Source organism: Martes martes (assembly GCF_963455335.1).
Source record: "Martes martes genome assembly, chromosome: 3".
Classification (NCBI taxonomy): domain Eukaryota; kingdom Metazoa; phylum Chordata; class Mammalia; order Carnivora; family Mustelidae; genus Martes; species Martes martes.
Genome location: NC_137890.1, coordinates 27,315,898 through 27,387,986, shown reverse-complemented (window position 1 = coordinate 27,387,986; position 72,089 = coordinate 27,315,898). Strand labels below are relative to the sequence as shown.

The 72,089-nt window shown below is 39.5% G+C and overlaps 1 protein-coding gene across 1 annotated transcript; it reads right to left on the bottom strand.

Moving 5' to 3' along the window:
* Positions 1-39,193: 39,193 nt before the first annotated feature.
* On the bottom strand, positions 39,194-44,311 carry SPRY2 (sprouty RTK signaling antagonist 2). The gene is made up of 2 exons (XM_080799272.1): positions 44,048-44,311; positions 39,194-40,972 (listed from the first exon to the last, which is right to left on the bottom strand). Exon 2 carries the CDS (start codon positions 40,919-40,921, stop codon positions 39,974-39,976), a length of 948 nt encoding a protein of 315 aa, XP_080655398.1. The 5' UTR covers positions 40,922-40,972; positions 44,048-44,311; the 3' UTR covers positions 39,194-39,973.
* Positions 44,312-72,089: the final 27,778 nt, after the last annotated feature.

The following is a 72,089-nucleotide window of genomic DNA, read 5'->3' as shown; positions in this document are numbered from 1 at the left end:
TATTCAATGATTTATAATCCATTACTATCATTACATATTTTTATCTTTATTTTGGCCGGTGGGAGACCATGAAATCTGGCTTCTGTATCCATTTATTTGACATATTAACATTTTTTTAAATTACTTCCTTACCTGCTGGTACAATTGCTTTCTGAAAAAAAGGTCCTAGAATCAGCTATTTCTTCAAGGCTCTCTCATTTCTTTGTGTAGAGAGTGATATTTAGAAGCCCAGATTTGTGTGCTAGATGTATTCATTGCTAGTGGGGTATTACCCTTAGGTCCTTTCACAGAACTAGGGAATATATGTACGTATGAATATACACACACATTAACATCCATTTTTATTTCTATATATATCTCTCTACATTGAAATCCATGAGTTCACACCAATACCTCCTATTCTAATTCAACATCACAGGATTAATTGTAATTTTCCCCTTTCATTATTTGTAACTTCCTTGTCAGAAAGTAAGAACCTATCTCACTTTATCCATATATTTATATATTTGAATAATCATACAGTATGGAAAAAAATCATATCGCCACTATAACCCCTCTTATCAGCGGTCCTCTGGGTCCTCTGGGACACCCCCACATGTAGAAGCCCTCCTCACCTGCTTCAACTCCAAAAGCAACGTCAGGCCTTTTGTTCATAAGGAAAATTCCATCACTTTGCCTGGACTCTACACCTTACACCAAGCTGACAATCCTCCCCACTCGTACCCTCCACCACCAGCCAACTACCTTCACCATGTAGATGCTATCATCACCCTACTTGGGCTAAACAAGCTGGCTAGCCCTACTTGAAACCCTTCTTGGGCAGTGACACACAGGTGAACACCTTGCTCACCCTACTTGGTTTCCCACATTCTCAATAGGCCTTTCTTCTTTGGGAAGCCTTCTTCACACTAGAGCCTGGTTCTTAGGCACTCACATGACCAAGAAGAATGAAGCCATGACAATGGTATAATAATTTCATTTATAAATATTTGCACCAGGCATGATGAGTAACAGCTGCTACTGAATCTACCTGTCCAGGAAAAGACAGAGAGGATTAAGGAATTCATTTTCTCCTGATTTCAGAGAAACCCTAATGAAAATAACCAAGTTAGAGAATTCTGTTCCCAGTGATTCCATTCTGTTCAGTCACCTCTCTTTTTCAGGATATAAGACCTTTCTCTTTGAGTAACTTCAATAAGACATCAGGCAAACTTAGGCTTAATGAACAAAACAGATTTCATTTTTATTTTTATTTTTTTCAGAAAATACTGAAGCATTCATCTCTGTTAGTCTCTTGTAAATAACTCAGACTTTGCCTACATAATGAATAGATTCCTTTGGTGTTAAGTTCTGCTCGTACATAAAACGGCACCACTTGTAAGTCAGCCTTCAATACTATCATATTAGCTAATTGTTTCATTTGTGCCACTTTGTGCTCCCAACTAATTTAGAAATTTCAAGGACCATATTGTATTCATCTTTGTATCCCTAATGCCTGAAACACAATAGGCTCTTAATAAATTTTTAATGAATGATTGAATAATTGAGTAAATGAGTGAACAGCAGGAGCTATAAAATGAAACTTCTTTCAATCTTTATCATAGTGCAAACAAATAATAAGGGCTTTATAACCAAACTATTGGTTTACATGTGAAAATATATCTCCTATTTTGTCCTCCAACACATGCGGCTATAGGGGATAAGTATTCTCAGATTCTTTATGAAAGAACCAGGGTGACATGTGAGTCATTATAATTTCAAAGCCACTTCTTTCTCATTTGCTAAAACACCTGAGCCCAATCCTGTTTATGATTATAAGACAGAGTTTTCCTTCATATCTGCCTCTGCATCTTCCACATCACACATTAAAGCACATGAGATCATCTTTCCAAGGTTTAAGTGCACAATAAGCCGAACATTGGCAAATTTTTGCTTTAACACGCAAACAGTACTGAATAAAGATTTGCTAACTCTAACCCGCAATCAATCAAAATCTTTTATATGCTTTCAATACACATATACAGTTCTAAACCAAATGAATCTGTTTATAGCTATCTAGAAATTAATAAATCTAGTACTCACTACAAAATTCCCACAGATAGCTGATAAGGTCTGCATAGCTAATGAGTGCTAAATGAAAATCTTTTAGCCTGCATCAGTATGAAGATTGACATGTATTTTAACTACATTAACATTTTGACCGATTCAAACCACAGTATAACCAAACTAAAAAGATGACCAAGCTTATTGTTTCTATTTATGAAGAACGATTTATAAAAGGAAATATATCTATACTATCCAATTAAATTACCTCTTTCAATAATGGTTAGGCAAATTAATAACACTTAGGGTTTTCAAGAAGAATTTATTGTAAATTTTACTAAAACTTACAGATTTGGAGATTCTGAGATGAATTGGTCTATAAAAAGTGTTAGAGTGGTGCCTGGCTGGCTTAGTCAGTAGCGCATGTGACTCTTGATCTTGGGGTTGTGAGTTCAAGCCCCAAGATGGGTGTAGAGGTTACTTAAAAATAATTTTTTAAAACATGTTAGAAATTTAAAAGGCAAGGTATTGGGGAAACACACACACAAAAATACATACACAAAAATACACACCGTGTATACCAATTAAATTGATCTACTCACCCTAAGATTATAGTAAAATGCACATTTATAGTGCTATAGATTGAGCAATGTCATGAAAAATAGCATACCAGAAAGCCCCAAAAGTTAATCCTTTCACCAAAAGAATAATACATCGGACTTGGGAAAAAATCCATCAGGATCACTTATTTTAGAACTTGGGAACATGATCGGATACTACAGCAACCAAGGGAGGACTTGATAAGGGGAGAGGCTGTTGCACTCTGGTAGAGAGTGACTTGTATGAACCAGCTATCTACCTCATTCCTCAGCCCCACTCAGACAAGGATATAGCAGCCCATATTAGAGCAACTGACCAGTTCTAAGGTGGGCAGTAAGGACGTTATCTTTCCCATATTTAGGACTGTATGTTTTGGAAGATCTGGCAGTTCTCTGGGGGACAAATCCAGATATTTATATGTTTTTATCCCCCTCAGACTGCAGGGAAGTCCAATTCTACTGGAAGATTTAGCCACATGTAATATATACATTTCAGGTATTTAAGGAAATAGGTCACAGGCTGACTACAGAGATAATGAAACAAAATGTTGTGTGGTCACATATACAGAATACAAACCTTGTAAAAATTAAAGTCATCGTACAAATGGGTAACCATAGCCCTCAACAAGGAGCAAAAGTAATCTCTGAGAAGGGAGAGAATCTCATTTCCAGAGTTACTGCATTTTAATACTCAATCTGTCCAATCCTCAACAAAAAATTAGTGTGTACAAAAAAAAACAAGGAAACATGGCTCACTCACAATAATAATAATATAATTTGAGAGAAACTATCCCTGAGAAAGCTCAGACATTGGAATTACTAGTCAAAGACTAGTCGACTGTCTTAAATATATTTAATTTAAAGGAAACCACGGAAAAAGAACTACATGAAACCAGAAAAACAATAATTAAACAAATGGAGAATGTCAATGGAGAGATGGAAATCCTAAGATGAAACCAAATAGATCTTCTGGAGCAGAAAAGTGCAATAGCTCAAATAAAAATCCACTAGAGGGGTTTGACAGTAGATGTGAACAAGCAGAAGAATTAGTAAACTTGAAGAAAAGGAAATTGAAATTACCCAGTCTGAGGAGTCAGAAAGAAAAAAGAATAAAGAAAAATGAACAAAACCTGTAGGACACAATCAAATATGCCAACATATGCATCATGGAAGTTTCAGAAGGAGAAAAGGAAGGAAGGGGGGAAGAAAAAATATTCGAAGAAACAGAAGCTGAAACTTCTCAAATGTGATTCAAGACATTAATCTATGCATTCAAAAACCTGAACAAACTCCAAGCAGGATTAAAGTCAAAGAGATCAACGTCAAGACATCAGTTATAGCCAAATTGTTTAAAGACAAAACCAAAAGAGAATCTTGAAAGTGACAAGAGAGAAGCAACTTGTCTTGTACAAAGGATCATAAATAAAATTAGCAGCTTATTTTCCATCAGAAATCATGGAGGCCATAAGACAATGAAATAACATGACCTAACCTACTTAAGGAAAATAAACTGTTAACCAAGAATTCTATATCTGGCAATATATCCTTCAAGAATAAAGGAGAAAATGAGTGGCTCAGTTAAGCAACTGCCTTTGGCTCAGGTCATCATCCTGGAGTCCTGGGTTGAGTCCCACATCAGGCTCCCTGCTTGGCAGGGAGTCTGCTTCTCCCTCTGACCCTCCCCCTCCTCATGCTCTCTCTCTCTCTCTTTCTCTGAAATAAGTAAATAAAATCTTTTAAAAAAAGAATAAAGGAGAAATTAAGACATTCTCAGATAAACAAATTAAAGGAGTTTGTTACCAGTGGACTGCCCTAAAAGAAATGCTGAAGGGAGTCCTTCAGACTGAAATGAAAGGATAGCAGACAATAATTAGAAGCCATGTGACAAAATATACAACAGTGATAAAGATAGCTGGATGCAGAAATATAGAAGATAAATATAAATATAAAAATAAAAACATTTTATATATTTCTATAAAAATATAAAAGTATATCATTTTACTTTTGTGACTGCTCTTTTTTCTTTTATGACTTAGAAGGCAAATGTGTAGAACAAAGATTATAAATGTATGTTAACAGCCACACAACATGGTAACATGTAATCTGTTACAATAATAATATAATAGGAGTGGGCAGAGACATGTAAGGTTAGAATGTTTCATACTATTTACACTAAGTTGGTGTTAGTTAAAATAGATTGTTATAAATTTAAGATGTTAATTGTAATTCCCAAGGTAATCACTAAGAAAACAACAATAACAACAAAACAGAAAACAAAGGAAAGGAGTCAAAATGGTACGTTACAAAAAACAAACCACAAAAAAGTCATTAATATAGGAATTGAATTTAAAAAAATGACATACAGAAGATGAACAACTGTTTGAAGTAAGTCCTTCCTTATCAGCAAATTACTTTATACATACACATTAAACTTTCCAACTAAGAGACAGAAACTGGCAGAATAGATATTTTATTTAAAAAAGATTTCTCTATTTCTAATAGACTCACTTTAGATACAAAGACACATAGAAGTTGAAAGTAAAACAATGGAGGGGCACCTGACTGACTCACTCGGTGGAGCCTTGGTCTCCGGGTCATGAGTTCAAGCCCCACTTTGGGCATAAAGCTTACTTAAAATTTTTTAAAATACGAAAAAAAAAAAAAATTAAAATACAAAAGTAAATTTAAAGAAAAGAAAAGGATGGGCGCCTGGGTGGCTCAGTGGGTTAAAGCCTCTGCCTTCGGCTTGGGTCATGGTCCCAGGGTCCTGGGATTGAGCCCCGCATCAGGCTCTCTGCTCCGCAGGGAGCCTGCTTCCTCCTCTCTCTCTGCCTGCCTCTCTGTCTACTTGTGATCTCTGTCTGTCAAGTAAATAAATAAAATCTAAAAAAAAAAAAAAAAGAAAGAAAAGGATAGAAAAAAATTTCATGCATTAACCAAAGCAGAGTAGGAGTGGCAATAATATTATCAGGCAAAACAGACTTTAAATCAAAAAGATTAAGAGACAATTGGGACACCTGGCTGCATCAGCTGGTAGAGCATGCAATTCTTGATCTCAGGGCTGTAAACTGGAGCCCCATATTGTACATAGAGATTACTTAAAAAAAAAAACCAAAAAGCTTAAGAGACAGAGAATGACATTATATATTGAGAAAAGATACAAGCTATCAAGAAGATATAACAATTATTCTTGAAATTATACACTTACCAGAGCAATAAGGCAAGAAAAATTAATGAAAGTCCCACAAATTGGAAAGGGAGTAAAACTATTTTTGACTGTAGATGACTAAATCTGAAATGTGGTAAACCCAAAAAATCCACAAATGAAAAAAAGTGAAAGCTAATAAATTTAGCAAAGTTAAAGGATAAAAAATCAAATGCAAAATCATTTGCATTTCTATACACCAGAAGTGAACAATCCAAAAAGAAAAATTTAAAAGCATTCCATATACAATAGCATCAAAAAAGAATAAAATACTCAGGAATAAATTTAACCGAGAAGGATCAAGATTAGTACACTGAAAACTATAAAACATTACAAAAGGAAATGAAAGTGAATATACATAAATGGAAAAACATCTCGTCTTTAATGGATCAGAAGGCTTAGTATTGTTAAGATGGGAATATTATCCAAGAAGATATACAAATTCAGTACAATACCTATCAAAATCCCCAAACTGTTTTTGCAGAAATGGAAAAATCCATCCTAAAATTCATGTGGAATTTCAACACACTAAGAATAATCAAAACAATCTGGAAAACAAAAGAACAAAATTGGAGAGCTCACACTTCTCAATTTTTTTTTAATTTACTACAAACTATAGTAATCAAATAGTACGGTAATGGCATAAGAATAAACAGACCAGTAGAATAGAATTGAGAGCCCAGAAATTAACCCTCATTTCAATTATCAATTGATTTTCAACAATGATGACAACTTAATGGGGGAAAGAACAATCTTTTCAACAAATGGTGCTGGGAAAACTGGATATCCACATGAAAAAAAAATTAAAAAGAAATTGGATCTTCATACCATATAAAAAATGAACTCAAAATAAATCAGAAACAAAGTTAAGGACTAAAACTCTCAGAAGAACACACTGATACAAATCTTTATGGCTTTTGATTTGATAACAGTTTCTTAATCATAACACCAAATGTTCACATGACAAGAGAGTGAAAAGAATACCCATGGAAATGTAGAAAAATTTTGTCAACCACACATCTGATAAGGGTTTCATATCTAGACTCTGTAAAGAATTCCCACAATTCAATAACAAAAGACAACCCAATTTAAAAATGGGCAAATAATTTGAATAGGCAATTTCCAAGGAGGATATACAAAAGGCCAAAGAGCACAGGGAAGGATGATCAACATCATTAATCATGAGGGAAATGCAAATCAAAACTACAATGAGATACCTTTTCACACCTACTAGAATGGCTACATTAAAATAACAACAACAGCAGCAAATCTTGGCAAGGATGTGGAGCAATTGGAGCCATGCATGTTGATAGTGGAAATAGGGCAGCTGTTGTGGCAAAGAGTGTGGCAGGATCATGGCACTCTCATAGCATGTCCATGTGTTCACCAAGCAGGAAACTCTACTAAGTTTGGATGTGCAGGGTTTCTATTGAGGTTTCATCAGGTACGATTCATCAAGTCACTGTGATTGAATTCAATCTCCATTCCTTCCTCTCTCCATAGAGTCTTGAGATAAAGCTGCAAATTCTAGTCTTTGAATCACTTACTTGGTCTTCCTGCTGTGGAGAGCCCCTCCCTTAAAACGAAAGACCCACCTTGAGTCACTTCATTAGCATAAACTCAGATATAGTGAAGGGGTCTCCTTATGGATAACGAAAGTCATTCCTATACTCATAAAATTCTGAGTTTTTAAACCTCAGTGCCTGGAACCTGGAAAAAGACTGGGTAATGGTTTTTGTTGTTGTTTTTAATCTCACACATATTAGCAAGTATTGGCTATCCTGTAAATTAATTTTCTGATAGCGTCATGTTTGAAGTATGAGGAAAACACAGCTAACTAGGGCAGAGGAGTTAGGGAAAGCCTTAGAGGTGACGTGGTAGAGGAGAAATGTAGGGAGCTACATTTTTAGTGAAGAAAAGCCCTTGTTCAAAGTCGCCGGCCCTGAAAGAAAAGGGATTGTAGGTCATTACAAGACATCGCCTTTGAGGAGGTGGCAAGGGTCAGGAGAGGAGGCTCGGGGACAGGTGGGTTGAGGCTGGGAAGACTCATCAATGCAAAGGGATTGGGGATTGATTTTATAGAAAGCAGGGATCCTGCTGAAGTCTGGAAAGAGGGGAGTTTTGCATTTGTTATTTTTAAAGATAGTGCAGGTAGCAGTGAGAAGGATAGACTACAGGGGGAAAGAGAAAGAAGTGAGAAAATATTTGAAAGAGCACTACAATCTGTGTGGCAAAGTTAATGTGAGATGGAACCTACAGGGATAGAAAAGTGGGCAAAAAAGCACTGGACATGGTTGTTCTGTTTATTAATATACCTCGAATTATAATTTAAAATATTCACATAAGTGTTTTTCTCCTCATTAAAGGACAGTAACGTCAACACACGGTTCAAGGACTCACAACATTTACCATAAACACTCTCTGATAGTCGTATTCTCTTGAGGATGAGGCTTTAGAGCTACGTGGGAACAAACTTTGTTGTGTTGGTTCAGTGCTGACAAGAGAAGTGTTAGGAAATAGCTCATTTTCATGAAAGCACTTTAAATGAAGCAAACTGTTTCTAAGACCGTCACTTACAAATGTAACAGTTCCTCCAATGAAAACAGTTATTCTTTATCCTTGCTCGCTTCTTTAATATCTTTATTCCGGGGAGCTTGTATGTTCCCAGGAATCAGAATTTCCATATGGGAATGTCTGAGCCACTAGCTTCAGAATGTTCTCTTTTTCTGTCACCTCCAGAGTCTTGCTTTGTTTTGTTTTTGCTCTTTCCTTATCTACCCTGTAAACTTCCACAGTTTCTCAGGCACACACCTGCTGGTTTGCTTATTACTTAGTCTGTAATAGTATGACATATGTACGTCTTCCACTTGTTTGCAACGCCACGAAAATACAGGTCTTCCTGACATACTATCTGGCAAAAATGTGTTAACAATTTTTACTGAGTAAATAACGGAATAAATAATGAATGAAGAGAATGGTCAGTTTTTAGTTCATTTAGTGGAGGAAAGAACCACATGCCAGATACTTGACTTGATCTGACAGGGAAATTCCATTTTCAAGTTTTGCCTAAACTCTCATCCCAGGGCCGGCTAGGATGATCAGATAAGAAGTACGCTTCTTTCTTGTGTTTTTGATGACTGTGTTTGTCAGGTTAACCAGGGACTTGAGACCTAAGCATTATTTGTTTCCATTTATTGTGAATTCCTGTATTTGTCGTGTATAGATCGCTGGAATTGCAAGATGCGTCCATGAAGCAAGTTCCCAGGATGAAAATAAACACAGCATGGAGGGCAAATATTACTATGTTAAATTAGTAAAACTACAGAGGAAATGGGAGTAAATCAACCAATAACTATTTGCATTAGTAGAAGAAAGACAATAATCCCCTTTTTGATATTTTTAAAGCTATTTAAATCTCTTTAAAACATTTTTGTCACTCTGTCTTTTACAGTTAGCCTAATTTAAGAAGCAAAAGCACTGAGACAGAGTTCAAAGACATGCCAAGTCACAGAGTCAAATGAGTATTTGAGGATCCTCTATTAGATGCAAAGTTTGAACATTGATCTCTAGTTTCTGATCTGTACTCCAGAATTCTGTTCACTAATTTGTGATATCCTGTAACTAACGGCTTTCTCCCCCAAGATTCTTTTGCAATTTCCCTCAGATAACACTGTCAGGATTGCATCTTAAACCTTTTTTTACGTCAACTGATAACGATTTTCTCTCTTTCAAAAAGGGCACACAAAATGACCTCTAACAATACTGACTGGGCAAGGGCAGTGATGATACTCTATGCCTTTATTAGAACTCTGATTTTGGATAAGGCAAGTAGAAATATGAAATTTCCGCCTAACTTGCTGGTTTATAATAAGTACACCCCCATCGTGGGTCACAGCCACTCCTCCGGTGGGTGTTTCAGCACCCCCTTTAGTTAATTAAAAGCTAGAATACATGTACTAATTATTCATTATGGAGCTGTCTTGTTTGCACTGCTATTTACTCCGTTAAAAATATGAGAGTACACTGTTACTTGGCTTTACAAAGAGCAAATCAGAAGTATTTAATTCATTTAGTATGATGGATGTGCCCTCAGAAACAGAATGAAACAGTGGGTTGAAATAAATTAGGGCATTAGTATTTGTAAACTCCAAAGATGTCTGATATGATCATTTTAATTAAAATTATTTTCTGTGAACATTTTGTTTTCCATAGTCTATTAACAATGCAGAGAAAAATGCTCTGCTTTTATTTTGATAAAATATTTACCATTCTTCCTCTTTCCTTTTTTCCCCACTAAAAACAGTGAAGTCTGTCTCTTTCATGCCTTATTAAGAGCTCTCCTGAATCACTGATATGCTTGAAAAGGTCTTGCACATTATTATCCTTTAGTTATTATTATAATAACCAAATAGTTTTTCTAAATCCATATTTCACTTTTGGCTAACATTTGGTTCAAATGTGTGTATACACAGGAGCTGAATAGGGTGTGTTATTTCTCAAAATTGGGAAGACTTTGCTGGAAGCTCTGTAAGAGGTATTCAAGGTTCAAATTCGGCAGGACTCTGGGCAAAGCCTCCACCTTACTCCCACCCCCATCCAGCTCTGTGGTTTCCTCCTCTCCCCTCCCCCAGAGAAGGAAGCTCATCAGCATTAGCACACAAATGCAAAATAACCAGCCAGGCCTCTCCCTAGGAATACAAATTAGGAGCAGGTAGTTGAAGAGCTTAGAAAGCTGAAATCGCTCACAAAGAAAAGGATGAATAGATGAGAGACTGAAAGTGGGGTAAAGTGTTTAGCTTTTGTCATTTAAAGTGACGTCTTTAACTCTTTGCCTTCTAGAAACTACCCCTCACCAAATAATAGAGCTTTGCAATCAAGAGATCCCCGGGTTAAAAAAAAAAAAAAGGTATCGAGTTTCCTTTTATAGGGTATAATGATAAAATTAGATATTGGTTTCACTAGGGCCTATGATTGACAAAAACAAAAACAAAGACACACACACACACAAAACAGTAGAGAGGCTGTGACGTTGAATAATTTAGTAGCCGACTTTCTATTTAAGAAAAAAAAAAAAAAAAGAGGTTCACATTAGCTGACTAGTGCATTTTCTACTCCCCCACCCCACCCCTTTGGTCACTACTTTCAGCTCAATGCAAATCATGTTTTACTGCATTTACACTTGGCTGGGTTTTGACTTGGGAGGTGAGTCTGGCTGGAAGCTTGAATCTTATTTTCTAATTAGCTCTACCTTATCTAGCCATCAACAGCAGAGAAGGCAGAGACTTGCCACAGTTTTTTGTAATAATTATGAGATCAATGGCAGAGCAAGTCTATCCTAGTTTGAGGAAGCTTTGGATACCCCAAAATGTGTATATCCCAAAATCAGTACTGTAAAGGTAGCAATCAGCAATGTACATACACATTCTCAAACTAAAATCTACGTTTTTAAGCATGATGCTACCTCAGTGGTTCGAAGCAGAACTAGAGAGTTGGAAGCTGTCTTAGAGTCTTATTAGAAAACAACCATGTACTGCTTAACAAGTAAAACTCCCAGCTCTCCAACAGCACATTATCACTTAGAGCTAATTTTTATTTGTTTGTTTTATTTAAGAGTGCATTTCCTAATTTGGAGAGACCGATCTTTGCTTTAATGCTGATAATGATCATAAATCATGTACTATAATTATTTATTAAACGCCTTTAATTTGTGTTGTGTGCCCTGCAACCAGACACGTGCTCATCTCTTCAGTTTTGGGTAAGACTAGTTTAGACAAACAAGTTGTAATTGCAGAATATGTCCTTAAAGCAGAGAGAGGGTTTGGAAATCCAGAATGGCCATTTATATCCAAAGTGGACATTTATATGATGGTATTGAGTGGGGGTGACTAGGAAATGGATGCATTCGTAGGGTATGGTGGGCATGCCTGAAATGAGTCATTACATGTATTGTGGAATTACATCCACAATGTTTCCATTGCATCGGAGGGGAAGTGGGGCCACAGAACATTTTGACCGTTTGTTTTGTTTTATGACACTCCTATTAATCCCAATCCATGATCTTGTTCCTCTTTCCTCTTATTTCTCAAGATAGATGCAATTTTTGAGGACAGAAATGGTCTTCCCTTTCTCCATGTCTTGAATAGTACAGTTTACAGTATTCGTGCTTAAAAAAATATTTAGCAGTTAAGAATACCACATGTTAAAAAGGAGATAGTGGATCCAAAATGGAGTCACTTGTGCTAAACCTCATGTCAGCAAATGAAGACATAACAACTAGCTTAACCGTAGTTTTAAACCCACAGGAATATAACCTTTAACTGGTGGACATAGAATTACCTGATCAGCGCTAGTGAGCTAACCTGCCTGATAGAGCCCTTCCATGCCCCTTAGGAAGGCGACTTTGCCTGAAACAATGCATTCTTTTTCACCCCCTTTCCTTTAAAAACCTTTCCTTTTCTACAGCTTGGCAGAGCTCTTTTCTGTTACTAGATGGGATGCTGTCCAATTTATGAATTGTTGAATAAAACCAATCTGACCTCTAAATTTACCCAGTTGAATGTTTGTTGTTTAATAGATTTGGTGGCAACAACGAGACTGATGCAGACTTCTTATGGCTTCCGGTAACACACATGTGGTACCCTGCAAACCCTTTGAGTTCATCCAAGGGCTGTGGGTAAATTCTCTTTCAGTTCTGAGCCCTGTTCCTTTTGGGTTGAGCTCCTGATCTAATTGGCTTTCCAGCCCAGGGCTTGGTAGGTCTGCTTGAGCTGGTAAATGGTTCCATCTGGAACTTGAGTCCCTTGCTTTGGGTTCAGTCTAAAATTCCCTAGATGTTTGGAATCCCTTTCCCCAGTTCCAGTGTGCTGTCCCCATTTATTGGATTCTGGGTCTTGCTGGAGATGCATATGGCCTTCTCTAACTAGGCCACAATAACATTTCTTGGTTGCCACTGGTATGTTAAGGTGTGCATGTTTTTTAGTCTTGTTTTGTGAGATAAAGTCTATTGCTTTGGTTTAAGGAAATGTGGCTGGTTTGATCCGTCCAGACCACTAAAGCTTCCTTCATATCAGCAGTAAGGTTGTTTTGCTCTCTTATCGTTGTATGTTCACTGGAGTAGCACTTTTAATTTCCTTTAAGAATGTGTCCTCTGTGTTTACAACTCGGCTAACTTTTTGGCAAAAGAGGCCCAGCTTTTGGCCTATTTCAGCTTTCAACATACCTTCTTCACTAAATTTAGTCATTTCTAGCTTTGGATTTAAAGTGAGAGATGTGTGATTCTTCCTTTCACTTGAACACATAAAAGCCATTATATTGTTATTAACTGGCCTAATTTCAATATTGTTCTGTCTCAGGGAATGGGGAGGATTGCGGATAGGGAGAGATATGGGGTGGATGGCCAGTCTGTAAACCAGTCAGAATATACACAGCCTTTATCAATTAGGTTTGCTGTCTTACATGGTGTGGTTCATGGCATTCTAAAACAATTACAATAGTAGATCCCTGATCACAGGACACCGTAACAAATGTAATAATAATGAAAATGTTGAAATATTGTGAGAATTACCAAATGTGATACATAGTAAAGTGTACAAACACTGTTGAAAATGGCACCAATAGACTTTGCTTAAGGCACAATGGCCACAAACCATCAATTAATTAAAAAAAAATTAAATAAAAACCCAACATATATGTGAAGTACAATAAAAATGAGCTTTGACTGTATCTGCCTTAAAGTAGGGCATAGATTTCTTTTTGTAAAGGTTTATGCCCTCCTCTTTCCCATACCAGGAGGAGGAAACACAACCATTATCACTGGAGACAGAAGTAAGCACTGAGATGGGTCTGCACAGATAAACTTTACTGAAACAACCCTTATCTACTATTAGCTCCCCCTGTGAGTTTACCTTCCCATAATTTACCTCTCCTAGAAGCCCAAACCCCCTTTCCTTTATCTTCTCCACAAATTTATCACCCTTTAAAAAAATTTTTTTTTAATTTTTAAAAGATTTTATTTATTTGACAGACAGAGATCGCAAGTAGGCAGAGAGGCCGGTGGGGAGGGGGAGGGGGGAAGCAGGCTCTCTGCGGAGCAGAGACCCCAATGTGGGGCTTGATCCCAGGACCCTGGGATCATGACCTGAGCTGAAGGCAGAGGCTTTAACCCACTGAACAACCCAGGCACCCCAATTTATCACCCTTTATTAAAATGATATATAGGCCTCTTTGGGTCTTTACTTCGTTCCTATGAAGGTCTCCATAAATGTAATAATTAAAATATTACCATCAAATAAAATCTGTATATTTTTTCTCCTCTTCCTCTGTCTTTTGTCAGTTTAGCTTGGAGGCCATAGTTACTGAACATAAGAGGATAGAGGAAGGGGGTATTTTTGTTGTTGTTGTTGTTGTTCATTTTTCTCTCCTACATACAGTGTAAATACTCATACATGCATGGTCTATTTTTGTATTCTATTCTGCTGTGTTGACCTTGTCTTTATTACTGCTCTAGTATCAACAGAATTAATTACCTTACTTATATGGCAAAATTTATATGGGCAAAACAAATTCCTCTCATTATATGCTGTTTCAAAACTTTTTTGCTCATTTTGTATACTTATTAGGATTAATGCACAAAACTAACAAAATGACATTTTTATCAGAATGGAGAGAAATTGACAAATATATCATGAAGAAAACATGTCTAAAAATATTTAGGCTTCTCAAATATGGTAGCTCTTTTCATTTCCTAAAAAAACTACTTTTAGACTATTTTAATATACTTTTATAATTTTCTTCATGTAGATTTTATACATTTAAGTTAGTGACCAATTTTTCTTGCTGTTGCTAATAGGATATTTACCTCCCATTCTCTCCAAGGTTATTTTTTTCATAATAGTTGACTTACCCTGTCTATTGCTTCCACCCTACTTAGCCACCTGGTCCCCAAGTTCTCATTCTAGACTTACACAGCAACATAGTAGTCACTAGCCACATGTGGCTATTAAACACTTGAAATGTGGCTAGTCCAGATTAAAATGTGTTATAAGGATAAATATATATGTATTTTTTTTACTTTTTGTAACATGACTCCTAGAACATTTTAAATTTCACTTGGGATTAGTATTACATTTCTATGGTTGGTGCTCTCTAGACCTTGTTATTTCCAATAACTGAAACCCTCTATAATGTCAATTTCATAAATTCAACTACCAAGCCATAACCTTTCCAATTTTTTCCTCTGGTACTCCAACCTCAGCAATCCTTCCACTTTCACAGGGATAAACAACCCATTGATCCCACCACTTCTCACTATACCTTTTTTTGGCCTAAAACTAGTTTTACTCTCATAATTCTTTGGTTGGATTTGGCTCAGCTGGGCGGTCCTCACTCGTCTTGGATGCAGTTGCAAATGTAGAAAGACTAGCGCCACGATCATCTTACACTCGACTGGGTTGGACATCCAAGTCAGTTGTTGCAGCATCATTGGTTTCCCCCTGTCTATATTAAATTGAATTAAACTACTTTGAAATACCCTGTATATCATAAAATTGAATTGCTAACTTGTATATCTGATGAAGAAATAGAAATGCTGAGGTCTTTGAAGGTATATTGCTGGGGAAAGAGGGTAGGAAGGAAAGATTATGCGTATTTCCTCCACTGGACCTAGCACATGAGTTAGATGTTTTAAATGCTCAAAAAGGGAATATCCTGACTCTGCCAAATGGGGCCTAGGGTTTCGTCATTTTCTGTACAGTTTAATAGATTGTGAAACCAGGTATTTTGTTTATCTTCTTTACCTTTCCTGTACCACCCACCTTGGGTATACCCATTTATCTGTTCAAATCCTTGATAATTAAACATCCCCAAATTGTCAAACAATTGCTATTAAGCCACTAATCCGAATAAGTTGAATACCTACCATGGTGAAAATGTTGTAGGCCCTCTGAGAAATACAAAGAAGAATAAGAAATGGTCTTTGCCATCTAGGAACTGACAATCTGGTTGGGAAAACTTGGATGGAAGTAGCTTCAAGTCAATTTACAGAAGAGATATCACACATCACTGCAGTATTTATGCCATTCAGTAAACATCCTGTTAGTATCTATATACCAGGTGCTATCCTAGACATTATTTGCACAAAGATTAGTGATCCTCAGAAAGCTAATAATCTACACAGGAGACATCAGATACGTAAAATTAACTACACTGTGATGTAATTTATTCATGTATGTGATGAATAAAATGGTGCATGGGAGTTGAAAAGAAAGTTGTGGATAGGTAGGGAAATCAGTCATGGGAATGCTTTTATTGTAAAACTAACATTCAAGATAGATCTAGGAGAATAAGACAATGTGTTACTAGGCAAAATAAGGGAAGAAGAGGACTTTTAAGGCAAGACATTAAGGTAAGAAAACATATGATTTTACAAGTATAGCTGACATGTTAAAGTGTGTTTGCACTGGCAAGGGGAACTGGTGTAATGGGGAGACATAACTCTAGACATGTACAATGAAGCCAGATCATGAAGTGTCTTAACTTTTTGAATATGGTAATGAAGAACTTAGATTTTTAAGGCAGCAGAGTAATGTACATTGAATGCTGGGTGCCCCTTACATCACCACAGCGGAAAAGTTGAATTTACTTCATCAAATTTGGAATCTGTATTTGGATTGATGGGCCTTAAAACAGAAAGTTCTTGACATGTGTTGAATTTACTTTGGAGGTCATAGGAGCACTGTCAGTACAGCTAGAGGCTTGTGTGCAGCCCTTTGGGAGAGGACTAACAACAAATTAAAATACTGTCGGTAAAGGAATAAATAGTAGTTTCAACTATGAGTTCTAAGAGCAAATGTCCCAAATTGCAGGCATTGATTTGCAATCAACCTGCTTCTTATTAGTTTCCCTATTTAATAAAGATCTTTTTAAATCAAATGATAGTTAATAATTCACCCTTTCAACACTGAGGAGTTTAGCCAGTATGATAGTAAGGATAATGATGATAATAATGTAATAGGAGCTCATATTTGAAGCATTTTGGCAGAGTATTTTTGTAGAATGAATTTTGGTTTTAAAGCTTTATGTGCATTATACTGTTCTGTTATTACAAAAGTGCTATGAGATGGGTACCATTTTTATTCCATTGGCCCTTGAAGGAATTGAAGCTTAAAGAGATATGTATCTTTCCCAAGGATAAACACTTAGTTGAAAATCCTTACTTGCATATCCAGGTTTTCAATTCTACCTGTCTTTGAAATGACCTGCTCAATGATACTGTTGTTTCAGAAAGATAACTAACAGTAAGTGAAAGGCAAAACAGACAGGGCTAACTGGAAAGAGAAAACAACCAAAGAGCTCAGTGCAATATGCCAGGCAAGAAATGAACAAAGTCTGGTGTCTGACCATGGGAATGGAGTAAAGAGAACAGATACTGGACCCATTTGTGAGATTAGGTTGACCAGACTTGGACACCGATTGGATGTGAAGGATAAGGAAGTGACATAAGTCAAGGTGATTTTGGAGTATAGCTCCAGTGACTAGGCAGATAACAGCATTCAATACAAGGCATGCATACCAAGGAGCAGGGTTTGTTGCTATTGTTTTTTAAAAGATCTTATTTTTTTTAAGTAATCTGTACACCCATCATGGGGCTTGAACCCACAACCCTGAGATCAAGAGTAGCATATTCTACCACTGAGCCAGCCAGGTGTCCCCAGGGAGTAGCTTTTAATTGGAATGCTCAGAGGAGGTTTGGAGCTGAAAATGTAAATTTTGTAATCAGTTTTATTTCGATAGTAGCCAGTACCATGGGGATGGATGACTTGACTCATGGAGAGAATCTGTGGTAAGAGGAGGTAATGAAACAGCCTAGAATCCAGGGAAAATCCAAGGTATACCAGTGGTCAGACAGGTGCTGTGGTCGTTTAAGGAAAGCAGAGTTGAATTCTGACTAAGGGCATCACGAAAGTCATCTTAGAGGGGGTGGGGTTCACAGTGGAAGTTAAGGTACAACTAAGGAGAGTAAGGGAAGATGGGAATTCCAGGCTTAGAAAACAGTTTTTAATAGTAGTTGATGAATATCAGTTTAGGAACTTGGAATGTACTTTGGAAGGGTAAAGTTAGGACAGTGGGGCGGGGTGGGGATGGGGAGGTGGGGGTGGCAGGAGGAAGGAGAGATGTTGTGCAGTAGCTGGATATGGAAAGGGTCCACTTGTAGAGGTTGTAGAGGTTGTAACGGTGTGGCTGAATTTGAGCCAGAGATTTATGTGATCAGTTCTGAGTTTCAGGAAGGAAGCTTGTAGAAAGCTCTCTTTGGGAAAATAAGAGGCTCTGACCTTTTCCAAGCCAGATCCCCAAATGACTGCTGTGTTTGGGAAACCAGGAGGGGTGTCTTAGGTTTTCTTAGGCAGAAAAGGAGGTGGAAAGATGCATTTTCTTTTTCATAAACCCTAGGAAATCTTTAACTCAGACCCCTATCTGACCCATGAACTAAAGAAACAAACTCATTAATCACCTAATTATGAAATATCTGGCTTTTAACTTGAGCAAATTTATAAACTAGTTATGACAGCATTTCAGAAGAAAACTACATTTCACCATCCCTGTAACTTAAAGAAAAGAGTCTTCAATTATATATTACTTACAGTGTTGAAAATTTGGAAATTGTTCAAAATTTGGAAATCGCCATTCTGAAGAATAAATTATTTGTGACTTTACATTTATGTATACTTCAGATATGCTATATTTATTCTGACAAATAGATAAATTAAGCCTTTAAAAAGACTTTTTTTTCCTAATCCAGGAAGTTACATAGCTGCTTTTATTTACACATCTTGCTGATTTATGAAACACATTTTTATGCTCAATTTTATTTTTTAAAAAGGAGAAAAAAAAAGCCCTTTATGAATTGTTGTTTTTCCTGGAAATAATTCTATTTATTTAAGGCTATTAAATTTTCTTAAAGCAGTTTAAAGAGGTTCTTCCATTATATTTTGTTTTTCAGGTCAAATATTATACATTTTTGTTCAGAAACACTAATATTAAAATGCTTTTCATTGTGAATTTCTAGGGGGAGTGTTATTAAAAAAACACACAAGAAAGAATAGAAAGAACTGGGAAGATTCCAGTGACATGTTAAATAAGGGTGTTCGAAAGCTTCCCCAGGTCCTCTGCTATTTGCCGGAAGGTTTAGAAGTTTCACTAGCTAATGTCGACAGTTGTTTTTAGAAGTTTTTACAGGAGATTGGAAGGAAATGTGACTTTCCCATGAGGGAAGGGGAACAAGGATTCTACTGGGCTGACTTAGCTTTAAGCACCCGAGACAGAAATGGAAATTCATTCTTCTGAAGGAGTTAACAGCGGTGCACTGTACTTTGCAAACGCTCCCCGGAGAGACTCTTGCTAAATTTGTTCTCAGCAACATTCATACCTGATTCATGCCCTATAAAAGAGAGGTCAAGGGATGTTTAAGTTCATTTATTTTAACAGCCTAAGAATTTGAGTCCAATGAAATTAGAATTTCCCCTCACCTCCCAAATGAAGCCACTGTGCTGTTACTGCTATTACTATACTATTATTATCATTATTATTATTATTTGGGTTCCTTCCTTCCATCCTTCCTTCCTCTCTCCCTCCTTCCCTCTCTCTCTTTCTCCTTCCTTCCTTCCTTCTTTCTTTCTTAGGGTATCCACTGTGCTATTATTTGAGTGAGTTGTCCTGATATCTTTCTGATTTCTGTGAACCACTACCATAAGGCGAGACGCTATGATCAGAATCAGAACTCATGTACGAATTTCCTCTGTGCATGGATCTTAGACACTGAGGATTGGTATCAACGAATTTGAACTTTTAATATTCATGACACATAGGTAGCAGAACAGTATTAAGTCAAGACATAAATCATCAGAAAGGCAGTTTTTCCAAACTGTATTTTGAGATATAGTCATATGCTCCTTAACAAAAAAGGCCTCTGGGGCATCTGAAAAATGAAGAATTAAATAAAATCAAACAGATCCCTTTACTTCAGGAAGTCTCAACACTATTAACATAGTAATTTGTTTTGCAAATATCTAAGAAAAGATGAGTACGCAGCCTTGCTCAAACTTATCAAGATGCTTTTCCAGAAGAGTATATTGGAACAAAGTAACAACATGAATGAATGAATGAATGAATGTCTAACACATTAACATTGTGCATACTGTTTACCAAACACCTTTTAAAGGACACTCACACAAACACAAATACACACACATTTAATACAAAAACTGTATGTATCAGGTATAATTATTATCCTCAATGTACAGATAAGATACCTGAGACACTTGCTCAAAGTCTTGTAGGTAATTCTCTAACTCAGTGATAACCAAATATATTTGTTCACGAACCCACCAGTATATGTTTAGATTGTACTATGTCATAACTTATAAATATTCCCTGGGAATATTTTTTATATTAATGTATTGTGTCCATAATAAAATATAGCAAAAGTCAAAATGAAAAAGGATATAATAAAAACAGGAGGAGGCCTGTTTTAAAATAATTCTTTGTTTTATTACTGATGGTGCAAAAATAAATTTGTTCTTACTACAAATAATAAAGCTACCATCATTGAATATATATTTAATTAAAAATTTTTTTTAGATTTTATTTATTTATTTGACAGAGAGAGAGAGATTACAAGTAGGCAGGCAGAGAGAGAGGGGGAAGCAGGCTCCCCGCTGAGCAGAGAGCCCAATGTGGAGGACCCCGAGATCATGACCTGAGCCGAACGCAGAGACTTAACCCACTGAGCACCCAGGTATCCCTTAATTTTAAAATTAATTTAATGGTTTGTGATACAGCTGTTTAAAATTTTATTTCTGAGTCAGGTTCAGTTAATATTGATCATTGGTTTCACAGTTGGACGTGTTGGGAAAGAGACAAGTCATAAAGTACTATTACATAAAGTAAACACTTCAGGTGTGTTTCGCTGCTAATACCAGTGAATCTAAGTCCAAATTCCACACACTCTTCTTTTCCCCCAATTTCCTTGCAGGCTATCACTGTTTTTTTTCTGTGTATCTTTACCAGTGAAAAATGTGGACTTGCTGTAAAAAAATCAACTATGTCATTTCCTTATTGCTTACTTGTGCTTGCATTATTTGAATTAAAATTTTAAGCTTTTGTTTAGGTTTTGAGTGTTCAGTTATGTTAGTTCAAACTGGGTCAGATAATGGGCCAGTGCACTTAACCCAGAGCACACGACTGTCCTACGTCAGTGCACGCTAAAAGCAAAGTGTCAGCAGTTCTACTCTCCCTCGGGAGCCTGCTCACCGTGCATGGAGTGAATATCTGACACTTGGAAGAGACTTCCTGAGTTACTAGTGTGTATCCCTATATTAAATATTAAGAAAGATTAATTTTTAGTATTTTTTTAAAAGATTTTATTTATTCATTTGACAGATCACAAGTAGGCAGAGAGGCAGGCAGAGAGAGAGGAGGAAGCAGGCTCCCTTCTGAGCAGAGAGCCCGATGCGGGGCTCGATCCCAGGACCCCGGGATCATGACCCGAGCCGAAGGCAGAGGCTTTAACCCACTGAGCCACCCAAGCGCCCTAATTTTTAGTATTTTTAAAATAAAAAAAACCACAACGCACCAGTTGTTCACTGTACACACCTGAGAACTCCCACCCCACTTTAGAGACTATTCTAGACCTTTCAGGCTAAAAGAAGAAATCTGGCCAGAAATACTAGTTTCAATAAGAACAAAAACAGAACAAAAACAAGAAACCACTTACTGATGAGAGAAACAATTTTGTTACCTCTTGAAAATTGCTACTTTTAAGCAGTAGAGTAGCATTTTATTCAAAAGAACTATATTCTCTAAGCAAAAGCTATTCATTTGAGCAAATGTCCTTTAAAATGACAATCAGCCTGCCTTTATTTGTATTATTTTATGGCAAATATAAAACCAGTGCAATGCACTCTATAGGACACCCATTTATTCTGTGTTGAAAATACAGCCTACAGTGTTTCTGGATAACGTGGAGGGTTGAGAGTGCACTTTGGGGTGTTACGAGTGGTTGAAGAAATTGAAGGTGAATTGTGTCTTGGTGACCAGATAGGAAAACAGTGCAAGAGTTTAGCTATTCCCAATTTCAATATTCCCTTTGCTAAGATCAGAGCCGATTATTTTGGTAAAGGATTTTTGTGACCAAAATCCAGTCCTCCAATGACTTGTCTGCTGTTACAGTTAGTGACAGGATCAGGATGAGAATACAGTTTTCCTCACTGTTGCTCCATTCACTCCACATTCTCTGATTTGTGAAGAATATACTACAAATGCCTTTTGTAGACTGACAGCTTCACAACCAAGGTGCAAAGCACTCGCACAGAATATTTACTGCCAGTAATTTACTGTATTATACAAATGAACAAAGCCTTTCTCTGGGCAATCAAGCAATTACAAAATAGTTCTGTTTGTTTGTTTGGTTTTTTTTAAAAGATTTTATTTATTTATTTGACAGACAGAGATCACAAGCAGGCAGAGAGAGGGAAAGGGAAGCAGGCTCCCTGCGGAGCAGAGAGCCCGATGTGGGGCTTGATCCCAGAACCCTGAGATCATGACCTGAGCCCCGAAAACAGAGGCTTTAACCCACTGAGCCACCCAGGCGCCCCCAAAATAGTTGTGTTTTATAAGGCGCACTCTTCCTTGATGTGGTTTTTGTTTTCCTGGAATTTTGTCTGTAAGTTGTCTCTGCTGAACTACTTCATGAAACTCTGAGTTTCCATGGCATACAGCATCCTTATCATTGTCTTTCAATGAGCAATTTGTACTTACAAGCGTCAAAGTCTTAACAGGTGATAAAAAGAGTGAGGGTGCAGGGAAGCAGATCTGGGGTAATACCAGTGATAGGATGATCTCGGGTTAGGACACACTCTAGGATGTGTTACGTCGTTACTCCCTTTGCTCCTGTTATTTTGGGAGACTGATTTCATGGCAGTGGAAGCAAAGGGTATGGGAGCACGTAAGGAAACAGAGAAAGCTAGTGTGGTTACTGCAGCTTCATTTTCGGTTGGCTGTAGGATGAATTATGTCCGCCTGGTGGTTCAGGACCCCATACTGCCTTTGCTCTGCATGTATGGCAAGTTGATCTGATTGTGCTAGATCCCAGGACTCCTTTTCATGGTCCAAGATAAGGTTCCGACCCTTGGTGTAAGTGTATGTCCATAAGGACACAAAATCGTGTAACCACAAAAAGGAAGGGTTCCCATCAATTGTATTTGGCAGAGAGTACACTAGACCTTAGGATTGGTTGAACTTGGAGAGTCTTTACCATGTGATTATGCCTCAGATAATGTCTACATCCTAGTGTGTCAAAAGCAGCATCCAGGGATACATCCAGAGTCAGGATACATCCTGACACATGCGCAACTCCCGCAAATGCTGGTCACCCTGGGGAAGAGAGACACAACATGTCTCCTCAAAAAGGAATTGACTTTCATTGCAGGCGCCCTCAGAAGCAGGATAACAAAGGGCCCTGCTGAAGGAAGAGAACTATTCACACTATTTAGGCTATGGGTCTTGCTTCACAACAAATCCGAGGCTGAAACACCAAAACCCTGGTTAACAGGAGAGACACAGGCTGTCACCTCAGAGGCTGATATGATTGGGAGATATAAAGAGAATTGGAGATTAAAAGTACCGTGAATTCTCATAAAATGTGAGAGATAAGTATTACTTTTTTCCTTAGTCAGGATGAAGAAACTCAGAGAGGTTAAGATACTCACCCAAGTGAGCGGTAGAGCAGGGATCAAGTTAGGGTACTGCAGACTCAGAAGCTCATGCTCTTTCTGGGACACCGTACCCATGAGTAAGTAAAATAAATAAAGAAATTGGACTATTTATTTTTGGAGGAAATTACTCCCTTAGTAAAGTAAGCAAATAAAATAATAAATAAAGTGACTCACAGGAGTCTTAGCTATAGGTGTGCTCCCTACCAGCACGTAAATTCTCTGCAGTGGACCAGCCTACCTTGATGATGTTGACAAAATCTATGACAAAACTGTAGTATAATTTGTTCTGGTTCCACATGGAGCAACCAGAGTGGGGAGTAACTGAGTAGAGGTGTGAGGGAGATAGAACTAGGCACTTGGTCCTCTTTCTGGCTGTGATATCTGGTAGGTTCATTACCTGACACTCAGAGCAGAGAGTAACACAGGGGTTTTTCCTGTATCTTCCACACTCAGAGAGATCCCCTAGCAAGCTAGTTCAAAAATTTGAAAGTGGTTTTTTCCTCAATGTCTAAGCTTTTCTTTCCAATGATCATGATTATACTACATTAAAAAATGGAGATACTACAGCCTCTCCTGTATTAAATACACTCATGTTTTTAATACCTGATGGATGAACACAGATCAAAGAATCCAAGCAGGGCTATCAAGCTAGTGCTAGCTCACTTACATTAGTGGAGGAAGGGACATAACAAATGCAAGTACCCAATTTTTATCTGTAAACTTTCATAGTTTATTATGACCACAAAACTCAGTCACCCATTTTTTTTTTAAGATTTTATTTATTTATTTGACAGAGAGAGAAATCACAAGTAGGCAGAGCAGCAGGCAGAGAGAGGGGGGGAAGCAGGCTTCCTGCCGAGCAGAGAGCCCGATATGGGGTTCGATCCCAGGACCCTGAGATCATGACCTGAGCCGAAGGCAGAGGCTCAACCCACTGAGCCACCCAGGTGCCCAGTCACCCATTTTTTTAAAAAGATTTTATTTATTTATTTTCAAGAGAGAGAGCGTGGGTGAGCAAGGGGAAGAGGAGAGGAAGAAAGACAAGCAGACTCCATGCTGAGCATAGATCCCAATGCAGGGCTTGATTCCAAAACCTTGAGATCTTGACCTGAGCCCGAACCAAGAGTCTGACACTCAATCCACTAAGCCAGCCTGGCACCTTACCCATTTGTTTTAACTTCATGTATCATGAAATTAAACTTCCAATTGATAGGACTGACCATCAGGCAGACCAAATCAATTACTTAGTGACTCTACCACCATTTTCATCTACTTTTGTTTACCAATTATACTTAGCGGGCTACAAGATGTGTGAGCTCTGCATACAGGAGGCAAGGTGAAGAGGAAGGTGAATTAGCCAGATGCCCACTCCTTCAGGCCCTATAGAAGAACCACTGGGAATTCTTACTTTCTGCTACAATGGCGGAAGTCAGCCTTTTTATGTATCTAAGTGGGAGAAAAGTTACTGTTAAGTTGAAATAGGACAGGGTGATTTAGCATGGTTTTAATTGGATTTGGGCAATAAAAATACCCTTTGCTGCTGAAAAAGGTTTGCAAAATTTGAAAATGAAGGTTATACAACCTCTTTACAACAAAGAGCAGTCTTTTGAAAGGTTGTCCTCACTTTAGAAGTTGATTTTATAACCCTAATGAGGCATGGGAGACAAAATCTGCTCTTGAAATGTTTCAACTTTCTTCAGTGTTCTCTGTTTAATTAGAATTACTCCCTCTATGAACCTCTCTAGCTAGCAATCTAATAACCATTAGCAGAATTTATTTACTGTTTAAATTGCTGCTCAAAGTTTAGGCTTGGTAGCAAAGATTTCGTCAGGTAACTGCCTCATCTCTGCCTTCAAGGTTTGTATAAGGACTTTTCTTATAAAAAAATAAACTTGAAGTCCTAGGAAAGATGTTTTTCTGGGTGGATGGTGGGGGGGGTGACAAGAGGAGCAGATAATTATATGTATCTAAATGTACCTGCAAATCTGTTGTGCTTGGGAAAAGTTTAGATTCTTCTATTCTTTTGAATAAGCACATTTGCAGATCTGAATCTTAGAGTTAAATAATGTATGAGACTAACAACAAATTAAAACAATAAAAATGGATCTGCCACACTCAGTCAACATCTTTTCATTTCCTACAGGGGAGAAAAAAAAAAAAACCCTACTGTAGTAACCATCCTAGAATTTTGGAAGCCTCCAATTATAACTCCAGTACATTCCTTGGGCAAACTTTATTTAGCATTTCTACCAAATTCAAATAGAGTATGAAATTTAGTGTTTTCGTTTTTGAGTTCATAGCACTTTCTCCATTTTTAGATGAGTCTGATTAGAACAGTCACAATTGTATTCTATAGTTATTAGGACTAAGAAAATCAATTAAAATAAAATGGTATGTTTCCAAATGATAACTAACTAGGGAATTGAGTGGAAAATTTTGAGTCAACTATTATATAAGTTATTCTTAAATTCAACAGCCAAGAGAAAATTCTTTTATATTTTTCAACAACTTTCTCAATTCTGGTTCATTAAAATGCAACACACAGAGAGGATAGAAAATATATTCTCATGGCTTTCTCTTTAGATATGATTCCAAACCTATTAGTAATCACTGAAGGAATAGTAGCAGTGGTATGGCAATTACAATAAAAATAGTATTAGATACCATCTAAGAATATAGTTTGTGATAGCCAAATTTTAAAAGATAACTTGTTACCTATGTATGAAGACACCAGAACAAAAATATCATGAGTGCCGAATCCATTTTTTTTTTTCCCTAAGAGAGAAAGAGAGAGGAAGGGGAGGGGGAGAGGGAGAGGAAGAGAGAATGCTAAGCAGGCTCCATGCTGAGCACTGAGCCCAGCACCTTGCTGGATCCCAAGACCCTGAGATCATGACCTGAGCTTAAATCAAGTCAGATGACTGAGCCACCCAGGCACGCTCAGAATGCATCTAAGACATGTTTCTCTGCAGGCATTGATAGGAATAAACAACTATGATATGATCAGAACATGAGACCTGGAATCAAAATCTGGGCTTGACGATGCTTTCACTTGCTCACTGTATGATTTGGAAAAGTTCCCTCATCTGCAGAAACTCCAGTTTCTTCTTATGTAGAATAGGACTATGAGTACCTGTCCTACAAGCATCTCAGGGTTTGCTGTGAGGATCAAAGACCAAAATGAGATACTCCATGTGAGAACAACAAGTCAACAGTAGGGTTCTGCTCAATAAAATGTAATGTTTTGCACAGATGTGGCCCCAATTTCCATATTAAGTTTTGGGTCTAGAACTCAAGGGGAAAAAACAAAGGTAGGGTACATTGGTACATAATGATATTTAGCTTAAAATGGCTTTATTTGTATCCTACTTAACCTTGCAAAGGAAGTGACATGGCTTCTCTAACCACCAAAGCTGTCATTTAGTAAGTACTTTGTTTATTGGCATGTGTTCATGCTGCAAATACTGCATATCTAAGGGACACCCTAGATATGGGGATATAATACCCCTTGCCCTGTTCAGCTTCCAGAAACTTAAAGAAGACAGTGGTGATAGAGCATAGTTTTAATAATGAAATAATTCACAGAAAGGATAGTCTTAATCCTGCTCTCTATATAAGTAAACTGATGCTCAGAAATGTAATCACCCCCCGGCCATCCAGCCAGCAGATGGAAGCACCAACGTGAGATGCCATCTATCAGGTTCCAAAGTCAGTAATCTTGACTGTCACAGTTACATTGCATCGAAACAGTTTTGGTGGTGCTTCCCTAGAGACCCCCTAAAGGTCTCATAGATGGTTTAGACATTAAATTGTTCTTTTGTGGGGGACCTGAGTGGTTCAGTCAGGTAAGCGGCCGGCTCTTGGTTTTGACTCAGCTCATGATCTCGCGGTCCTGGGACTGAGCCCCCTGCTTTGGGCTTCACATTCAGTGCGGAGTCTGCTTGAGGATTCTTTCTCTCCCTCTTCCTCTGCCCCTCCCCCTGTGCTCTCTCTTTCTCTCTCTCTCTAAGATAAATAAATCTTTAAAAAAATTCTTCTTTTGTAAAATTATTTATGTATATAGGGATATCTGAAATGTCAGTTTTTGGAAGAGAAATATATTTTACGTTCTTTAATATAGCTTTCTGTCTAATACAACAGGTTTAGGGTCCCATTTTCAAAAGCCCCACTTTTTTGCCATCAGGCAGTGAATATATGACGTACTGCTAAAGGTCTAAAGGCAAAGTCCATCAGACATAACTATTTTTAATTAATGTGTTTCCCTAGATCCTTGTTGCTTGTGATCGTTAATTTTATGTGTCATCTTGTCTGAGCCACAGCACCCAGATATTTGGTCAAACATTATTTTGGGTGTTTCAGGAGGGTGTTATTTGGATGGGAATAATATATAAATGATCAGATTTTGAGTGAAGTAGTTTGCCCTCCATAGTGTGGGTGAGCCTCATCTAATCAGTGAATGGCCTCAATATCTAAGGCCATTTTCCTCCAGAAAAGAAAGAAGGAATTTGAGTAGCAGATGCCTTTGACTTTGGACTGTAATATTGGTTCCTCCTGGGTGTCCAGCCTGCTGGCCCATCTTACAGATTTTGGACTTGCCAGCCTCCATATTTACTAGTGAGTTCCTTAAAATAAATCTCAATCTGTGCGTGTCTGCATGTGTGCATGTGTGTATCCTATTGATTCTGTTTTTCTGGACAACCCTGACTAATACAGTGTCCAAAGGGTGATGAGCAGACCTGTAGGATCTGTATAACTAGCATCACTGGGAGTTCATCAGAATGCAAATCTCTGACCCCTCCCTTGATCTATTGTTTGGAATCTGCATTTTAACAGCATCTCCAGATGGTTAATAAACACAGTTAAATTAGAGAAGTCCTACCCAGGATGATCAGAATTCAAAATGCTTTTTGTTTTCTTTTTTCCTTTTCTTTTTATAAGTATTTCTCTGTTAGACTTGGTGTGTGTCTATATGGCATTTGGAGGTACTTTCACTTCAGGCTAGCTGAATGCTCTGGGGCAGGGAAGGGATTAATGAGGGAAATTGTTCCTGGTTCAATTTGACTACTACTGAAGGTTCAAAAAAATTGATAAGACTCTTTCCAATTCTGTAATCTAACTCATTGTCACTAGGAAAGCCTACTCCTTATTTCTGTTTGGGTTCATGAAATAGGTGCAGAAGCTCCTCAGCTGAGGGAAAAAAAAGATATTTTGAAGAGTCATGAGCATCTAAGAAATGTATATATAAAATCACAATAGACTCATCTCTATAATAGTTGGATTGTGTTAATAAAATCCCCTTCAGGGGGTGCCTGGCCAACTCTTGATCTCAGGTCATGGGTTTGAGCCCCATCTTGGGTGTAGAGATTACAAAAAAAAACTTTAAAAAAATCATTTGAACGATATTTAGAGTACACTTATTTTGTGCTTATCACGGACATGTGGTAGCACAGGAGACAGAGAGTAGTTTTCATTTCTTTCCTTTTTTTTTTTTTAAAGTAGACTCCACGCCCAACATGGGCACTTCATGCCCAACATGGGGCTTGAACTCACAACCCTGAGATCAAAAGGCACATGCTCTACCCACTGCTCCCCTCATTTCTGTCTTTAACAACCTGACAATGAGTTCAGTAGGATAGTAGTGTAAATAAGGAAGAGCAGTAACTTTGCACAGCTGCCTCCATAAACAGCCATGAAAGGAGGAAGTCCCAAGTTTTCTCCAACTAAATTCTTACTCTTATAATTTATTTCACCTAAAATAATCAGCTGAGTTTTCCAAAATGACTACTTCTTCATATCTTTCCTTTCTTAGAAACCATCAGTATATCTTTACTCTCTATTGAATTCATTCATTCATTTCTCAACAAATACTGAGCACTTCCTATGTACTAAGTGCTGGGCTCAGCCCTTGAAACCTCGCTGTAAACCAAGTAAAAGAGGTCTAATGAGAGAAAGTCAACAAATAATCACACAGATAATTATATAGCTACATTGGCATTATGTTCTATGAAAGAAAAAGACTGAATAATATGACAGCAAATTATAAGGGAATGTTATCTCGATTGGGGTTAGAAGGAGCTTCCCTCCAAGGTATCATTTTCGCTAAATCTTAAAGGAAGGGCAAGAGTTTCCCAGGTGAACGGATGTAGGATGACGGTTAAGGACAGAGGAGATTCCATGTAAAGGAAACACTATTTGTGAAAGGTGTGTGGGAGGAAGGAAAGAAACTGGTGTCGGAAAAAAAGAGAAAGATGGAACCTGGTGGCTAGGTTATAAAGGGGCAGAGCGATAGGTATCAGAGTGGGAAGAACCAGATCGTTCAGGGTCTTGAAAGAACAGGAACTTTGTTCAAAGAGCAAAAGGAAGTCATCACATCTGTTTAAAGAGGGATCAAAATGTTTACAACACCCTTTTGAAGGATCATTTTTACTGTCAATTGGAAAATGTTATGGAATGGCCAAAAATAGATTTTGGAAGACATGTTAGGATAAAATCCAGGTTCTTTAGTTTGACATTCAGATTCCTCAGAGTTGAGGCCAAATCTGTTTCCAGTCTTCATTATCACTTCTCCCTTCCACAAATGTGCCTTTCAGCCAGACCCATCCATTCTCTCTCCCCTGAACAGGATTTGCTCACTCCTGATTTTTGGCTTTCCAGAACACCTCTTGACTATGTATTTGTTTCAAGAGCCAGGCAAAATTTCATCTGTCCTCAGTCCCCTGGTTGAACATTGCTCATCTCTGTAAATATCTCAAATTGCTACCAGATTGAAAATTTAAGACACCATGAATTGTAACAAACAGCAATATTTTTGAACCATGAAAAAAGTGAATGTGGTGCTGAAAAATTTATGACCAAATCTTACTGTTAGACTTCTGAGGTACATAAATTGGTCATATTAGTTTAGCATTGCTTTGAAATTTCTCTCATTTATCCATGTACTTACGGATCTCTCCGTTTCTAAGGTCCTATAAAGCACTTACTTGTTTTTTGCAGAGAAGTTTGATCCACAATAATTTCTCCAGTAACAAATATTTTTTACTTCCTATTAAGTTTAAGGCCAATTACACAATACTTAATATCCTTGCTTTCGGGGTACATAACTTCTCATTTCTATGCTGTTTCATGAAGATATTGTAAACAACAAACATAATAGGTGTAGAATCAACAATGCATATTAATTCAACTGGAGAAGACGAATATGAATAGCAATGATCAAGGCAGTGCAAACAATGAATGGTTAAGTATGGCATGACTGTTTCCTAGCCAATGACAACAGTAAAACATCATTCACTTTAAGATGCATCCTGGTTTCAGAGATGCATGAATGAGCATGCAAATGTTCATCATAGAATTGAAAACCTACATTCTATCTAACCATTCTGTTGATATTTACATTTTGCCATATATTATTATTCATACCTTCTCTTTCTTAGCTTTATGATACCTTCATTTTCCATCGAGTTCATTCATTTAGTCATTCACTCATCAACAATCTTCATTGAGTATCTCCTATATGCCAGTGCTGGCTCTCCCCAAACGGACAACTACCGCTAGTTTCACCTCTTTTATCCCCCTCCCACCAAAACAACACCTAACTTAGTAGCATTGCCATAAATCCAATTGTGAGGTTGTCAGTGTAAACATATAGTACTTGGGACTATAAATGAATTCCCGAAGTTCTTCTTTCTGAGAGCGCTCTCAAATTAACATTGGATAAAACTAAAGTATATAAATCTGTTGACCTAGCTATTTGTTTTAGTAGAAATGATGCAAAAGTCTGTATGTTCACACAAACACGTGGACACGTAGATACACACATATACACATGCATATATTCTTTGTGGAGAAGTCATAGTATATTGAACATATAACTACATTATTAACAATATCTATTTCACAGTTGCCTGTTAACAAGTTACTTTATTTAAAGGGTATTTCTCATTTCACTGTTAGATCACTCCTGAAGTATGTATTATCACCTACTATTTGCAGGGAAGAAACTGAGCCATTGAGAGGTTAAGCAGCTTGCTCAAGACATGGCCCATGTCCCTCCTAGGAGCCATATGAAATTTACACTTTTAATATCTTAGAGGTGGCTAAAATCTACAATAACAGTTTCACACACTTTCATTTCCAGACTTCTAGCTTAATTATTAGAGTAATTTGTTACATGAAAACTTTTATTGCTTTACAAAGGCACTTACTTGTGTCTTTTTTCAGCAGAAGTTTACTTTAAATGTATGCTTCAATTTGTCAACTACTTAGATGGGTGGGAAGAAAATAACATGGTGGTACCTAGTAACAATCAAAGATACATCCAGAAAGAAGGGGCTTCTGAAAAGATATTTAGTCTTAACAACGCAACAACTTTTTTAAACTAGAGTATTATTTAAAATGATTGATAATAGACTTTTTCTCCAAGAGCTTTCAAACAGCTTAAGATAAAAGATAGTATTCATACCACAACTTAATTAAAGCTGGAGTAGGATAACTAATTATTTCATTTACAGAATCATCCTAAAGTAGGGTTTTCATTTGGCGTGTTTTTGGGCAACAAAGGGATCTTGAAAATTTTGTGGGACAGTTAACTAAGTTTGCTACTTGAAACAAATTTATGTCCATTAAGAAATGTCAGAAACAATCACAACATCAAAAATTCTAAAGATGTGCATCTCTTGAGTTCATGTGTATATACACATATGTGTATATACATACATATTTATTAGAAATGAATTTTCAGGACTAAAATCTCTTATAAAGAAACACCTGAACTTTATCAATCCATCTGGCTTCACGTCAATTCTTCTTTTATATTTAAAAAAGAGTCCCTTCTTCTTTCTCACCTGGTTGTCTGTGGACTCCTTACCCACCCCCTCAGTTTTAGAAACTCATTCAAGTTCCTTTGCAGACATTACTGCCTCTGAGAAACTCTCCTGATCCCACATACCACACCCAAGAGAGAGTTAATCACTTCCTCCACAGATGTATTTTCAGTCTGTTATCGCATGTATTAGACTCTATAGTAAACATTTGTTTAGTTGTCCTACAGACCAGTTCTATGAGGACAGGAGATACTGTCTTATATCTCCGGGATTTAACACTGTGTCTGAGGTTAAGAAAAAACAAATCAATTGAAATATAAAATAATAGTAAATACTTCATACCAATCTCAAGGGTTAACATTTTACACATATCGCTTCAACCTTCACAACAACCTTTGGGTCAAGAGTTACTGTCTATCAGAGAAGACCTTAGGCTTACGGAAGTTAAATAACTTGCCTGTGGCTGCAAGGCTAACAAGTAGCAGAGGAGGGCATCTGCATAGTGGCTTCTCTCCAAACCTCAGGAAATTCAAGTATTACAGAAAAGTGGGTATATTGGACATGTATAGATATTTACAAAGGTAGGGCATTTTCCCATTAGAAGAATTTCAGAGGCTTAGCACTTAGAATGGAAATTCCAAAGTTTGGCCCCAGCAATCTCCCCATGTCCTTTGACCTCACCCTCCCTCACACAGCGGACAGCTTTCCTTAGCATGTGTCAGAGGATCTATTACATTCTTCCGCTACTCCCCCAGCTTCTGCTATAGCAGGATTTCTCAAACTCGGCATTACTGACATTTGGGCTATATAACTCTTCGTGATGGGGGACTGTCTTGGGCAATGTTCTTGTTTAGCGGCATCCTTGGCCTCTACCTGCAAGATGCCGATAGCTCCCCTCTTCCACCCCGAATAGTGAAAACCAAAAATGTCTCAGACCTTGCCAAGTGTCCCTTGAGGGACTGAATTGCTCAGAACAGCAAGTTGGTAATGCTACCATGATTTACTATGACTTAGAATTGAAGTCCTACATTATTCACTTCCAAAGGGCTTATGAGCATCATTCTTAATTCACTAGTTCACAATCACAGACCTAGGGAATGCTTTTCTCCCCCACTTACTGAACTCAGGAACAAGTAATTGCACACTGGGCCTATATATAGTTCTGATTGTTCATGTGGCAGGGCGGAGGCCCAGAAGACACACGACTGGGTTTTCTTGTGACTTTTCACAGATGACTACCATCAGACCAATAGCCTGTAAAAGAATCCATTTCCAAAGTTTAAGCTTAAAGGTAGAGTGTTGATGAATGTTTGGAACTAAATCCATGAGGCCATATTCTAATTGTGTAGGTCAGAATCCAGGTGACATCTAGACCTGAATGCAGATGTATTGTGTGGTCACTGCTGCCCCTGGGCAGTTCCTCACTAGCAGAGTGACAGGTCAGAGACAAACATCCCTTGGAACATCCTAACCGCTGGCTTGCCAACATAGTGGGTACTAGATGTATCTCAAGGCTGTTTAGGTGTTACTGTTTAGGTAACTGTTTAGGTTACCTAGGTGTTACTGCTTGATGCATGCTAGGCCTCTCGGTCATTAGGCTTTATGTTCACAGCGACCAACAGATATGCATCCTTAAATGCTGTTCTGAACAGACAAAGACTCCTTTCCAACATAAGTCTCAAGACCAGTTTTCTGGTATGAGCAGCTCCATAATAGGACTACTTTGTGCCTACTTTTGAGCAGGAAAACCAGGTTTGGGCTACAAAGAGTGCCCTGAGCCCATGAAGAACTTGGAGTAATGAGAGTTGGTGCAAGTGTGGAATTTATCAGAGCCCTCTTGACTGTAAGTCCTATTGATTCAAATCAATAAACCAGATGTTATTTGGGGGCACAAAGCCATTTCAAAATATGTAAGTATTACCTTGAGTGCTAGAGATGGTCATCTGGACCTTGAGTCACGTGAACCTGAGCAGCCAGGTCTCAGAGACTGTTTCAGCAAAGGCAGTTTTGCTCCAAAGCTCAACCATTTCCCTTCACACTATCACTATCACAGATGCTTTTTTTTTTTTTTTTTTCACTCTGCTTGATTATCCCCAATCTGTTCTTCAAAAGTATTTATCCTTCTCTAGGTACTGAAGCAAGCGGAAAATATTGGTTAATGACAAGAGGTAAATTTCAGCAAATACTGGCAGAACAAGTCATTTCAACCCATTTCATAGTTGTGTATCTTAAAAATGTATGTTTTATCCCTATTTTTTTTAAAGATTTTATTTATTTGACAGAGAGATCACAAGTAGGCAGAGAGAGGGGGAAGCAGGCTCCCTGCAGAGCATAGAGCCCAATGCGGGGCTTGATGCCAGGACCCTGAGATCATAACCTGAGCTGAAGGCAGAGGCTTAACCTACTGAACCACCCAAGCACCCCGTATTTTTTTTAAGGGAGGGGTTTTAGTGAATCATGAAACTTAAAATTAAGAATAAACATAGCGGGATAAAGCTGTTTAAATATTAATCAAACATTGTTACGTTTCATTTAGGATTTAGGATATGAGCATGGTGAACATAGTTTTGTTTAATGAGTTAACACCAACTCTGTTGCCTCTCTCTTAGCAAAACTCTGGCATTTCAGTAGCTAAAGCCATTGCAAAGACTTGGAGACCAAACCCACTACTGAGAATGCATCAGTGCTTTTCCAATTTCTGTATTCCCATAGTGCCTTGCTTGCGCCTTTGCTATGAAAGTCCTGTCTTGCATTAAAGGTGCTAACTTTCTTTTTGTACCGCATTGACTAGCCTTGTGATTTGTGAAGAGTAGACATTCAAATGAAATCAAAATCCCAAATGATTTTGGAGCCCAAATTCTATTCCAAGTGGGTCCTTGTATTAAGCCAAATTATTTATTCTTCTCTGCACATTAGAATTGTTTTGAGAAATAAACTTCTTTAAGGTATGCTGAAGTCAGGGCACCTGGTTGGCTCAGTCATTAAGTGTCTGCCTTTGGCTTAGGTCATGATCCCAGGGTCCTGGGATTGAGCCCTGCATTGGGCTTCCCGCTCTGTGGGAAGCCTGCTTCTCCCTCTCCTACTCCCCCTGCTTGTGTTCCCTCTCTCACTGTGTCTCTCTACGTCAAATAAATAAATAAAATCTTTATTAAAAAAAAAAAAAGTTCTGCCAAAGTCTTACTTGCCTCCTCTAGCCAAACCAGAGGCCTAGGTGACAGGCTTCTTTCTAATTTCCTTTAACAGTTCATTAAAAAAAAAGAAGAAAGAAAAAAAAAATTGCCAACTAAGCTTGGCTCATTAAAAATTCTTCAGGTCAGTCAAAATGCAGTTTTAGATAACAATGTGAAACACTGGGGGTGCCTGGGTGGCTCAGTTGGTTAAGTGTCTTTGGCTCAGGTCATGATCCTGGGGTCATGGGATCAAGTCCCATGTCAGGCTCTCTGCTCAGTGGGAGTCTGCTTCTGCCTCTCACTCTTCCTGTGTTCTCTTTCTCTCTCTCAAAAAAAAAAAAAAAAACCTTTAACAGTATGAAACATTGACTAGCCCTGGATAATTTCAAAGCTAATCTCTTCTTATTTGCTGTACTTTTCTTCCCTTTTTTTCTTTTTTGACTCGAAGTGAACATCTCAAGTTTAATTTTGACCAGAGGTGCACTATCACTAGTGGTATTCACATTTTGTCTCTCATTATTTGCATGGTTGTCTCATGATGTATGGGGTGGGGGCACCCAAATATCCAAGTATAGGGTGACTATAGTCTGACAGCTTTATCCTTCCAGGAACGACCATACCAGTGATTAAATATTCCAGATGTATAACATTGCTTTGATCAGTTAGCACTTGTTTTAAAATTCTGCTTTGGTCTTCAATCGATGGACACCCACCCCTGGTATGTCACAGAGAAGTATGGCAACTGTCTTAATTAAAATGGAAATTAACGGAACTTTTGCCATAATGAGTATTGAAAACCAAGATTGATACAATACTGATGTATCAGTTAATAAATTAATGCCTTTTTATTTTTCTTTACTGAAATAGCAAGAAATACACTGCCCAAGGTGACGAATTATTTTTGATCTACAGTTTAACCAGTTTCTAAAGTTGGGATTTTGCACCTGCCTCTGGTCCTTGTGCACATTTAAGAGAGGAATTCACAAATGCCCAAGTGTGGATATAAATGCAAGTGAAACACTAAGCCCATTAAACCTTTGAAAAGTTTGACCTATCTGCTCAGAGTTAATAAATGACATCAAACCCATCAACTGCCCATCAGTCGCCTCACAACACTGTGCAAAGATCAAATTCGTTTATCTGGCATCATCAGTGTCTTAACTTATACAACCTGGAGACAAGTGATATCTTTGAGACAAAGTATACTGGAGAAAGAAGTTATGCCAAAAGTTTGGTTGTGAGTACATGCACTTGGTTTTGGCTTTCTTTCACTGACAAGTCCCAGAGCTTGCCCCAACATGGTAGAAATTGGACAGGGCCTTAAAAAAATGTCTCAACACACATAAATGAATGTTTTAACTAACAATGATCATGTTGTCATTCTTAAATGAATGTCAACATAGAGAATGTACAGTTTTCTAAAAAAATAAAATAAAAAGGGCAAGAAACCAAAAAATACAGCTAAGATCTCCCTAAATGCTTAGCGATCAACTGGCATGTTTGCTGTACCATTCTTACCTTTAACCTATCACGGTATCAAAATAAAGGCAGCTGGATTATAAACTCAATATATGTATATATGAATCTTCAAGAACCAGAGATTAAAAACCTGGTTATTCCTCCATCTCAATGAGAGGGCGTGCTACATTTAAAAGCTCTTTCACACACTTAGGTTGTGAGTTTAGGTATGAACACTTAATTTTCGATATTCTGAAAATGAATTGTATATGGTATATATATTAACTGTTTAATAGTTTCATTGGAAGCTTCTTGAGGAATCCAATTTTCCTACTCATCTTTAAATAATTTTCATCAGGACGTAATATATACTTACACAAATCTTCTAATTTTAGTCGGTTATTACTATGTTCTACATTCAAACTAGGGAATTATGCTTTACATCTATCCCATTTAAAAAAAAAAAAAAGCACTGAATTAAAAGTCAATTCCTAGGTCAGTAGTTCTCAAACTAGCCATGACTAGTGGAGTGATGTTTTAAAAAAGTACAAATAGCTAGGTCACACCATACAACTCTGAATAACCACAGCAGAGGTTATTCATTCACTTCAGAGGTTATTCACTTCTTCATTTGATGCAATGTCTACAGAACCACTTGGGAAGCTCCTTGTCTGCTGAAAAAAAATGACTTGCAATTTCTATACTGAATAAGTCCAGTCAGTGCATAGGGCAGCTGTTGAGGAATAAAGCTAATTAGTCAAAATTTTTGTGCTTTACAAATCCTGACAACCATACAATGAAAAAGAAACCCTGCCTTGTTTTCCAACATTAATTTCTCATTGATCATCAGGGATTTGAACCTAAGAGTATTAGAACTGCAATGCTCAATATCCCAAAGTTGAAACTAGAGTAAATAATTTCTCAATTAATTTAACCTTGTGTTTTTTGGAGAAAGTTCAGAGCAATGTCTTGGTTTAAGAGGCTGTGTATTTCCTTGAAAGCTCATTTTAAAAACAAAACAGAAGACAACCTGTACCAGGGTAAGACCAGAGAAGGAGCCCCAGAACAGGAAACAAGATTAAACAGTGATAGGTAAATCATTTTCTAGACTTCCGGGGATTCTTGGCAGCAAGAGCTTGTGCTTCAGAAGAAAAAAAAAATCATCATCCACAAAGTGACTAATTAATGAAATGACTCGTTACAAGTAAGTAAACCTAGGATTGTCGAGATGGGCAGTAGCAGCTTACTGAGTATTTGCTCCCAAAAGACAAAGGCCAACACACTGGCTTTTTGCTGTTTTGCATCTTTTTCCCAAAGTTTTGGGTTTTGGCTTTTTGCTATTTTGCATCTTTTTCCCAAAGTTTTGGGAAAATTTAACAATTTTCTGTAAGATTTGATTTAATAAGACAGGGCCTCTCCATTGGCTTCCTTGGGCTTCAATTACTAGGCCAATATTGGATGAGATTTTATGATAGCCAACACCTGAATCAAAACAAGTTATAATTTTCATGTCTTTTCTAACCTAAGAAACTTTTGGTATCATGGTGATAAACTTAAGTCTAAAACCATATTGGCTGGAAAAAACATAGCCACAATCAGCTAAGTCAAGAAAACATTTTTGCCTCAGTTACAAGCATTGATCTGTGTATACTGCATACCAGGCAGAGGACAGTCAATAAATGTTGTACTAAACTTGTTTTTCTGGTCCTGAATTAGTCTCGTGGCTATTTGTAATACTTAATTCCGTATGTAAAGAAAAAAAATCTTAATTGTTAATCTTTTAGGGAAGTCTCCAGAATGAATTAGTTTAACTTTTTTTTTTTTAAAACATGCAAAACAGAGGAAAGCCAACAGTCTGTTAAAGGAAAGAACAGCAACAATGATCTCAGGATTAATACACCCAAGTCAAGTGCTCAGTTCTTTTCCTCCCAATTACCAGAATTATCTCTAGGGGGAAAAAAAAAATCCCTGAATCTCCCCTTTAAAGAACCTTGTAGATAAGTGAAACTATTTCATTGAAATGCTAGTCTTAACATGAAATGTGGGTTTTTTTCACTTCAAAAAAAAAAAAAAAAAAGAAAGAAACAAAAACAAAGAAAAGGTAAAATAAGACAAAACAGTTCAGTTTAATTTCAAACGTTAATATATTTTCTATTTTATATTGAACATATGCATCTGTAACCCCTCTTTTGCAGCAACTAGCACATCCTCATAAAAGGGGCAAAATTTGTAAGATGCCTCTTAAAATAAATATTCTTTTTTATAAAATAATAAAACTTCAAATAAATATTCTTTACACTAAACAATATGTTGAAAAAATTAGAAAATAAAGGTTGAATTTTACTGTAACTGTACAATATACATGAAGTCCAAAGGGAAATCAGAGTCTTACAATAAAGGCTTTCTGTAAGGCAAAATACAATCTAAAAACATACTGATTGATTCACATTCTTCCGAATGTACAACATATTAGTATAATATTTTGTGACTGTGCCATATAGTATGGCACAACTTGTTTTTCACAGTTGCAAATATTACTGTATATACAAAAATATAGCACATTATCTCTGGAGAAAACAATGGAAAAAAAGTCATTTGCTAATTTACAAATTTTGCAAGTACTATTCACAAACAAAAACTTTGCCTAGGAGTGTCTGTTGCTTTAGCTTATGCAACACGTGGGTCCCCAAGTTCCTTATCCCAAACTCTGAGCTCCATTAGCTAAGTTCTAACAAGCGTATCAGTTAAAATGGCACATGGACAAAAAGCATTTCACTGCAAACAGCGAAGAATATCCCAACCCTCTATTAACAGTGCCAAGATTATAACTATTTAGTTGGTTGCATATGTGTTAAAAAAAAAAAAAAAGGAACAATCCTTATTACTGTCATATTCCTGATTAATGGTGCTATGTTGGTTTTTCAAAGTTCCTGGGTGGGACAGTGGGAACTTTGCAGCAAACCGTGTTTGAGTTTTTACAGCGGCATCCAGGCCTGTTAACCCGGTCATAACACCCCTGGCACAATTTAAGGCAACCCTTGGCTGGAAGATAACACCATAAACAAGGCAAAAAGAGGGACATGACGCCCATGGCAGACCAACGTGTACAACAGTGAGACTGGCTGCAAGAACACGGGTTGTCAGCACAGTTGTCCTCGTCATCATTAGAACAGTGATAGAAGAGACCTTTCACACAGCACACACAAGTCCCATAGTCAATCACGTTTTGGGCTGAGCAAAGGCACTGCTTGTCGCAGATCCAGTCTGATGGCAGAGGCCTAGGGTAGGTGCACTCCTTGCACTTGCACTTGCCACAGTCCTCACACCTATAGGCATGCAGGCCCAAATCTTCCTTGCTCAGGGGCTTAAGCTCACCTGGCTTGAGCTCGGATTTGGGCTGCACACGGATTATCCCATCAGCAACAGGCCCCGAGGAGAAAGATGGTCCTAACAGTCTCTGTTCAGAGGAACTGCTGCTGTTACTTGTCCTTGTACTGCTCCGAGACCCCGAGCTGACTGTGCTGATGGACCTGGACAGAGGGGCTCGTGCAGAAGAATGGACCTGTGGGTGCTGGAGCCTGGGAGGCTGGCGGTGCTCGGGCAGACCATGGAGCCTCTCTTGTTTGTGCTGAGCAGAGGGGCGAGGAGCAGGCTTGAGCCCAGGTCTTGGGACCACGGTAGGCCCCTCTGTGTACTCATTGGTGTTTCGGATGGCTCTGATTTGATCCAGAGACAACACGTGTACCTGCTGGGTGAGGGCATCTCTGGGGTCGGGCTCCCCACGCTGCCTGCCAATGTCACGGGGCGCCTGCAGCAAGGACTGGGACCCGCTGCCACTCTGAGCTCTGGCCTCCATCAGGTCTGGGAAGTGTGGTCACTCCAGCGGGCTTAGAACACATCTGAATTCCTGCAGAAACCAAGAGGAAAGAGCTGGTTTACACTCCAGGATACTTCCCACTCTCCGCCCACCTGAATTAACTCTTCACTTTCCACTCTCCTAGAGGAACAGGATTTGAAATGGAGTGGCCACGGAGGGAATTAAAATAGCCATACATGATCACTTCCATACCAAAAAGTAAAAATTATGACCAGGTACTGACAGTTCTTTAACCTTGTGATGTGTGGTTAACGCAAAGCTGATTTTTTTTTTCTATTTTTATTTGACAGACAGAGATCACAAGCAGGCAGAGAGAGGAGGGAGCAGGCTCCCCGCTGAGCAGAGAGCCCGATGTGGGGCTTGAAACCAGGACCCTAGGATCATGACCTGAGCCGAAGGCAGAGGCTTTAACCCACTGAGCTACCCAGGTGCCCCAACGCAAAGCTGATCTTTGTTTCAATCACATAAGTAATGATTCCCTATTCGAATAAACATAAAACTGCAAGGTTCAGGTTCAAGGTAAAGATTGCAAGAAAATAACGTTAGAACACAACACTGCTGCCACCAGATGCAAAAGTTGAATACTTTTTCAAAATCTGAGATGGGTTTAACTTTGTCGTGGTCATTTTTGCCTTAAACATCAATAAATGAAGCCTAGAAATTCTTGGTTCTTACTCTGCTTTTACATCATATACTTTTAATCATAATTTAGCAAGTATCCTGCAACTTTTTAGAATACCATAGAATGAATGTGACTTGCAAAAAAGCAAATACTCGCCCCCAAGTTATAAATTTCACAACAGTCATGCATTATTAACTATGTAGTAGCAAAAGTTATAAACTAAAAACAAATCCATTCAAACCCTGTTAGGTGCCAGGAAAATGAGAACCACCAGCAAAAAGAAGACAGGAACTTAATTTCAACTTCTCAACAACTTGTGGATCAAACATTTTACAATCGATAGCCTGAGAAAGCATCTTTAATTCTGTACCTAAGACTGTTTTCCCTGTTTTAGAAATAAATTATGTCCAAAAATCTTAACTGCTCTGCCTGTTTCCCAAAACTTAATAGTTTACAACCTAAACTGACTGGGGATAACAGGAAGTGTTTCAAAGATTCGTGTCACGTCTCCAATCTCTCATTCTGACAGGTAATCGCTTAACCTGCAATCTCTCTATAAATGTCCAAACTATCACCCCCTTTGCCAAGTCTACAATGAACAAAAACGGGCCAAAGTGGCCCTTTATCCAGCCCCCGATTTTTATGAGAGACACAGGCAAGTGACACACGCCTTCCAATTCGGACCAAGGCAGAGCTGGAAACCGGATCTCACTTCCAACAGCAAGGCAGACAAGACAACGTTGATCTTTGCTTTCACTCCGTATATCGGCTCTATCTGCGTCCCAACACCGTCCCCAGCAGGTGGGACACAGTCGGATCCCCACGGGGCCTTTTCTCCGGGGAAACTGACACAGCCCAGGGGCCAAGCTGCCCTCACCCCGCACACAATCCCAAGACTGACTGGAAGGCGCGGAGCGGGGGTGGGGGTGGGGGGGACACCTCGGAAGGGGACGTGCCTTGAAACGCTAGAGCATACTTCCCCCTCCCTACCTCCCGGCTAAAATATATCCCACCCCAGAGAACTGCTTGCCAGCTCCCGAAGGGAACCACTCCACCCCCAGGCAAGGGTCACGCAGCCCACCGCAGGGCGTTCTGGCAAAGGCCCTTGAATGTCGGGCACAGGTTTCAAGCCCTGACGCCAAAAGCCATGTCTTAGATACACTGCCGGGACAGAGGTCTAACCCACGCACACTGTGCGACTCCACCACGCACTGACCGAAGGGGCACTGCCTGCAATCTGCACACCCCATCTCCTTTTGAGTGGAGAGAAAAAGTGAAAGAAAAATTGCTTTTTAAAGAAAGGGCAATTCCCAGAGCCCCACTGCAACAAGCCAGGCGTGCAGGACGCAGATCCCTGCGCTGGAAACTTTCCGCGAAGATTTGCTTGCCTTGGAAAGTAGCATCTTTGGGGGGAGGGAGAGAACTTTTTTTTTTTTTAAACAAAAATGATTATCGCCCTTTCCTAGCCTCCTTTGCAGCTCCCGCCGCCCACCCCCCCCCCCCACGCTCCCCCATTCCCCACCCGGAAAGTGGTTAGAAACCCCCATTAAGAACAGTGTGTGATCAGACTAAGGATTAAGGGGAAAGGACTTCAGTACAAGGGTGGGGCAAACACAGAAACCGCTTTGTAAAAACGCACAAGATTCCGAATTCAAGGCGGCGGCGGCGGCAGCAGCAGCAGCAGGAAAAAGTAGATCAGGCCATCAAAGGAAATTAAAAAAAAAAAAAAAAACCTAGCCTCTTTTGCCACCTATTTTCAGGTAATGGAAAACGATCGCGACCGCTTGATGACTTTCTTCCTGTGGTAGGTCAGCCCAATCTTCCAAAAATAAAAAAAACGTGACCCAAGCCGACCACAGAGAACGGAAAAAAGAGAGCTGCACTTCCGAACCGCAGACCCGGCGCCCGGCAGGGCGACGCTTGCACCCGCACCGGCTCGCCTCTGTACCCGGCACCCTGCCCATTTTTCACCCGCGGGGTTTCGCAGCCCCGTGAGGCGAGCGACCCGAGCGCCCTCGGTCCCGCCGGCGCCCCTGCCTCGGGACAGTCTCACCCAGGACTTGCCTTCCCTGGAGAAGAACAGGTTAGAAATGCGGGCGCCTACAACGGGGACCTGGAAAACACAAAGTGTTCCCCCCTCCCTCCCTCGCTCTCAGCGCCGAATTCGCGGCCAAGGCAGGGCCAGCAGCCGACCCGCGACGAGCAGTCCGCCACCCCAACCCCCCAGAGCGAGGGCGCGTGGAGTCCTTGGGCTGGGGACACCGTGCCCGGCGCGCACTGCAGCCCCCGCCGAGGCAGACCGAGCTCGGATCAAGGGCAGCTCCACAGGCAGCTCCCTGGATCCCCGCGGGGAACCTGCAGGGTTAGAGAAAGGGAGGCCTGAGGAGAGACAGAGCCCACTCCTGGTCCGGCTGCACCTACTCCATGTTGCCCACAACGCGCCGGCAAAGGCGCCAGGAGGGGAAGAGCCAAACGTGCCTCACCGTGATCGCGGCTTTGCACCAACCCCTCTCCGTTGGATTCTCGTCTTCCTGCGATGTGCAAATAAAATCCAGCCCCGATGCAAACTTTTCGCCCCTTCTTTCCAAACTCTGCTTCAGTCCAAGTTCCGAGCAATCGGCGGGAGGAAAAAAAAGAGAGGAAAATCCGGAGCCAAGTCCCCAGCCGATGAACACTCCGGGGTTCGGGGCTGGGGGCGACCCCCCTTCTAGAAACGCACGCGGAGTATTTCCTTTTTCTCAATGAACTGGAGGCCGAAGCGCCAACAGCTAGTCTCTTTTCCTGGCAGATGAGCGAAGGAGAAAAAGAAAACCGCCTTAGAGAAAACCTAAAGCCAGATGGCCAAGTCGTGCGGCCGCGGCCGCGTCGCCGCGGAGGCGGCGCGGGGGCGCGGGCCGGGCCGGGCGGGCGCGGGGGCCTGGGCGCTGCGCGCTCCGCCGGCCCCTCTCCTCCGCTCGCGCTGCGCCGCGCGGCTCTCAGCGGTGCAGACTGGGCGTTGTGGAGGCGCGGCGGCGAGGCCGAGGCGGGGGCGGTGGGTGCGGAGGAGGAGGTGAAGGAGGAGGAGGAGGAGGGTCTGGGGCCCGGCCGGGGGGGCTCGCCGTTGGCCTGCGCCCTCGCCTTTCCGGAGGCAGGGAGCTCTGCGGCGGCCGCGGCAGCAGTAAATGGCGTCATGTGGATCCGAGGCGGAACAGAGCAGTTGTTGTCCCAGAGGATATATCGCATCCGGTCCCAGCTCATTGGCTCCGCGGGGCTACATTCACTCACACTTCAGCGCCCGCCAGCGCTCCGAGCCGCAGGAGGCATTCAAAAGGGCAACCGCGCCGCCCCGCGCGTCCCGGGGCCGGTCCTGCCGCCCGGACGCCGTCACGCGGGGCGCCCGCGGGGCCGGGCTGGGCACGGCGGGGTCAGTTTATCCAGTTTCAAGGAAACACTGACCTTAAGGTTTCCCCAGAGGCCATGAGGACGAGCCTTAGGCTCGCACTGACTTAGGGAACTTTCTCCTTGCCATTGGGAAAAGGGAATGAACATTGAAAACTAATCCCGGCCACTCAGTGTTCGCATTAAAACAACAAGTTGCAGGTTTTAAGAGTTTGTTCGGAATCCATTTCAAGCCCACCTCTCTTCTTTTCTGTTCCCCCTCGAGGGGGCGACGGGGAGAGGGGGGCGGAGGGGAAGGGGAGCGGGAAGTGAGGTGGGAGGGCTATTGGTTTATTCTTTGTCTACTGGATTAACCCGATTATACACCAGGCACCAGCACAAACCGCCTCCCCCACCTCGGAGCCGTGTACGAGAGGAACGGAATGCAGATTCGGGTTTCAAGTACTTTTATGCTCTGACCGAGATTTGCTTTTGATGGTGTCGCTCTGTAGTTTTTAGTTTAGCATTAGATTTTATTTTATTTTTCAAGGAGAGGTAGCTATAGATGGAGGTTTTTTGAAGATCTGTTTTGTTTGACGCAATAGCTGAAGGAAATTCTACAGTCTCAGCCTTTTAAAAATTAGTTAATAGCACAGACACGATAACTCAAGGTCGACATGACGGGCTTCTGAAATGGTAGGGGGCTTACTGTTCCACTGCAGACTTCCTTCACTTAACCAGAAGTCATCCTTCATTTCTGACTCTCCCTTGTCACCTAGAATATTTCCCAAGAAGATCCTATTGTACATTTTGAAGGCGGTATGCATTTTCCCGCTTGAAAAATGTGGAAATATTAAGATAGAAAATGCATAGGTATGCACTGCTCTAACTGCCGTTCGTTTACTAAGAAACGTGCTTGTACGTGGGAACACGGTGGGAAATTAACCCCCCGCCCCACACCCCTGATACTGAATTCTAATAATTTACAGAATGTTTTTACTTTACAGGGCAGTACGGTCAAATCTCCCGAATAGCACCTGCCCTCGTGCGGGGTTAAAGTTCTTGAAATAGTGCTAGGAAAACGTGTTGCTTGACTCCCAGCGTCGGGCTCCAGCTCACGTCCGTGTGCAGCTTCCCTGGCACTCGCTGCCTCCTCTCGAGCTCGAGCTCTAGACTGTCCCAGGCGCGCTCCCCGCCGCGCTGCGCTCTCGCCCTGCCTTCTCCATGTTTCTCTAGGGCGATCCCCACTCGCCCTGGGTTTGGAACAAGAGATGGCAGGGGAAGTGGCATGCGTTATTTCCGGGTGCTGGCCTACGTCCCCCACACCTCGGTGAGGGTGGACGAGGCTACATCGTCCGGCTCTGCCGTGTCCCTGGGGCTAAGGTTAAGGGACGACCGGGCCTCCACGGCCCGGGCAGCTCGCCCCACGCCCAAGTCCTTTGAGCCTCGGGGTGAACGCAGGCGCCTCTGCGTTTATGGCCCAGCCGGCCACCAGGGGGCGCCCGCCTGGCACGGGGCTGGGGCTGGTGCAGTCGGCTTACTCGGTACTGGACGAGGGCAGGGGAGGGAGGTTGCGCTCTAAAATGTGTATTAGGGCGGCTGGTTCAAAATGAACAAAAGCCGGGTAGCTTTTCCTACCGTCTCCTGGGACACCTTCCGTGTGGAATATGAGATGAGATACCTGGGTTCGAAAGAACTCCAGCTTTTACCAATGGAAACGAGTTGGGGGCCAAAGCCAAGGTGTGCAAGGCTGGTGGGGAACTCGATGCCCCTTTGGGGGCAGCAATTCTCTGGCAGAGCAGGTGGAAGACAAGCCTTCTCTTGGTTTTCTCAAACCCTTGCACCCAATGGCTGCTTCTTAGGTGACACCTGTACCCATGCTACTCTCCCACCGCTGCAGGAACTTTGCGAAGACACACTGTTCTGGATCAAAGCATAAGCTGGGATTTAAATTAGGAGCTTCTGGCTGGTCAGAGCACCTTATATTTTTAATGAGTCAATAGGAAAGAATCTAGGAATTTATATTTATCTCTCATGGGCTAGAAAGAATCCCATGTAATCTAGCTCTCCCCTTCTTCCCCCCCAGCCTCCAGTTTAATTGACTGGAAAAACATTTAACCTATCACTTAAGCACATGGTAAAAACAAGAACCTGTTGCATTCTTTCTAACTTGCTCTTTATTATTTATTTAGTGAAATGATTGTGGGGTTTTTTTTTTTCAGATGTAGAGTATACATCAATATATTGTGCCCCCAAATTTACCTAGTGAATTATAATCCCGGAGAGGAATGCTGTTTGTGTGTCTGCACGTGGGTATACAGACATAATGAAGTGTTTGGTGCAGCTCTTGCAACGTGTACCCAAATTAATTGTCATATCGCATTCCAAAATTATAACTGGGGTTCATTCTGGAAGATACTTCAGGATTATGAAAGAATGTTATGTAAAGCTTCACAGTGAAGCCCTGTTTTCGAAGGTGCTGTGCAAGGTTCTAGGAAGGCAGCACTGCATGAACAGGCATTGCCATTTGCCTAAGGTTGAAAATACCGAATCCATGGAAATTCTTGCTGCATCCATATCACTCCTAAGTTCTCAGGTTGCACCAAAATAACATGCTTTCTGAATCCCAGCTATTGAACAGGACAGTGTGTCATATATTTAGGATCTCATCCCTGCACTCATTTTATTTTCTGCATTCATTTTTTGGGTTTACTTCATTTTATAAATATAATTATCCTCAATTTCTTTTTTTAATGGGGCTGTGTATAAACCTTTGTGAAGTTTGCATCCTCTAATTTTTGGTAGAGGGCATCCACAGAGAAAGTGTAGACATGCTTCTTTACCAGTAGTTATGTTGGCTGAGCTAACTCAGAATTTCAAGGTTGCATTTCCTCATCGTAGTCAAGGTTGCATCCCTCATCGTAGTCAACGGAGAACATAGCTTTAAACAACTCTAGTTCCAGTTTCCTTGTTAGAGTGACCAAACCACTTGGCCTAACTGGGTTCTGACTCAGTTTTGATAACCAAAGAGAAATTTTGCAGGGATATGACGTGTTTTTGAGACAAAGAAGAATTAATAGTTATTATTTCGTTGTTTTGTTAGCTTTATAACCAAGGCAACTTATTTATGTATTCACACTTAAAACTGGCTGCAGAACATGATAGTGTGTACTGCTTCTGAGAGTAACAATCTAGGTCTTTCAACCATCATTTCTCTTCACACCCCAAATGCAATAGAAAACTTAATTTATGCATGGTCTTTTCTAGGAGGGACCTTCCTAAATTAAAGGGCTTTGCAATAATGGACCTTTTGATTTGGTGGCCATGGTTGTGGTCATTCAATTTTGAATGGCTTTGATTTTCCAAATTCTATTGATACTGTCTCTAGGAGGGTTTGGGAAAAACTACACTAAATGTTGCAAAGGAATTCAAAATAGACTACTAGGGTTCTTATCTATATAGCCTGAAGAACCGGAAACAGTTTATCTCTGCATCTGACCTTCTTCAAAGACGTCCCTTATCCCTAACCAAACTCAGAGAAAGATAGGGAGTTATCCCAGGGAAGGAGGAGTGGTCTTGATGAGTTGACTTTGAACTGGAGGCTCCTGTCAGTCTTGTCTTTTTCAGAGATCTTATATTCAACCTGAATCCACCTGGTGGTTTCAACTGGTTAATCAATCTTCCTGTTACATCCATGCACATTCCTACTGCAATTTATGCAAAGTCAAATGTGGACTGAAGTTCTCTAACAAGGCAAAACAGAATTTCTTTGCTGGCCAGCAAGATTTTCCTCATTATATTGTTGCAGGAATTTTTCCTCCACTGGTGCCCACATTTCTTGTTCTCACTGCTTCGAAGAATGAAGAAGTAGACCAGACAGAGTGGAGGGTAGCAAAGCAGGGTTTACTGAGCAATAGCAAAGCGATAGTACAAGGTTCCCAACGAGGGAGGGGACCCAAAGGGTTGACCACCAGAGTTCCTAAGTCTAAGGGTTTTAATGGGGTTGTTGGTGGGCTGTCAATCTGATTAACCCTCCCTCTGCCTGTCATCCAATCAGATTTTTGTCACCTATCAGGGGAAAGGGTGGAGGGCTCCTTCCTGGGTGGTGTAAAGAGTGGTTTCCTCTTAGGGCGGGGCCCCTTGTCCCTGTCCCCGCTTGCCTTCCAGTTATCCTTCAATATTTCTAATATATTTGTCCCTTGAACTCTAGATTAAGCTTTTTCCTTTGTAGGACTGATGTGTGCAAAGAAATTCTGATCAGTGAAAACACTGCATTGTTGCTTTGCCTTTACTTGAATAGCCTGAGGTTTATTTGTTTCTCTGTTTGTTTTTAACTTTTGATCTACTTGGTTCAAGAATCTTTAAACCCAATGCTAAAGCTTGGATTATAAGCTTGTAAGTGAAAATCATAAATTAAAATGAGTATTTGGATATTACTGGCGACACGTAATAGCAGTAGGAAGATTTTAAACTCTGAACAAATAGGAGGTTTGGGTTATACATTTTTCAATACGTGGACACTTGATCAAAAGAGCATAGGAAGTTCAACCTATTTTCTAAGGAAGATGGAGTGGAAAAGATTCCACTAAAGTCATTCTGATGACCCAGACACCACAATGTAGAGGATGCTAGCAAGCCCTGGCTTAATTTCAGTTAACAGGTCAAATCTAAAAATGTTTAATTCGGCAAATGGAATAAGAGTGCATGCAAATTTAATTTGTTTCTTTGGAAAGGAAGTGTTTTGAAGTTATAGGGAATTGTGAACCATTTGAGAATACTGTGGCGTTATATGAAACAGCTTTTCTATCTATACACACTCTGTGTTGAGTGTAACTCTTCAAAAGGATAGACCGTTCCAAGGATCTGGGGAGTGTATATCAGAGCTGCCATGTACTTTCTTTGTTATGGGCCTGAAACTAAAATAGAAAGATTCTTCACCTTCCCAGTCTTAAAAAAAGAAAACACATACTCTGATCTTTGTAAACCTCAGGCGCTCAATAGCACATTTCAATGAATGAATGAATTGAATGAATGCAATTAAAGTAAGTCAATACTTTTTGTCTTAATTTTGTAACAGCAAATTAAGAGTTTTTGAAATTTTCTTAATGACAGAATTTAAGAGTCATTGCACTAGCCTGGAAATTATCATTGTGTTTTGCATAATTATCAGGAAGTGACTGAATCAAGTTTGTTAAGGCCATGACTTTTAATCACTGAAATAGTAAATATTATAAAGTTAAAGAGTAAATGTTAATGGGAGTATTATGCAATAGGAAGGAAGCTTGTAGGGAACACCTATTCTTAAGCTATTTAATAAAGCAATTAATAAACAGGCTGATAATGGGTAGCTAGAAAATATAGGTGAAAGTAAACTTATGAATTTTTTACTTTGAAAAGTGCATTTGGCCAAAATATGATTATATTAATAATTAAAATTAAGTACTAATCTATAGCTTCAAGTTAAGAAGTTAGCACCGAGGGTCGGGTGGGGGTGGGGGTACACCTGAATGGCTCAGTCAGTTAGCATCTACCTTCAGCTCAGGTCATGATCCCAGAGTGGAATTCCATATCAGGTTTTTTGCTCAGTGGGAAGTCTGCTTCTCCCTCTGCCTGCTGCTTCCTTGCTGGTGCTTGTGCTGTCTTTCTCTCTCTCTGACAAATAAATAAATAAAATCTTAAAAAAAGAAAAGGAAAGTTAGTACTGGGGTGGTGGGCTGGCTCAGTCAGCAGCATGTGACTCTTGATCTTGGGGTTGTGAGTTCTCTACACCCAACCCATGTTGGGTGTAGAGATGACTTAAAAATAAATAAACACATAAACTTGAAAAAAAAAAAAAAGCAAGGACACATTTTAAACACAGTTGCAAGAAAGCCACTGATTAATGAACAATTTTGACCTTCACATTTTAAGTGAAAATCTCCTTGCCGTTTTGAGAAATATTCTTCTCACCCTGGTTTGACACTAGACAGAGACATACTTGCATTATACCCTAAAAGGTACTGAAATCATGCATTGGAAAAATTAGAAATTAAATCTTCAAAATTATTAATATTTGGTTTTTTAACTGTAATTTCTAAAATAAAATGATACTGCAGGTTGAAATCGCAAATATCCTAATAGGTTCTGGAGGCTTTGGGAGTTTAAGACATCTGAATTTGGATTTGGTCTAGGCCACTTTGGGCAACTCTGATCACTATCTTCTAATGCTTAAATTCCACTCTGGCTTTTTGTTACACCTAGGATAAAGATCTTCACGGTCCTATGGTCCAGCCTCTTTCCCCTCTCAGCCTTCTGGTATACCACATTCATCTGCTGTCCACCCCATAGCTGTAAGTACTACCTTTTAATTGCTCCAAAGCTCATCTACCCTGTCACAGGGCATTTGTACATGCTATCCGAACCCCACCCCCTTCACTTTTCTGGCCTTTCCCATGTTAATTCCTACTACTCTTTCATATATCAGTTGTTTTGTTCTCAGGGAAGCTTTTTTGACCTGAGTAGGTCAAGTCTCCTTTTTCCTCTCCTGACCTTCTTTGTTACAAACAAACATGTGATTTTGTGATTGATCAGTAACTGTCCTCTTCACTGTGTTCTAAGCGCCATGAGGTCTGGAATCCAAGTAGATTTTGCCTACCATTTTACCCACAGCACTAAAGGGCCTGGGGCAATTAAGGAACTCAGACATAATTTTCAGATGTATTGAGTGAATGAGTGAAGAATGAATGGGATAATTAACTTTAGTTTCCATTTGTAAAGGGGTTGCTGGGAGGATTGGATGATATAGAGTATCTCTAGAAAGCCTACCCTATGGGGTACTCTCAGTAAGTCACCGTGATCATTTCAATTAACTTGGGTTTGGTAGTTTATTTGATAAAATCAGCTCTTTTGCCTCCATATTTTCAAAGTTTTAAAATCAGTAAGCACAATTTGCTTTATTTTATGGATCTTATTTGTTTGCACTCCTGTGGAAATAAGAATCTAGGTTTGGAACAAGTTTTAATGACTGTATTTAGCTATATTCAGCTATTAATAGTACTTCTATAGAAGCCTTAACCTTACATTGATTTGTTTTCATGTATAACCTCCTCAAAGTAGGTAAAGCACTTTAGGGAAGAAGGGACCTATTTAGCTGTTGTGGTTGTTTCTGACTGGAATGTGTACTTGTTGAATTCCTTGCTCAAGAAATCTGCAGGCTTGAGAAATGTGAGTTCCTTCTTATTTGAGATTGACTTCAACATTGGGGGGCTTGTCCCACACTGACTGTAACTGTGTATTTTGTGGATGGACCCTTGTGTCTGAAATGGTATTGAAGCTTTAGCTCTTGTTCGGAGGAAGATGTATGTTCACTTACATTAAACGATATGTGCAGAGGTATTTGTTGTACACCAGAGCGCTGTGATATTTCACCGTCCTCAATTCTGTAGATTATTGTGATCATGGAAAGGTGAATTTGTGCATGGCTCAGAATAATAACAATCAAACACAGTTCTTAGGGTTAGAGTCTTGCACTATGGTACAAGTCCTAGTCTATAGCATTCTGGGAAATCAAGTAGATTTCAAGTATTGTCTCTTATTTAATAGCAGCAAGTACATATCAAGCGGTCTTATTTCATATCAACATGGTGTGGCCTTCTGGGAGCAGAGTTCCTGTCTTCGTGGCCTAGGGCTGGGAGCTGCTGGCTCTATCGCTTTGCTCAATGGGTCTGAGATGTAAACCAGCTAGTTTGTGACAGCGAGGAGCTGACAGTCTAAATGAGGAGATGAGGCAGGTAGCCATGAAGATACCAGAAAGCCTTTCGAGGGAATCTGCTCAGCCAGTTTTCAGCTGGGTGCTCCTCATGCTTGAGGGTGGATCGACCCAGTGGAGGTAATGCTAACGAGGCTCATGAAGGAGGCAGCCCCTGAGCGAGGCCGTGGGCTAGTTGATCTCTTTGGGCCACAGGTTACAGGTGTGTTGTTTTCTTATTTGGACACTACCACTTTTATGTGTTTTACTAAAAGTAACATTTTTCAGGGCACCTTGGTGGCTCAGTCAATTAAGTGTGTGACTTCGGCTCAGGTCATGATCTCAGGGTCCTGGAATTGAGCCCTGCATTGGGCTCCCTGCTCAGCAGGGAGTCTGCTTCTTTCTCTGCCTCCCTGCCCCCCAGCTCGTGCTCTCTCTCTTTCAAATGAATAAATAAAATCTTTAAATAAGCAACATTCCTCTAAATTCCTCTAAATATATACTGAGAGTGTGGGTGGAAAAGGCCCTTGTGTTTGTAGTACTGTAACTTTATAGTGGAGTTCAGCTAAGACAGTTCTAGATAGAAGGTGAAATATTTAATGGCACCAAAGAAATTTATAAGTATATTCAAGACATCATAGGGGCATTTCAAACTCAGTCATGACCAGGTTTTTGGGGAAAAAAAAAAGATTTTCTTCATGTATTTGGCATGTTTTTCTCGAGAACTTTATAGAACTGTTAAGATAAGTTGTGTTTATGCCCTACCTTCTTGACCACTTTTCCAGTTATGAGTGGATCATGATACTTCTGAAATTTAAGATAATACAGATATCCTGAGCCCATGGTACTTAAAGGGCAAAAGATATCTCCCATGTGGTGGTCACTAACATTATAGCTCATCAAGGATTATAAATCAAATTAACTGGGATTGGGAAGGATTGAGTATACTTCAGTAATAGTGGGGATTTTACCCAAAATATCTAGTATATTTTGGTGACCACTTTTCATCAAATCCCCCTTATGGTTAATAATTGATGACTATGTATTTTAAAAATCCTTTATAGAAGTGTGAATTAAGCTTTATCCAAGACCTAACATATAGTTAGTCACATTGAATTAGAAAGTTGTGATATGTATTTTTTCAAGTAGTAAAGGTCCTTGTTTTGTTTTCAAAATCAGTGGTTCTTAGCTCTGGCTGCACATTAGAATTCTACTGGGAGATTGAAGAACAAATCAGATAGTAAGATCTTTTATATAGAGCCTGATTCAGGTTGATTTCGAGGAGGAGAGTTTTATAAATTTTCCAATCTTCTACTGCTTTAGTTCCCTTCCCCATAGTGGCCATAAAAAGTGGGGATGAAAATATTCCTATGTCCAAGCATCATTGTGAGGATTAAATGAATAATGCATGTAGAACATTAGAAGAAGTCTGACTTATAATAACTCTTCAATAAATGAAAGTCATTATATTATTATAATGAAACCATAATGGAGAGTCATAGCTCACTGAGAACAAGAACAGAAAATGGAATAGACATCAAACAAAGCATAGATAGATGAAGATGCTAGAACAGGCTCATACCTGCTTGCAAGAGCTGATCCTGGATATCTCTTCTCATCTCTACACTTAGTGACATTAGGTTTGAAAATCAGCCAAGGTGGGTAAACTTACAACACAGAAATCACCAAATCCCAAAATCAAGGTTTTCTTTTCGTTTCTTTCCTTTTTTTTCCTTTTCCTTTCTCTTTCTCTCTCTCTCTCTCTCTCTCTCTCTTTTTTTTTGTACCCCAGAGATTTAGTTATTAACATTTATATCCACATGAGGGGACCAATACAGCTGACAAGGAAGTCTGGAGTGAAAAACAAAATATACAGACTTCATGATTTGGCCTGGATGTGGTCCTGGCCAATCATGGCATCTGTCATTCATGGTCCTATGGGCTGAGCTTTGAGTCCCAAGGGGTGGTAAATCAAAGACCATGGTAGTCTTTGCCTGTTTTTGAACCTAGAATCATTAGAATGTGATTGAACTCTTAATTAATCATTGCTTCTAAGTTTTGAGGTAAATTATTTAAACCTGTTCTCAAAAACCCAAGGGTTTGAACTCACAGAAACAAGGAGTAGAGTGGTGGTTGCCACAGGCTGGGGAGGAGGATGGAACAAATGGGAAGAGATTGGTGAAAGGGTACAAACTTTCAGTTATAGGATGAATAAGTTCTCAGAATCTAAAATACAGCACGATGACTATAGTTAATAAAAGTGTATGGTACACTTCACCAAAAAGAAAAAGAAAAAGAAAAAACAACAGAAACCATGTGAGGTAATGGACATGTTAATTAACTTGGTTGTGGGAGTCATTTCACCATGTATATATATATATATATCAAATCATCACATTGTATACTTTAAATATATTACAGTTTTTTCAATTACACCTCTATAAAGCCAGGGGAAAGAACACTAAGGATTTCTGGGGTATATCAGGGGGCACAGGAAGCCACAAGATAAACATGGTGCACCCTTTTCAATTCACTTATATTCTTAAGACACAAGCAGCTAAAAATGATGATAACGACGATGATGATGACGATGGTAACAGTGATGGCCAGGATCATGGTGATGATAATGATGACGAGGGCAACCATGATGATGAAATCCCACTTGAGACCTACTAGAGGTTAGTTTTGGAATGCTCCAGGAGCATGTTTAGAGTCCTTTGCCTTTGTTGGGTACTCACATGGAAATAGTTGGAAAGTACTGAAATGGCTATGTGCCTCAGTTTCCTTATGGATCAGAATAGGATGGTGGTCAGAATGAAATGAGATAATGGATTATAACCATATGGTGGTTGTAGTTAGCTCCTCAGTTTTAAAGAATATTTGTTGTGTCAGTTTGTGACCTATGAACCCAGGGTAAGTTAGGCATCCAGCCCAGAGTCTGAACTTTGTCTTCCAGCCTTAGTACTCCTTAAGACCACTCGTCCTAAGAGACTCCATAAAGCTAGATAGACCTAAAGAGTCTCCCTGCCTGAAATTCTGTTTGTGCCGATTTCCAGATAAATCATCATTTGTTAATGTTCAATTTTACCTTTATTTGACTTGCTTTAACCAAAGAGACATAGTAAATATTTTCTAATAATGACCGAAACATTCTTTACTTAGGAAATTATGCCTGTTTTGAAAAAAGCAGCTTGCATCATTCTGCTACTTCGTAATAGATTTAAAATGTGCAACATTGTTATTTTGGATTATTTCCTATGAATCTATGTATAAAATCATGCATATAAAAATGTCAGTGTGATACTTTTAATTTCTTGCTAAAAAAAACCTAAACCACAATTTTATTATTGTAGTAAGAAAAATAAATCTCATAATAGTTATACAGTTAAATTCAAATAGAAATTTACATTTTAACAATTTGTCCTCCTGGGAAGCAGCAGGTATGTAAAATTATTACATATTGTGTTTATGCTGCATGCACATAAAGTTGAGGAGAAACCCCAGAAAGTAAGCTCTTTGGAACCCAGACTTGATTGCCAGGCTGAATACCCTTGGATAACAAACTCTCTTTGTCTGAACATATGAAAGGTACCAAAAGAGAGTGAAAACCAGTTTTACTTTTTTTTTTTTTTCCCTAAACTTTTTGTTTTTGTAGGAGAACCCGCAGTGGAAGAAAAGATCACTTCCTCCATAGACACTTTATGGGTTTCGGATTCTGTAAATTCTGCCATGTAACTTGACCCCAAAGCTAATGAAATCCTGTTAGATTTTCCCCGTCCTCCTTCCTGATTCCACCTTTTCGATTGTCTCACCTTTTAAAAACTTGATTTGTATTTGTATATACGTGCGATTCTCCTGTCATTGTTGGGCTTTTTACGCAGGCACTTTTCACCTACATCCTCTCCTTCCCTCATTTGGCAGCCAGTTGGGCTTCTTCCTGCCTTGAATACCACATTCCCTAGTTATTCAAGCTCAGTCATTAGCACCCTGTCCCCCTACTAAAATTATGAATGAAAAGCCTTGTTGTTCTTTACAAATAACTCAGGCTTCCTCAGTCAGTCAAATTCGAATGGAAGTGACTGCCAGACAAAGGGGCGGGGTGATGGACAGTCCTCACAGCAAGTCATCAATGCCCACAGGAAGTTTTTTAAGCCACAATATAGGTAGAGAGAGTTGGGCGTTCCCAGAGGACAAGCCTGCAGAAGGGGGCTGGGAGCGGGCCGGGGCGGGGGTGGGGGGGTGGGGGGGCTCCTCTTTGTGTCTGTTTGGATCTTAGGAAAAAATGTCCACAAGATGCAGAGACAACAACAGACAGAGTCAACTTTGCCCTAGCAAGAACGTAAAAATCCTTCCATGGAGACATCTACCTTGCAGTCATTCTGGTTGGAGCTGACACACGCAGACAAAAGTGAAGGCACCAACCATTTACTCGGTTTTGAATGCCGAGCGGTGCCAGAGTGGGTTACAGACTCGGAGCTGCACACCTCCCTGCTGAGAAGTTGCATTGTCTTGGGTCCCTTTTTCACAACAGGGGAAAAGGTAATTGACAGCCTGATTGTTTGGCTGCTGTTTTAAAATCCTGGAAGGCCCCGGTCACACGTTGTCAATAATAGCCGTCGGAGGTGCGGAGTGAAGAAGGACTGTTCAGGAAACAGTTTGAGCCCTTCAAGTGGACAGGCCTCAGTGACTTTTCTTGCACTCTGGCCACCACAAGCAGCTCATTCAAAAATAACCTTAAAGTAATAAATCAAACTTGTTTCCTGAACTATACAAGGAACAGCTGGTTATTTTTCCTCACTTTTTTTTTTTCAAAGACAAAAAAAAGGAGGGTTTTTTTTTTTCTTTTTTTTTTTTTTTTCTACAGGAAATCAAGCATGTCAGAATTTGGCAAAGCAATTTGGATGATTTAACAGCTAAACACTTCTCTTTTTAATGTTATGCTTTCATCGGTCTTTTTTATTTAGGCTTTTCAGTTTTGCATTCTGTTTGCTTCCATGAGTGTCCCTCATCTGTTCTCTCTCCTCACTTCGGAAAGGAAAACGAGTTTACTCTCCTGTCAGAAGAGTTTCAGTGTAATTTCTAATGGATTGGTCAAGTCGCTCCACTTGTACAGCTAAAATTTGTTTTCTTTCACAGAGAGAGTTTGGATTTAGATCTATAGCTTCACATATTTGTTTCTCGTGAGATCCATATATTTTGGAGTTCTGATGACAAGGCAGTTTTTCTTCAGACTGTTGATTTAGAAACCCCAAGCTAGTACATATGTCGTAACTGAAGTAGTCTGGTATTTTAAGAAAGTACATTTTGGACTTTTTCTGTCTCTTTGTGTCTCTGTGTGCGTCTCCCTCGTTGACTATGTTTGCCCTCTAGATTCTGGAAAATCTTTCAACTTCTGATCGACTTTAAGAATAATTAGAAATTTGAATATAAGTAGGTAACGTAAAATGATTCCCATCTGTGATGATTACTATTTATCTTTATTTTATAGATGACTGATATTTTGAACAGATCCATCCTATATGGAGATATTTTATGATCAGTCAGAGTGTGCATGTCAGAGATTAGCTTTTCACAATTTGTGGACACTTAGAAATAAGAAAGAAATGTATTTTGAGGGTCTGTCGGATTGTGAGACACTACCTCTCTTTCAATTAATTTAAACATGATTAAACAGTCAAGATTAGATATAAAGATTATGTCAAACCTCCCAGTCATGCAAGATTTTGACTGCTACCTAAAAATTTAAAAAAGAATTTGTGGTCACAACTTAGCATTAGATGAGAGATTATAAATTATCTTTGGGATGTTGTCCTTTAATAAGTTTATTTTTCTCCTTCATTTTGTTAAAGAGATTATTCATTTGTCATAAAACACTTGTAATAAAAGGTATTTTACAGGAAGATAATAATGAAATTCAGTTTACAGTAGAATTAAGTCACTATAGGCTTCTTTCCTGTTTCTCTTCTTTTCTTCAGCTACTTCTTTTTTTTTTTTTTTTTGTATTTCAAGTAAACGACAGTGCCGTAACAGCACAAATAAATCCGTCTCTGTGCTATAAGCTAGACCAACACACTTTACACCAGGTCTCAGCTGAAAGAACTGTGAATGCAGCAGTGGGTGTGGTTTCCATATAAATGTTTCTTCCATATATGGTTGATATTCACACTGAACCTGTTTTGATGTAACATTTCTTTACTTTCAGCGTTTTAAGCTTCAAACATGTGCTACGTGACTGGATAGACTTCTCGAGAACTGTGTTAACATGTTTCCAAGAGCTGAATTCTAAGGTTAGTACCATGTCAGAAAACAATGTTCCTCGAATATCTGCACAATGGTTATATACACGATTGTAAAAATGATTATATAATACAATCCATAAAAAATGTGAATTGTCGTATAAGTGACATTTAAAATGACACAAAATACCCAGTTCTGTAGATGACTCCTTTCCCCCTTCTTAAGTCACCGCCTTTCACTTTGCTAAGAGATGCTCAGGAGCTGATGAGTTAAGTGGACTTTGAACCTGCCGGTGTCCCCCGCAGCCTCACCACCCCTCCCCCTGGCCCCAGCGGACTCTGGCCACAGTAGGGGCGAGATAGCGAGTGTGGACTGAAAGTGCTCTGTACAGACTTGCTTTCTAGCCTCCCGTTCAGCTGCCAGTCTCACAGCTTGCCCTGAGAATGGACTTCCTGTGCTGTCATTTACACTCAGTATCACACTAAGCACTCTTTGTCACTCAGCCTTTGAGAAAGAAGGGGGCGAGATAACAAATCTAGACTGCTTGTGTTGACTTTGTGGATAAAGTAAAGGGCTGGAGTCAAGAACCCAGGGTCTTATCCTAACTTGGTAACTGCCTTTCCTGTGACCTTGAGCCGGGCTTCTGACCTCTCCATGCCTCAGTTCTCATCTCTCAAGTGAGGAGCAGTAGGCTGGGTGCTCCTATTTTCTCACAAAGGTGTGGCTATTGAAAATTTTTTGATATCCCTAAATCTCTTAGCAAAAGGGGAAAAAATAAATCAGATAAAATGACCTTTTTCTGCTTTGGGGAGATGGAAAGGAAACCACAGCTGATTAATTACTCCCCACTCCCGGAAGGAATTCTCTCTATAATCCTCCAAGTAGGGAATTTCCCTTCCTACCTTTGTCAGCCTGCCCTCAGCCTCTCCTTTTGCTCTTTTGCTTTCTCTCTCTCTCACTCTCGCTTTTTTTTTTTTTTTTAAAGATTTTTACTTATTTATTTGAGAGAGAGAGCATATGACTGAGCAGGGAGCCCCATGTGGGGCTTGATCCCAGGACCCCGAGATCATGACCTGAGCCGAAGGCAGACACTACCGACTGAGCCACCCAGGCACCCCTCTTTTGCTCTTTTTATCTTTCCCTTCTCCTCTTTCTTTTTATCCCTCTCTTTCCCTTTCCCTCCACCCCTGCAATGCTTTCTTCATAGCAACCTGCTATGAGATCAAGGTGCTTAGGAAATGGCAAAGGGATACTTCTAGTAGGTTATGTCCAACGTGGGTGTTCAGAGACACAGAGGAAAACAAGGAGGGCGCTTTGGGTTAACTGGATGGGGGGTAACAGCCAGGGTTAAGGAAGCTTCTGCAAATTTCCTGGGCTTACAAAGATAAACCTTCAGAGACAGTTACCAGGCGGCTAGATGGGTCTCTGGGATCTGTGACCACTTATTCTGAAGGTTCTCTTTGCAAAGAGGTGAGATTGGAATTGGATGAGGATAGCAACCTACAGTGAAATCCAGGGATTCTCTCAATGCGGTGGGATGGATGGAGGGCCTCTTCTGGCCATATCTATGGCTACATCCTTTTTCTTACTCAGTTAAATTATGCAACTGAATGGAATATCACTTTGAATGGAAAGGGATTTGGTGCCCTAAATCAGTTTGAATATGGGAAATAGTGTGAATTTGAAAAAAAATGCATTTTAATACATTCCACTTTTTTTTAAAGTGTTGCTTTTGTTTTATTTTCCTTTTGTGAAGAGGTTGGTAATATAAATTGTATACCAGAAATTAATTCACCTAGTATTCCTTGGGGCGTTTTAAGCAGGGCATTGCACATTCCGGCTTGTGTTTATTTGTTTTTCCAGATCCTCACATTCATTCAGACATGTTTAGGTTTATTTCATTTGGAAGGCGGTGATATGATTTTGGTGTTGTATGCTTTGACCCTCTGTACACACATGGTTTCTATATGGCTTGACACTGTGTTTATTTGATATTTCCTCTTGAATCCACTGCATATCCATGGATGTTTCATGCTATTTCGCTACCTACAGAAAGGCCTTTTTTTAGTAGGACCCCATTAACAATAACAACAACAACAACAAGAAGCAAGTAAAGAACTCCTACATTTTTTTTTTTTACTTGTTTTAATTAGGATAAGAAAAGACACATACAGGTCTCTTTATAAACAGGATTTGAAGGGCTTATTCACTTTTTAAGCTTTTTAAAAAAAATTTGTTTCACTTTGTATAAAATGTATTACTTTCTGAAGTAAAACATTAATAAAGAAAATGTTTCAATACTGATTTAATAAAAACAGAGAGAAAATTTAGCAGTCACAAATCATATTCGTATTTTTACAAGGGTTTTGCCAATCTTGATAACGTGTCTAAAAATCTATGAAGAAAAGACAGTCCCTTTGTTTTTAGAAAACACATTTAAAAAAAAAAAAAAAAAAACAATGGTTGGTGCTCCCTCTGCTGGTTTCCTGCAACAATTAGCTCGCCAACTTCAGAGTGTGAAAAGACTGCAAAGGAAATTAAGATTCTTTGATCTTTAAACACCCTTTCTCCCTATAAGTTTGATCCTTGATTGAAAGCAAGTGTCCATATAGTTTGTGAAAAATAGAGTCTTTCCTAACATTTAATAGTGATACTGTAGCTGGGCCAGATAATTATAATCCTTTTTCAATCGACTTTTATGAGTTTATTTATTTATTTAGTAATTTCTACACCCAATGTGGGACTCAAACTTACAACCCTGAGATCTAGAGTCTTCTGCTCTTCCTACTGAGCCAGCCAGGAACCCCTATAGTCCTTTTTTAAAATGAACTTTTCCTTTCTCATATCATACAGTAGGACATAAAACAAACTATTCTTAATTTACTAGGGAGAGTATTAGTCATAAAACTAACTCAATAACTGAATCAAGTAGTCAGTAGTCTATCTGAATGTCTTTACACTAGTAAGTAATACTGATTGGGGAGTGACATTATCACTGGACAATTACTCTTTTTTTTTATTAAATACCTTGTTATATCATTACTGTAATCTATATCTTCCTATATAAAAGACATTTGGAAATCCATTAATTTAATCAATATTGCTATCTGAACTACAACTATAGATTCTTAGAATTCCTGGAATTCATCAGTTGGTTTTCTGGGAATCCTGACTTTCATAGATCAGAGTATGTTGAGGCATATATATTATTCACTTATCAAATACCTGTATTAAATCATTTCTAAATCTTTACTATATTCTTTATTATAATACTATATTCTGTGTCGTAAAGGTGTTGAATATGCAGATTCTGTCTACACATGTTCAACTTTTTCTGTTTGCTGATGGAATATATGAAACCGACTCCCCTAGGGATATATGCATTTAGTAGGGAGTCTGGAGTATCTATAAGCTTTTACAGGAAGTGTTTGTAATGGTAGGTTTCAGGGAGAGTGCTGCCAGTAAGACCGGGGAAGGGTTGCCTCTAGAAAATGGACAGGCCCATGGGAATGGCGCAGAGAATTAAGCAAGCTCCAAGCAATAGGCAATAAAAAATGGGGGAGGTGCTGATCATCAGGGGAGATCGGGAGCTATAGTTCCTTGATAGAAATACAATGCTTTCCTCTCAAGAAAATCATCTTTGTCAGGGGTGCTCCGGGAATGGTGGAGAAGAAATAACCGGGTGGAAAGCCGGAGCTCATAAACCAACTTTACCCATCCTCCATAAGCCGGAGAGTCAGGTCATCCTAACACCCTAGGTAACACCGGTAGAGATTTAGGTAAGTGACGGAGCTGGGGAGAGGCAGAGATCCAGCCTCAGTTACGGGAGTTGAGGAGGTTTCTAGACTCTGGAAAGAATGGGGAGAGCAATGAGTGTTGGAGATGAGGCTATATTCAAGGTGCACGAATTCCAGAACTCTATGGTGGAAGACCTGGAGTACAAGGCCATGAACCGAAGTCAGGACCAGACACAGATCCTGCAGCTGGGCTCTGGGGTCAGGAGGATTCATGGCAGGATCCCTATTCTGGGTCATGGGATATGAACTGTCAGGGTTGTCACTGACCCCAATGTACTGTTATGTTCTTTCGTCTTGAGTTTGGAGAGGGTTTGTACACAGGAGTGTATGTTCAGTTAGGGCCTACATGCCACATAGCTAACTGCCCCAAAGTGGGAATTTTAGACAATATATTGGAAGGGAGTGTCAATCACTTTGCCTCTCAGACCGTGATATGTGGACTTATGCTTACTTAGCCTGCTTATAAAGTCACTTTGCATTAGAGCTTAGGGAGTAAAAAGACCAGAACACCCCTTCTTCAACTTTTACATTTACCACCGGAACAATTTACCATTGTTCTCATATCATTGTTTTCTTATATTTTTATGTGTTCATTTTTAGTTCTATCTTTATGGATGATATTTTTTTTTATTTTTTTTAAAGATTTTATTTATTTATTTGACAGACAGAGATTACAAGTAGACAGAGAGGCAGGCAGAGAGAGAGGGAAGCAGGCTCCCTGCTGAGCAGAGAGCCCAATGCGGGACTCGATCCCAGGACCCTGAGATCATGACCTGAGCCGAAGGTAGCGGCTTAACCCACTGAGCCACCCAGGCGCCCTGGATGATATCTTTTAAGTTTCTTAAATGCAGGACTGCTTTTCACATCTTTTAGATTTCCTGAAGTGCTTAACTTAATTTTCTACCCAGGTTATTCTAAATGATAGAGCTGTTAGGGGATGGTTGTTTTTGTTTAGTTTAGTTTAGTTAAGTTTAGTTTAGTTTTGTTTTTTCCCAGTGTTGCTCTATAGAGCTCAAAAATCCATATAATGGTGGGGGGAGGGAAGGAAGCTTAGATTTTACCCATTTGGCTTTTTAAAAATTTTTTTAAAAATTTACTTATTTGACAGAGACACAGCAGGAGAGGGAACACAAGCAGGGGAAATAGGAGAGGGAGAAGGAGGCTTCCCACCCAGCAGGGAGCCCGATGTGGGCCTTGATCCCAGGAACCTGGGATCATGACCTGAGCTGAAGGCAGACACTTAACAACTGAGCCACCTAGGCACCCCTCTGGCTTTTCTATAGTATTTCTCATGAACAGAGAATTGCCTTAAAATTTTTCAGAAAACTATTAGGGTGTTCTGCTGATGATCAAATTGATACTTACAAGCAACTGAATGTAGGGAACTTCTCATTGAAAGCTTACATGTCTAAGATGGGTTCTTTATGAATTGATTTCTTTATGAATAAATTCATTATGAACTTTTGGTCCTATATAAATGAACTTTAATATGTTTCTTTTTCTTGTTTTGTTCACAAAAGCTATTTTTTAAAGTTTATTTATTTATTTAAGTAATCTCTACCCCCAGTGCGGGGCTTGAACTCATGACCCTGAGATCAAGAGTTGCATGCTCTTCTAACTGAGCCAGCCAGGTGCCCCCACAAGAGCTATTTTTAAAACAGTGTTTCTTATTGTTAGAAAGACTATTAGTCAAAAGTTTGCTCATAAACCTCACAGTCTAAGAGATGTAGTTTGTCAAGAGAAGACTTCCTTTGTATTCCCTAGGAGTTCCACATGGAATAGATTATGTATTTAGATGGATGCATGTTTTCCCCACCTTTGGACGACAACAAGTCTGACACTAAGCAAAACATTAATCTAAATCAGGTTAGAAAACGCAGAAGGGCTGGTGGATTTGTTTCAGGTCCTCTTTAACTTTCAAAGCTATCTTTTAGCTTTAACTACCTTATCTGAGAAAAAAAAAAATGGATTAGGAATCTTATTCTCTGTTTCCATCTCCTTCTCATCAGAAGGACAGGAATCCTTTAGGGATACACTGTCAACAATAGCCATTAGTCATACGTGGCTTTCGAGCCCTTGAAATGTGCTATAATGTACAACCAGATTTCAAAGACAGTACGAAACAGGTGAAATATCTCATTTATATTTTTTATATTGACTATATGTTTAAATGACGATAGCTGGGTTAAAAAAAGCTTTGTTGAAATTCATTTAACCTGTTTCTTTGTACTTTTTCATTATTCAAAAATGTGTTACATAAAATGACTCACATTTCTATTGGAGAGAACTCCCTGGACTGAAAGTTCTTTGACTTTTTTTTGAATGTGAGCAGATTCCTTTGAAAATCTGATAAAAGCTCAATCAATTGTAGAGATGATAAGATACTGTCCGTTCTGCCACACCTAACATATGGGGTCGTAAGACTCACCCTGCTATGCAAAAATCATATGATAGAAGCAACAGGGCTGTGATTGGGGCAAACACCCTAAAATGTCATCAGTGCTACATAAAAAAGATAGGAACATAATAAAAAGGTAGCACAGTTTTATCCATGGTAAGTGGCGAAGAACTACATCAACTGTGATAAATCTGTCACTTTACCTTGAAAAATGTCTCCTTTGTGACCGTGGGCATTCCTACAGTCGCTCCCGATGCATGCCTACCTGGTTCCCATGGCTGCCGCCCTTTGTGCCAGAGGAAAACAACAGGGGAGAGGGTGGAAAAAGAGTGAGAGAAAGGGAAATAAAGAGAGAAAAAGAGCGGAGAACGAAAGAAAAGTACGAAAAGGGCTGAGAGGGAAGAGGGGAAAAATGGAAGGAGGGGAGTAGGGTCATGTGGCCAGTGGGCTGGGGTGGCAGCTTGTGAGCTCTTATTGCAAGGAGTTTCCCTGCGATGGGATGGAAAGCTGGAAGAGCAGGTGTAGAAAGCGGCAGCAGTCCACGAAACTGCAGTACACGAAACAGCAGTCTACGAAACGCAACAACGGAACGACGAGGGAGCGCTCACAGTCTGCGACAGGAGTGTGTGTGCTTGCGTTCCGTTGGTCCATGCACGGCTCCGTTCAGCCGGGTGCACTTTCTGTGTGGCCTGGTGATGAAACTGGCAGGAGCCAAGGCAAAATTAGCATTATGCTAAAATTTCTCCTAATTTATTAGTTACATTGGAATACATTGTCGTTTTCAAAACAAGCATTATAGCAGAACTGACTGTGGGTACACACACCACGGCAGACTGTCACGCACAGCCCGTGTTGGCAACCTCCAGACTCAGGACTGGCAGAGCAGGTCAAGCGTTAGGAATCATCGCTGAAATGCCAGCATCAGGTTCTTTCATGGTGTTTTGGTCGCAAGGGATTGTGGGATGGAGAGCCTGATGGGCGATTTGTGGAGCCCCGAGTGGACCACGGGGAATGAATGTGTTCTGGGCTGGATCCATGAAGGCCCGGGAGATATGTTGGATGTAAAGGTCAGAGAAGGTCGATTCCCTTTAGGTATCAGCCAAGAATGACTTACCTGCACAAGCCTTTTTTAATCTATGCCAAAATTGTCCAGGAAGACAGTTTGTGAGAGGGACTATCACATTTGTTTCCAGTGATAATGCATGAATAATTGGTGAGGAAATTCCAACAGGTAGTGGAGAAACAGAGCAGATGCTGTTTTAATTTTCTGCTTCTACTTATTCAAGGATTTAGTTGTAATTCATAGAATCTGGTTCCTGTGAATTCACAGAAATAGGCCTCAGTGTCTGTATAAGGGAAGTGACTGAAAGGATCTTTAAGTCACTGACAAGAGTGAAGTGACTTAAAACTAAACCAAGCCATTGAAGGTGGTCACCTGTTAAACATAATGATGATGCTGATGATGAGCTATTGTCTATGGGGCTCTTAGTATATGCTGGGTACTGTACTACGTGTTTTATGTGGATTGTTTTATTGATTATTCACAACATTTTGAGGTAGGTTTGTTGTTATCTCTTTTTATGGTTGGAAATAACTCCGCCAACATCCCACTGGTAACAAGTAGCTAAATTGGTACTTGAACACAGGCAATCTAAAACCGAGGTTTGCATGGAAAACACCAGACTCTTTGCCCTGTGAGTGGTATTGCTGGGACCTTTCATTGTCTATTGTTGTGTATTCTGGTACTGTTTAAAGTTGTGTAGTTAAATTCTATTATTTATTTATTTAAGTACAAAACATGGAGCCCAACACTGGGCTTGAACTCACGATCCTGAGATCAAGACCAGATCTGAGATCAGGACTGGGACACTCAACCAACTGAGCCACCCAGGCGCTCCTACTTATGTATATTCTTAAAGTAGGAGAAAAAATACATACACAAAAGATTTAAAAGAGAAAGGCTACAAAAAAAAAAAACAGTAAAAATGATTTTAAGAAGTGAAAATCAACTTCTAAATCCTATCTTCAATGTTTTATAATACATGTATTTGGATAGCACAACTTGAAAATTTTTTTTAAATTATTTTTATTAACATATAATGTGTTATTTGCCCCACGGGTATAAGTTTGTGAATCATCAGGCTTACACACTTCACAACACTCACCATATCACATATCCTCCCCAATGTCCATAACCCAACCACCTTCTCCACACCTGCCCCCAACAACCTTGTTTGTTTTGTGAGATTAAGAGTCTCTTATGGTCTGTCTCTCTCCCAATCCCATCTTGTTTCATTTTTTCCTTCCCTACCCCTCAAACCCCTCACTTTGCCTTTCAAATTCCTCATATCAGGGAGATCATATGATAATTATCTTTCTCTGATTGACTTATTTCTCTCAGTGTAATACCCTCTAGTTCCATCTGCATAGTTGCAAATGGCAAGATTTCATTCTTTTGATGGCTGCATAGTATTCCATTGTATATATATACCACATCTTCTTTATCCATTCATTTGTTGATGGACATCTCAGTTCTTTCCATAGTTTGGCTATTGTAGACATTACTGCCATAAACATTCGGGTGCACGGGCAACTTCAGATCCCTACATTTGTATCTTTAGGGTAAATACCCAGTAGTGCGATTGCTGGGTCATAGGGTAGCTCTATTTTCAACTTTTTGAGGAACCTCCATGCTGTTTTCCAGAGTGGCTGCACCAGCTTGCCTTCTGGGAGGGTTCCCCTTTCTCCGCATCCTCTCCAACATCTGTTGTTTCCTGACTTGTTAATTTTAGCCATTCTGACTGATGTGAGGTGATATCTCATTGTGGTTTTGATTTGTATTTCCCTGATGTCGAGTTATATTGAACACTTTTTCATGTGTCTGTTGGCCATCTGGATGTCTTCTTTGTAGAAATGTCTGTTCATGCCTTCTGTCCATTTCTTGACTGGATTATTTGTTCTTTGGGTATTGAGTTTGATAAGTTCTTTATAGATTTTGGATACTAGCCCTTTATCTGATATGTCGTTTGCAAATATCTTCTCCCATTCTGTCAGTTATCTTTTGGTTTTGTTGACTGTTTCCTTTGCTGTGCAAAAGCTTTTTTTTTTTTTTTTTAAGATTTAATTATTTATTTGAGAGAGAGAGAGAGCATGGATGGAGAAAAGTCAGTGGGAGAAGCAGACTCCCTGCTGAGCAGAGAGCCCAATGCGGGACTCGATCCCGGGACTCTAGGATCATGACCTGAGCTGAAGGCAGTCGCTTAACCAACTGAGCCACCCAGGTGCCCCTGTGCAAAAGCTTTTGATCTTGATGAAGTCCCAATAGTTCATTTTTGCCCTTACTTCCCTTGCCTTTGGCAATGTTTCTAGGAAGAAGTTGCTGCAGCTGAGGTGGAAGAGGTTGTTGCCTGTGTTCTCTTCAAGGATTTTGATGGCTTCCTGTCTCACATTGAGGTCCTTCATCCATTTTGAGTCTATTTTTGTGTGTGGTGTAAGGAAATGGTCCAGTTTCATTTTTCTGCATGTGGCTGTACAATTTACCCAACACCATTTGTTGAAGAGACTGTCTTTTTTCCATTAGACATTCTTTCCTGCTTTGTCGAAGAATTAGTTGACTATAGAGTTGAGGGTCCATTTCTGGGCTCTCTATTCTGTTACATTGATCCATGTGTCTGTTTTTGTGCCAGTACCATACTGTCTTGATGTGATTACGGCTTTGTAATAAAGCTTAAAGTCTGGAATTGTGATGCTGCCAACTTTGGTTTTCTTTTTCAACATTCCTCTGGCTTTTGGGGGTCTTTTCTGGTTCCGTATAAATTTTAGGATTATTTGTTCAATTTCTTTGAAAAAAATGGGTGGGATTTTGATAAGGATTGCATTAAATGTGTAGATTGCTTTAGGTAGCATAGACATTTTCACAATATTTGTTCTTCCAATCCATGAGCATGGAACGTTTTTCCATTTCTTTGTGTCTTCCTCAATTTCTTTCATGAGTACTGTATAGTTTTCTGAGTACAGATTCTTACCTCTTTGGTTAGGTTTGTTCCTAGGTATCTTATGGTTTTGGGTGCAATTGTAAATGGGATTGACTCCTTAATTTTTTTATCTCTCTTGCTGTTGGTGTATAAAAATGCAACTGATTTCTGTGCATTGATTTTATATCCTGACACTTTACTGAATTCCTGTACAAGTTCTAACAGATTTGGAGTGGAGTCTTTTGGGTTTTCCACATAAAGTATCATATCTTCTGCGAAGAGTGATAGTTTGACTTCTTTGCCGACTTAGATGCCTTTAATTTCTTTTTGTTGTCTGATTGCTGAGGCTAGGACTTCTAGTACTATGGTGAATAGCAGTGGTGATAATGGACATATCCCTGCTGTGTTCCTGACCTTAGGGGGAAGGCTCTCAGTTTTTTCCCACTGAGAATGATATTCATGGTGGGTTGTTCATAGATGGCTTTGATGATATTGAGGTATGTACCCTCTATCCCTATACTTTGAAGAATTTTGATCAAGAAAGGATGCTGTATTTTGTCAAATGCTTTTTCAGCATCTATTGAGAGTATTATATGGTTCTTGTTCTTTCTTTTATTAATGTATTGTATCACATTGATTGATTTGTGGCTGTTGCACCAAACTTGCAGCCCTGGAATAAATCCCACTTGGTCGTGGTGAATAATCCTTTTAATGTACTGTTGGAGCCTATTGGCTGGTATTTTGGTGAGAATTTTCACATCTGTGTTCATCAAGGATATTGGTGTGTAATTCTCTTTTTTGCTGGGGTCTTTGTCTGGTTTTGGGATCAAGGTAATGCTGGCCTCATAAAATGAGTTTGGAGGTTTTCCTTCCGTTTCTATTTTTTGGAACAGTTTCAGAAGAATAGGTATTAATTCTTTTTTAAATGTTTGATAGAATTCCCCTGGGAAGCTGTCTGGCCCTGGGCTATTGTTTATTGGGAGATTTTTGATGACTGCTTCAATCTCCTTACTGGTTATGGGTCTGTTCAGGTTTTCTATTTCTTCCTGGTTCAGTTGTGGTAGTTTATATGTCTCTAGGAATGCATCCATTTCTTCCAGATTGCCAAATTTCCTGGCAGAGAGTTGCTCATAATATGTTCTTATAATTGTTTGCATTTCTTTGGTATTGGTTGTGATCTCTCCTCTTTCATTCATGATTTTATTTATTTGGGTCCTTTCTCTTTTCTTTTTGATCAGTCTGGCCGGGGGTTTATCTATCTTACTGATTCTTTCAAAGAACCTGCTCCTAGTTTCGTTGATCTGTTCTATTGTTCTTTTGGTTTCTATTTCATTGATTCTGTTCTGATCTTTATGATTTCTCTTCTCCTTCTGGATTTAGGCTTTCTTTGTTGTTCTTTCTCCAGCTCCTTTAGGTGTAGGGTTAGGTTGTTTACTTGAGACCCTCCTTGTTTCTGAGAAAGGCTTATATCGCTATATATTTTCCTCTCAGGACTGCCTTTGCTGTGTCCCCAGATTTTGAACAGTTGTGTTTTCATTTTCATTTGTTTCCATGAATTTTTTCAATTCTTTTTTAATTTCCTGGTTGACCCATTCATTCTTTAGTAGGGTGCTCTTTAGCCTCCATGTATTTGAGTTCTTTCCAACTTTCCTCTTGTAATTGAGTTCTAGCTTCAGAGTATAGTCTTCTGAAAATATGCAGGGAATGATCCCAATCTTTTGATACCAGTTGAGACATGATTTGTGGCCCAGGATGTGATCTATTCTGAAGAATGTTCCATATTCACTAGAGAAGAATGTGTATTCTGTTGCTTTGGGATGGAATGTTCTGAATATATCTGTGATGTCCATCTGGTCCAGTGTGTCATTTAAGGCCTTTATTTCCTTATTGATCTTTTGCTTGGATGATCTGTCCATTTCAGTGAGGGGGGTGTTAAAGTATCCTACTATTATTGTATTATTGTCAATGTGTTTCTTTGATTTTGTTATTAATTGGTTTATATAGTTGGCTGCTCCCATGTTAGGGGCATAGATATTTAAAATTGTTAGATCTTCTTGTTGGACAGACCCTTTGAGTATGATATAGTGTCCTATCTCATCTCTTATTATAGTCTTTGGCTTAAAAGCTAATTTATCTGATATAAGGATTGCCACCCCAGATTTCTTTTGATGCCCTTTAGCATGGTAAATTGTTTTCCACCCTTCTCACTTTAAATCTGGAGGTGTCTTCGGGTCTAAAAATGAATTTCTCATAGACAACATATTGATGGGTTTTGGTTTTTTAATCCATTCTGATACCCTGTGTCTTTTGATTGGGGCACTTAGCCCATTTACATTCAGGGTAACTATTGAAAGATATGAACTTAGTGCCAGTGTATTGCCAATAAGGTGACTTTTACTGTATATTATCTCTGTTCCTTTCCAGTCTACTACTTTTAGGACCTTTCTTTGCTTAGAGGACCTCCTTCGATATTTCCTGTAGGACTGGTTTGGTGTTTGCAAATTCTTTTAATTTTTTTTTTTTTTTTTTGTCCTGGAAGCTTTTTCTTTCTCCTTCTATTTTTCAATGATAACCTAGCTGGATATAGTATTCTTGGCTGCATGTTTTTCTCATTTAGTGCTCTGAATATATCATGCCAGTTCTTTCTGGTCTGCCAGGTCTCTGTGGATAAGTCTGCTGCCAATCTAATATTTCTACCATTGTATGTTACAGACTTCTTGTCCCGAGCTGCTTCCAGGATTTTCTCTTTGTCACTAAGACTTGTAAATTTTACTATTAGATAATGGGGTGTGGGCCTATTTTTACTGATTTTGAGGGGTGTTCTCTGTGCCTCCTGGATTTTGATGCTTGTTCCCTTTGCCATATTAGGGAAATTCTCTACCATAATTCACTCCAATATACCTTCTGCCCCTCTCTCTCTTTCTTCTTCTTTCAGAATCCCAATTATTCTAATATTGTTTCATATTAAGGTATCACTGATCTCTCGCATTCTCCCTTCGTGGTCCAGTACTTATTTGTCTCTCTGTTGCTCAGCTT

Excerpts from the sequence above, each read along its gene's own strand:
- SPRY2 (XM_080799272.1), bottom strand. The coding sequence starts at position 40,921 with ATGGAGGCCAGAGCTCAGAGTGGCAGCGGGTCCCAGTCCTTGCTGCAG.